This window comes from Phocoena phocoena, chromosome 13, assembly GCF_963924675.1.
Source record: "Phocoena phocoena chromosome 13, mPhoPho1.1, whole genome shotgun sequence".
NCBI classification, from domain to species: Eukaryota; Metazoa; Chordata; class Mammalia; order Artiodactyla; family Phocoenidae; genus Phocoena; species Phocoena phocoena.
In genome coordinates, this window is record NC_089231.1 from 7,304,765 (window position 1) to 7,376,853 (window position 72,089).

Sequence of the window (72,089 nt, forward strand, 5' to 3'; positions counted from 1 at the left end):
CTATCTGCCCCAAGACAATTTGAGCTAATTTTTAGAGTATAACTAGCAAGGTGCTTTGTAAAACTCAGATAAAAAAAATACATGTCACCAAGTTTTGGGTTTGGCCTCAATAAACTTCTCTTCCATTAACCTCCAACAATTCCCAAGAGGAAAGATAATTTCCCATATGTTCCTTATCTTAAGGAAAACACTCATATGAAATGGACTTGTTCATCACTTGTGATGAGTCCATATAATCTTTTTTTAATTTTTTACTGAAATATATTTGACATATAAAATTGTGTAAATTTAACACATACAATATGTAATTTGACATATTTATTGATGTAATGTGATTGCCACTGTAGTGATAATTAGCACCTCTATCACAGTACATAATCATCATTTGTGTTTGGTGGCTGGAATAATTAACCTCTAGTCTCTTAGAAAGTTTGACGATTATAATGCAATATTGTTGTCTATATTCACTATGCTATGCATTAGGTCTCCAAGGCTTAACTACCACTCATTGAAAATTTACACCCTTAAACATCTATTCTTTTCCTCCCACTGGCCATCTCCTGGTAACTGCCATTTCACTCTACGTTTCTTTGGGTTTTTTTTTTTTTTGAGTTTGGCTTTTTTAGATTCCACATATGAGTGATATCATATGGTATTTGTCTTTCTCCGTCTGACTTATCTCACTTAGCATAAGGCCAATGTTGCCAGTGAATAATGTTCCAGTGTGTATGTATATGTATATATGAATAAAATTCCAGTGAGATATATGTATCTCACATCTTTTTTATCCATTCATCTACTGATTGGCACTTAGGTTATTTCCATATCTTGGCTATTGTGAATAGTATTGCTATGAACATTCAGATGCATATATCTCCTCAATACCCTGTTTTCTTTTCCTTTGGGTATATACCCAGAAGTGGAATTGATGGAGCGTATGATACATCTATTTTTAATTTTTTGAGGATCCTCCAGACAGTCCATATAATATTAATTAGGAAACTATCCTGAAGGAAAATGAATATAATTGGTATTTTGTAGTAATTGTGATGGAAGTATCACTGGGGAAACTTCTTTCTACTCTAACTTATGAAGAGGACTGCCGACTGAAATTCCAGTGCATATATGTCATTTGCCTAGGAATTACACACATTAAATATGTTGCTTGTCATTACTCAGTCTTAAATTTTAGTTTGCTTTATGCCTTTCTGTAGAAATGAAGGAGCAACATGGGTACATAATACTTAATAAGTAAAGACATATATTAAACTAGTAACTATGCAATGGTCATCATCTAAGCACTGTTGGGAGGACTGGACAAAAAGGTGCAAGGGATAAAATGAAACACACATGTATGAACACACACACATACATACACACACACACACACACAGATCATCTTTGGACCAAAAGTTGTCACGATCTGATGCGATGGGTGGAACTCTCCTGCAAGTTAGTAGGTAAGACAAATACGCAAAGAAATCACCAGTCTGCAGAACAACACAAGCATTGTTTTTTTTTAAGACAAGCCGCAATTATTTATTTATTTATCTTTGTTCTTCAGCGAACATCTAAGAGGGAAGGAGAAACCAAAGAATAAGTAGTTAGTCAAATAATAAGGTTTGAACTTAGTCTGATAACAGCCAGGCTATGGATGGAGGTCAGATTCTTCTTGCTTGATGCAAACATTTGCCAGGATACTTGCAAAGTACAGTGAAACTGGTGAGGCACAACTCCTAGTGTCTCTGAAGATTCAGCTGCCACCCATGACTGGGGAGCATCATAAGTTCAAAGGAGCCTTGTTGGCCCCATGTTCCACTTTTTCTGATTTTCAATTTTGTGGTCTCCGCTTTTATGGATGAGTTAAAAGGCACACAACCATTCAGTAATAATGAAGTACAACATGGCTGAGGGCTGAGATCATATATTTCCATTGGAGTTTATCTTTGTCCAAATTTCTTTCTCTTTTTTAACATCCTTATGGGAGTACAATTCCTTTACAATGGTGTGTTAGTTTCTGCTTTATAACAAAGTGAATCAGCTATACATATACATATATCCCCATATCCCTTCCCTCTTGCGTCTCCCTCTCAACCTCCCTATCCCACCCCTCCAGGTGGTCACAAAGCACCAAGCTGATCTCCCTGTGCTATGCGGCTGCTTCCCACTAGCTATCTATTTTACATTTGGTTGTGTATATATGTCCATGCCACTCTCTCACTTCATCACAGCTTACCCTTCCCCCTCCCCTTGTCCTCAAGTCCATTCTCTACATCTGCATCTTTATTCCTGTCCTGTGCCTAGATTCCTCAGAACCATTTTTTTTTTTTTTAGTTTCCATATGTGTGTGTTAGCATACAGTATTTGTTTTTCTCTTTCTGAGTTGCTTCACTCTGTATGACAGCCTCTAGGCCCATCCACCTCACTACAAATAACTCAATTTCGTTTCCTTTTATGGCTGAGTAATGTTACATTGCATATATGTGCCACATCTTTATCCATTCATCTGTCGATGGACACTTAGGTTGCTTCCATGTCCTGGCTACTGTAAATACAGCTGCAATGAATATTGTGGTACATGACTCTTTTTGAATTATGGTTTTCTCAGGGTATATGCCCAGTAGTGGGATTGCTGGGTGATATGGTAGTTCAATTTTTAGTTTTTTGAGGAATCTCCATACTGCTCTCCATAGTGGCTGTATCAATTTACATTCCCACCAACAGGGCAAGAGGGTTCCCTTTTCTCCACACCCTCTCCAGCATTTATTGTTTGTAGATTTTTTGATGATGCCCATTCTGACTGGTGTGAGATGATATCTCATTGTAGTTTTGATTTGCATTTCTCTAATGATTAGTGATGTTGAGCATCTTTTCATGTGTTTGTTGGCAATTTGTGTATCTTCTTTGGAGAAATGTCTACTTAGGTCTTCTGCCCATTTTTGGATTGGGTTGTTTCTTTTTTGATATTGAGCTCCATGAACTGCTTGTATATTTTGGAGATTAATCTTTTGTCAGTTGCTTCATATGCAAATATTTTCTCCAATTCTGAGGGTTGTCTTTATGTCTTGTTTGTGGTTCCCTTTGCTGTGCAAAAGCTGTTAAGTTTCATTAGGTCCCATTTGTTTATTTTTGGTTTTACTTCCATTTGTCTAGGAGGTGGGTCAAAAAGGATCTTGTTGTGATTTATGGCATTGAGTGTTCTGCCTATGTTTTCCTCTAAGAGGTTTAGAGTATCTGGCCTTACATTTAGGTCTTTAATCCATTGTGAGCTTATTTTTGTGTATGGTGTTATGGAGTGTTCTAATTTCATTCTTTTATATGTAGCTGTCCAGTTTTCCCAGCACCAATTATTGAAGAGGCTGTCTTTTCTCCACTGTATCTTCTTGCCTCCTTTATCAAAGATAAGATGACCATAAGTGTGTGAGTTTATCTGTGGGCTTTCTATCCCGTTTCATTTATCTATATTTCTTTTTTTTGTGCCAGTACCATACTGTCTTGATTACTGTTGCTTTGTAGTATAGTCTGAAGTCAGGGAGCCTAATTCCTCCAGCTCCATTTTTCAATCTCAAGATTGCTTTTGCTATTCGGGATCTTTTGTGTTTCCATACAAATTGTAAAATTTTTCCTCTACTTCTGTGAAAAATGCCATTGGTAATTTGATAGGGATTCTGCTGAACATGTAGATTGCTTTGGATAGTATAGTCATTTTCACAATACTGATTCTTCCAATCCAAGAACATGGTATATCTCTCCATCTGTTTGTATCATCTTTAATTTCTTTCACCAGTGTCTTATAGTTTTCTGCATACAGGTCTTTTGTCTCCTTAGGTAGGTTAATTCCTAGGTATTTTATGCTTTTTGTTGCCATGGTAAATGGGAGTGTTTCCTTAATTTCTCTTGCAGATTTTTCATCATTAGTGTATAGGAATGTAAGAGATTTCTGTGCATTAATTTTGTATGCTGCTACTTTACCAAACTCATTGATTAGCTCTAGTAGTTTTCTGGAAGCATCTTTAGGATTCTCTAAGCACAGTATCATGTCAACTGCAAACAGGAACAGTTTTGCTTCTTTTCCAATTTGGATTCCTTTTATTTCTTTTTCTTCTCTGATGGCTGTGGCTAAAACTTCCAAAACTATGTTGAATAATAGTGGTGAGAGTGGGCAAACTTGTCTTGTTCCTGATCTTAGTGGAAATGGTTTCAGTTTTTCACCATTGAGAGCAATGTTGGCTGTGGGTTTGTCATATATGGCCTTTATTATGTTGAGATAGGTTCCCTCTATGCCCACTTTCTGGAGAGTTTTTAATCATAAATGGGTGTTGAATTTTGTGAAAAGCTTTTTCTGCATCTATTGAGATGATCATATGGTTTTTCTCCTTCAATGTGTTAAGATGGTGTATCACATTGATTGATTTGCATGTATTGAATAATCCTTGCGTTCCTGGGATAAACCCCACTTGACCATGGTGTATGATCCTTTTAATGTGCTGTTGGATTCTGTTTGCTAATATTTTGCTGAGGATTTTTTCATCTATTCTCATCAGTAATATTGGCCTGTAGTTTTCTTTTCTTGTGACATCTTTGTCTGGTTTTACTATCAGAGTGATGGTGGTCTTGTAGAATGAGTTTGGGAATGTTCCTCCCTCTGCTATATTTTGGAAGAGTTTGAGAAGGATGGGTGTTAGCTCTTCTCTAAATGTTGGATAGAATTTGCCTGTGAAGCCTTCTGGTCCTGGGCTTTTGTTTGTTGGAAGATTTTGAATCACAATTTCAATTTCAGTGCTTGTGATTGGTCTGTTTATATTTTCTATTTTCTTCCTGGTTCAGTCTCAGAAGGTTGTGCTTTTCTAAGAATTTGTCCATTTCTTCCAGTTTGTCCATTTTATTGGCATATAGTTGCTTGAAGTAATCTCTCATGATCCTTTGTATTTCTGTAGTGTCAGCTGTTACTTCTCCTTTTTCATTTCTAATTCTATTGATTTGAGTTTTCTCCCTTTTTTTCTTGATGAGTCTGGCTAATGGTTTATCAATTTTGTTTATCTTCTCAAAGAACCAGCTTTTCGTTTTATTGATCTTTGCTATCATTTCCTTCATTTCTTTTGCGTTTATTTCTGACCTGATCTTTATGATTTCTTTCTTTCTGCTAACTTTGGGGGTTTTTGTTCTTGTGTCTCTAACTGCTTTAGGTGTAAGGTTAGGTTGTTTATTTGAGATGTTTCTTGTTTCTTGAGGTAGGATTGTATTACTATAAACTTCCCTCTTAGAACTGCTTTTGTTGCATCCCGTAGGTTTTGAGTCATCGTTTTTTCATTGTCATTTGTTTCTAGGTATTTTTGATTTCCTCTTTGATTTCTTCAGTGATCTCTTGGTTATTAAGTAGGCTATTGTTTAGCCTCCTTGTGTTTGTATTTTTTACAGATTTTTTCCCTGTAATTGATATCTAGTCTCATAGCGTTGTGGTCAGAAAAGATACTTGATATGATTTCAATTTTCTTAAATTTACCAAGGCTTAATTTGTGACCCAGGATATGATCTATCCTGGAGAATGTTCCATGAGCACTTGAGAAGAAAGTGTATTCTGTTGTTTTTGGATGCAATGTCCTATAAATATCAATGAAGTTCATCTTGTTTAATGTATCATTTAAAGCTTATGTTTCCTTATTTATTTTCATTTTGGATGATCTGCCCGTTGGTGAAAGTGGGGTTTAAAGTCCCCTACTATGATTGTGTTAGGGTCAATTTCCCGTTTTATGGCTATTAGTATTTGCCTTATGTATTGAGGTGCTCCTATGTTGGGTGCATAAATATTTACAATTGTTATATCTTCTTCTTGGATTGATCCCTTGATCATTATGTAGTGTCCTTCTTTGTCTCTTGTAATAGTCTTTATATTAAAGTCTATTTTGTCTGATATGAGAATTGCTACTGCAGCTTTCTTTTGATTTCCATTTGCATGGAATATATTTTTCCATTCCCTCACTTTCAGTTTGTATGTGTCCCAGGGTCTGAAGCGGTCTCTTATAGACAGCATATGTACGGGTCTTGTTTTTGTATCCATTCAGCCAGTCTATGTCTTTTGGTTGGACCATTAATCCATTACATTTAAGGTAGTTATTGATATATATGTTCCTCTTATCATTTCTTTAATTGTTTTGGGTTTTTTACTGTAGGTCTTTTCCTTCTCTTGTGTTTCCTGCCTAGAGAAGTTCCTTTAGCATTTGTTGTAAAGCTGGTTTGGTGGTGCTGAATTCTCTTAGCTTGTTCTTGTCTATAACAGTTTTAATTTCTCCTTTGAATCTGAATAAGATCCTTGCTGTGTAAAGTAATCTTGGTTGTAGGTTTTTCCCTTTCATCACTTTAAATATGTCGTGCCACTCCCCTCTGGCTTGCAGAGTTTCTGGTGAAAGTTCAGCTGTTAACCTTTTGGGGATTCCCTTGTGTGTTATTTGTTGCTTTCCCTTGCTGCTTATAATATTTTTTTTGGTTTTTAATTTTTGATAGTTTGATTAATATGTGTCTTGGCATGTTTCTCCTTGGATTTATCCTGTATGGGACTCTCTGTACTTCCTGGACTTGATTGACTATTTCCTTTCCCATATTAGGGAAGTTTTCAACTATAATCTCTTCAAATATTTTCTCAGTCCCCTTTATTTCTTTTCTTCCACTGGGACCCCTGTAATTTGAATGTTGGTGCATTTAATGTTGTCCCAGAAGTCTCTGATACTGTCCTCAATTCTTTTCATTCTTTTTTCTTTAGTCTGCTCTGCAGTAGTTATTTCCACTATTTTATCTTCCAGGTCACTTATCCGTACTTCTGCCTCAGTTATTCTGCTATTGATTCCTTCTAGAGATTTTTAAATTTCAGTTACTGTGTTGTTCGTCATTTTTTGTTTACTCTTTAGTTCTTCTAGGTCCTTGTTAAACGTTTCTTGTATTTTCTCCATTCTATCCCCAAGATTTCAGATCATCTTTACTATCATTACTCTGAATTCTTTTTCAGGTAGACTGCCTATTTCCTCTTCATTTGTTTGGTCTGGTGGGTGTTTACCTTGCTCCTTCCTCTGCTGTGTATTTCTCTGTCTTCTTGTTTTGCTTAACTTACTGTGTTTGGGGTCTCCTTTTCTCAGGCTGCAGGTTCGTAGTTCCCATCATTTTTGGTGTCTGCCCGCAGTGGGTAAGGTTGGTTCAGTGGGTTGTGTGGGCTTCCTGGTGGAGGGGACTGGTGCCTGTGTTCTGGTGGATGAGGCTGGATCTTGTCTTTCTGGTGGGCAGGACTGCATCCGTTGATGTGTTTTGGTGTGTCTGTGACCTTATTATGATTTTAGGTAGCCTCTCTGCTAATGTGTGGGGTTGTGTTCCTGTCTTGCTAGTTGTTTGGCATAGGGTGTCCAGAACTGTAGCTTGCAGTTTGTTGAGTGGAGTTGGGTCTTAGTGTTGAGATGGAGATCTCTGGGAGAGCTGTTGCCGTTTGATATTATGTGGAGCTGGGAGGTCTCTGGTTGACCAATGTCCTGATCTTGACTCCCTCTCAGAGGCTCAGGCCTGACACCCAGCCAGAGCACCAAGACCCTGTCAGCCACATGGCCATGTACGTGGGGAGTTTCTTGCCTTTTGAGAAGTCTGAGGTCTTCTGACAGTGTTCAGTAGGTGTTTTGTAGGAGTTGTTCCATATGTAGATGTATTTCTGATGTATTTGTGGGGAGGAAGGTGATCTCCATGTCTTACTCCTCTGCCATCTTGAAGGTCCCTCAACACATGTATTGTTATGCCATCTTTGTAACTCACACACAAGATAATACTGTCTATTTTACATAGAGACATAGACATGCATATATCAATAGAAATGGCCTAATAATACATTGCCCACACTGAGAATAGTGTTTCCATCTAAGGAATGTGAGAAGGAGGAATTGAGGTAATGGTTAAAGAGCATTTACCTTCATCTATAAGACTTCAAATTTTATAAGATGTATTTTTGCAAATTTCATGTATTTTTCAAAACCTTTACAATAATGCAAGTACTCTAATAGTGATGTGTAAAAATTTGTATTGGCCCAGATGAAGGAAATGTTAAATGTGTGTGTGTAATCATGGAAGACATCTCAGAGGAGATGTCATTTGAATTTTGTCTAAGGATAAATAGGAATTCTCTGATTACAAATGCGAGGGTGGGGGCATATCAAGAGAGAAGTAACAGAGTGTGCAAGGACAAAGATATGGGACAAAATATGATGAGCTCACATTTTGGTGTGATTAACAGGGAGAAGGTGTGTGCAGACAGGGGGAGTGGTGGAAGAAAAAGGTGGTTGTGTTTGTAAGAGGCTTGCCTGCAAGACTAAAGAGCTTAGATTCAGGATTACCAAATTTTAACCCATGACCCTTAGATAAACAGAAATACCTCCTGCCCTCCTTTAATGTTAATTGAAATTTCAAAAATAAATTAAATATTGCAACTAAAAAAGAAACAAAGAAATAACAGCTTTGGAATCACAAACACACATATAATTTAATCATACAATCTGCTTCCTGGCTACAAGTTTTCTATTCTATGAATCATGAAAGAAAGACAGAAAACATATCTCACATTCAGTACTGACCTGTTTATACTGCTTTATTTCCATAGCCCACAATACAAATAAATCAGCTTCCTGATTACATACAGATAAAAAGAAAAATGAGATAATACCCAAAGCCAGCAGGAGAACACCAGTTTATCTCATAATCGAATCCTAAAAGAGATTTTCTAGAAGTTAACTATGCCAAATTAATCAAACATTAATGTTTAAACATTAAATTTTGGGGACATTTGACAGAAATGACCATCTCTGACCAGGGTTTTGCACAGGCTTCCTTCTCAGCCACGGCATGGGCAGCTGTAGACTTGTTCTCTGGATTCTTTCTCCCCCAGATGAGCTGTGCTTCTCTTCCTTTCAATCACTGTCAAAACCAGTGCCCTTGGAGACCTTCATTAAAGGAGAAGGCATTGGCACCACAATGTTTTTATCTGTGGCTGGAGCTTATCTCTAGATGCTGTAGGTTTTTCCCCTCAGTTTCAGGTTCAGCATATTCCAAGTTCAATTGTATTTGCCGAATATGCTAAACTCTTTTGAAAATTATCATTTTGAGAAGTTGGAAGTACTTGGTATCTTTCCTTCGTGTTCCAAAACCAGAGCAACTTCAGGTTGTAAATCTGGGCAAGCATATTTCCCTTTGACAAGATTGCAGCATGTTTTCTATGGGCTAATTTCAGTAATTTATAAGCAGCCTATGCCAGGTCTCCCGAGCCAACGTTCATGGTTCACCAAATTAAATATTTTTTTTCCTTTAACACTGGATGTTAACAAAAGAAGCCAGTGCATTGGATGGATGGACAAAAAGGAAAGATTTTGGAACGGTGTCTATCACCTGATTCCCCCATTGTCCAATCCATAGACAGGGGCTTATGAGGAGTCTGTGCTTCTGGAGAGTCTGTATTGATGACTCCTGGAACAGGGCTCAACTGTGCAGACACCATCTTATCAACCACAAGCAAGTCTGGGGGCTGGGCGTTGTGTCTCACTGAGGAGAAAATTATTGCATTAACCACAGTAGAATGTGGCAAAGTGACAGTTTTTTTGTTTTTTAATAGTGCCTGTTGTTTTTGCCTATCTAAGAAAAATAAAACCAGATTCTCACCAAGCCATTAAAGTAGCCAGAAAGAAGTTATCAATTGCATTGATGATTTTCTTCTAAAACCCTGGCAGAGTACAGAGGTTCTAAGTGTCTTTGGATGAACTTTTATCTTACTTACAAAGAAGGGCTAAATAACTCAGAATATTCTTCTTACGAACTTATCTTTTGATTGTTAATACACTGGGGCAAAATACATTCATCACGTCAACTCTAAGAAATGAGTCAACCCTTGGTTTTATTTTTTCCGTTCTTGGAATAGTAAAAGCATCTTCAGAAAAAATTCCTGTACACAGGGAGAAAATAATTTCACCTTTTTAAATTTCAAGTCTAATGGGAAGATACTCATACTCTGAATGTTTAAAATCCTGATAGATTTTCAAATGATGTCGTTACTGAAAATAAGCAAATTCTGTTTATCACTTAGAATCTTCACAACTGCATCTTGAACAATCTACTATTCAATATGTTTGTAATTAACCACGTTGATGGCAAGAATGAACTCTTCCTTCGGATCACTAGACAGGGTTTTCAAAGCTAACATTCCATGGTGAACAATCTAACACGTTCCAGAAAAAAAACCTTGGTCTTTCCTTTGACTTTCTACTGAAAATCCCTATTACAAAGCCAGTATAGCTGGCATTTCATCAGTTAATGCTCCAATCATTTTTTTTCCTAAATTAATTCATTACCTCAAAGAATTGCATTCAGCTGTGAAACTATCATATCATCAGCTTTATTGTGATCTTCAGTGCTTGAGACAAATTGGGATTTTTTTCAGTCTTTTTTTTAGCCTCATATGCATAAACCAGAAGTTTGGGGAAACTGCTTTGCTGTAAAATTCATCACAATGAATAACATAAAAGGAATGACATCATTCTTGAGATATTTAATAGTTTGATATGCTAAATTATTAATTCGGTGCTTGACTATGGTGATAGTTAATTTTATGTGTCAATTTCACTAGGTTTCAGTGCCCAGATATTTGTGAAACACTATCTAAGGGGTTTCTATGGAGGCATTGTTTAGATGACATTAACATTTAAATCAGCAGACTTTGGGAAGCAGCCACACAGCACAGGGAGAACAGCTCTGTGCTTTGTGACCACCTAGAGGGGTGGGATAGGGAGGGTGGGAGGGAGATGCAAGAGGGAGGGGATATGGGGATATATGTATAGCTGATTCACTTTGTGATACAGCAGAAACTAACACACCATTGTAAAGCAATTATACTCCGATAAAGACGTTAAAAAAAACAACAACAAATCAGCAGACTTTGAGTAAAGCGGAATGCCGCCATAATGTGAGTGGGCCTCATCCAATCAGTTGAAGGTCTTAATAGACAAAGACTGACTAAGGAAAACCAAGAGGAAGGAATTCTGCCAGCAGAAGACAGCCTTGTGACTCAAACTGCAGCATCAACACTTCCTTGGGTCTCTAGCCTGCTGGCCTTCCCTGCAGATATAGGACTTGTCAGCTTCCACAACCCCATGAGCTAATTCCTTTAAACGTTTTAAAAATATTTAAATTTTTTATATTTAAAAAAAAATTTGCATATACACCTACATACACACACAGACACACACACACACATACGTTCTATTGACTAATATAACTGCATCTGGACAAGTTCACGTTCCGGAATTTTTTTCTCAGTTTCCATTCCAAGTAAAATTTGGAAGCCCCTAAAATGAACTTTTTCACCAGGTTTCCTCAAAGATATGACACTGAGGAAAAAAAAATATTTGTAATTAGAAGTGTAAGTTCTCAGACTCTACCTTTTTGGTATAGTTTGCTTAAGTATTTGACTTGAATATTTTTCAAGTATCAAGAGGGATACATGTTATTATTGCTTAGAATTTTTAGACATGAAATATTCTACCCCAAAATGCAATCCTGTTCTTTTTGAAATAAGTTTTGTAAATTTTTCAATTTTATATTTCTGTCATCAGCTACCTAAAAGACAAGAAAAAAGTAGTGACTGCTCACTCTTGCCGAGAAAGAAACAGAGCTAGCTGTTAACAGTAATTGGTGAAAGTCTTCCAAGTACATACTCTTTCCTGAGTCATGAAAAAAGAACTTTTTGCACATTTTCAGTGTACACCTGTATCCACAGTCTATCACTAGTCAGCAATTGGTGATATCTACAACTAAACAAAAATTATTAGACATTGATGTTCTTTTGATACTTAGCTGGTAAAGTCAACATGAAATCTAACTCCTGAGGAAGACAGAGTAAGATACAGGGTTCAAAGATGCTTTTTGTGTACCAAATTAGAGTACAAAAATTAAATTTTAACAGGAATAATCAAAAACTTGATTAATAGTGGCTATGTGCATAAGGATATATGATTTGCTAAAAAAGAAGTCATTTGATAGGAGTCACAGAGTTGATTCAATGGTTCAAGGAGGCTATCAAGTCCAGGCTTCTTCAGCTGGGTTTCAAGGTCTTGGCTTTGTCCTCAGGATTCAATCTTCATTGTCACAAGATGACTGCCATAGCGCCAGGCATCATTTCCAACACAAGAAGTAAAGGGGCAGCCAAAAAAATAAATAAGGGATTTTCTCACTATAGTTCTCTTTTAACAAGAAGGAAGTTCTTCCCAGAGAAGTCCATCAGACCTCCTTTCATACACCACTTCCCAGAACTGGGTCACATGGTCCCCTAGAACATTCATCTTCTACAGGACCCAGAATTGCTATGATACTGAGACCAACCATGATTTGTTCACCAAAGCTAAACACTTTGCCATCTTAACAAAACTGGAGTTTTGTTAGCAAGAAAAAAATAGAAGCATAAACACTGGGTGGGCAGCTCACAAGCCAACAGCATCTGTCCACCTCCATCAGTAGACATTTATTGTATCGCATATGCATGTGAACATTATCCGTAATTAACAAACATGCCACACTCTTTGTGATAACACTGTTTATATCAAGTACTTTCTCATTCTATAGGCAGCTTATTTCCATTTGCCATGAAAATTCTGCCAAGGGTTACTTCTTCTGATTTTATTTAGTATTTATTATTTTTTAATTTGCATTGTGAAATCATGTAAGGTTTTACATGTGTCAAATATAAATTTATCCAATTCAGTGAAATTTCTCAAACCACCCCACACCTTTATTCAGACACACTCTCTCCACGCCAGGTAAAGAATCATTAGTTTAGAATGTACCCTAATAGGATGCCATCTGAGGATTTCAAGTGGGAAACGGCAAAAGGTTAATGACAGATGTATGGGGGAACTGGGGGCCAAAAGCCAGTTAGAAAGCGAATAAAACACTCCACCAAGGGAGTGATGTGACAGACCTGTCGCTGTCCACATGACCCTTTGCTCCTAAAAGCACTTAAAGCAAGAGACCAAATGCTACTGGGTAAGGAGGCTAAAAATGATTTCCAAGTCAGTGATAATCACCCATATTCTGCTGATTCAAGATTCTTAAAACTGAAAGAATGCACTAATAATGTACAGTTGTGGATGTCTACTTCAGCTGATTTACTTTCTGGATATTAAATGATACTGATGGCATCACCACGCAGAATACGAAAAACAGAAGTTACTGAGAATGAAGCTTTATGACAACCTCACAGTAATACACCTGTTACAATAGGCCATGTCCCACTTCCAGTTAACACACTGTATAGACAAACTCCGAATCACTTTGCAAAACAAGGTTTCCACAAACAATTTGCAAGAGCCTCAGAGAATTTCTCCTAACTACAGAAAAAACAATGCTTCCATTTTAAACATAATCACTGAGCTATACCCAGTTTGTTCTCTGAACTGCCATCTTCTTAGAAGGTGGTATAACTAACCTAGCTCAGAAACATGGCGTCTGTAACCTACAGGAAAATGTTTGACCCCATCCATTCCCCTTTCCCCCTCCCACACTCCACCCTCTTAGCCACGGTACGGGTACTCTTTCCTGAGACGTCAGAATTATCTGCTGCCCATTTTTCTAAACGTTTGTGACTGCAGCCTCTCAAAGACAGCAGTGCAAAAAGTATAGGAGATTAAGCCTTGTGATTGGATTCTTTCATAAATCAGTGTGACTGAGGACAGAGACACCCAGTCCCGGTGCTTGGGGTTTCTGTGGGAAAACTGCAGCATGTCTCGAATTATTTGAAAAATAAAAGATCCCAGTAATAATCAGAGAAGAGTGAATCCCAGTCCAGAAGGCCCCTGTACAAACGCATCCCAGACAGGATTCGGGTCTGTCGTGGGCTCACCAGCACGTGGCTCAGCTTCAGACTTGAGAGAGGGGTGCTCCCCTTACACAGAGGTACTGAGCAAAGGCTTCGGGGAGCAGTGAGGCCAGATGTCTCACAAATGTCTGTCCCCAGGCCAGACCTGTCCTCTGAGGTCAGGCTTGAATATCACTCTTTTCACAGGACATGGTATTTCCCAAACTGGACGTTAGATCCTCCCAATCTCCCCTTCTCCCAGTGTTTCCCATCTCCATGGATGCCACCAGCACCCCAAACTAGCTCATCTAGACCTGTAGGAATCACCTACCGCCCCAGGTTACACATGCCAGCTGTCATCAACCTTGTCCTTCTGGCCTCCTAAGCCTCTCTCAAACATGCCCGTTCTTCTCCATCCCCGTTACCACCGCTGTAGTCTGAGCCAGGGTCATCATCCTCCTGTAACACGCAGTCGCTTCTCCACTGATCAACCAGCGTCCACACTGCAACCCTTCTTCCCACATCTGACCACCCCGCCCACTACAGCTGAAGTGGTCTTTTCGAAACGAAACCTGATTTCACTACTCCATCCCCGTCCCACCTCCACCCTCCCTAAAGCCCTACGTGGATGCTTTGCTCTTAGAATCAAGACACACTGCTTCCTGTGGTCTCCACCACCTTTGCCGATGCTGTTCTCCAGCGGGTTTACACCAGGCACCACCCCCCTTTCTTTCTCCACCACATTTGCCATTTATTTTTAATCTACCCTGCTCCACCATTCTCCAAGCTTTGGTACACTCTGTGTCTCCCCCTGGAACACGTTACCTCCCTCTTCACCCAGATAACTCTCTCCCTGAGCTCTGGTTATTGAGGAAGCCAGTCATGAGGCCACGACTACAGGCTGATGCTTGAAGTAGGTGATGCTGTCCCAGGGCAGGAGGGAGAGAGCGAGGGAAGGCAGGGTGAGAAGCAGAGCCAAGTGTCCTATGACCACCCCAGCCAGAGCTCCATGAGGTGGGAACTTTGGTGGGTGCACCCACTGGCCACAGGGACATCTCAGACAGGCCGCTCAGGCCCTAGTGCCTTAGAACAGCCCATGGGAGGGAGGAGAGGCAATGGGTCCGCCCATCTCTCTCCAAGGTCTTTTTTTTCTCATTGGTCAAAAAGTTTTCCCACCAGGAGTGGGAAAACTGCTGGTTCCAGATTGTAACTTCCAACTTAATTATTTGGGAAGCCAGACCCCAACCCATTTTGTACCATTGTATCCAAGTCCTGAAGTGACTGGAAAAAATGGACTCTGGGTAAGACTTAGGAGGCCACCAAGGAGGAGAGTCTGGCCTTTTTAGCCACTCGCTCCAGGCAGCAGGGGTTCAGCCTAGATGGACAACATAGCGGGACATTACGTCCATGGTGACACATTCCTAGGATGTGGCTGTACCGCTTGCCACCACAACAGTGCTATTTAAAACAATTTTAATGGCACTATTCACAATAGCCAAGACATGGAAGCCACCTAAGTGTCCACCAACAGGTGAATGGATAAAGAAGATGTGGTGTGTGTATATATACACATGTATACACAATGGAATACTACTCAGCTATAAAAAAGAATGAAATAATGTCATCTGCAGGAACATGGGTGGACCTAAGATTATCACTCTGACCAAAGTAAGTCAGAAAGAGAAAGGCAAATATTATAAGATGTCACTTACATGCGGAATCTAAAATGTAGTACAAATGAACTTATTTACAAAACAAAAACAGACTCACAGACAGAAAACAAACTTATGGTTACCAAAGGGGAAGGGGTGCAGGGAGGGATAAATTGGGACTACAGGATTAACAGATATATACTACCATATATAAAATAGATAAACAACAAGGATTTACTGTATAACACAGGGAGCTATATTCAATATCTTGTAAAAACCTATAATGAAAAAGAATCGAAAAAAAGAATATATATACAGACACAACCAAGTCACTTTGCTGTACACCTGAAACTAACAGAATATTGTAAATCAATGACACTTCAATTAAAAATTTTTTTAAACAATTTAATCATGTAGAAAATTTGTGTACAGTACAATACTAAGGTAAAATTGAATTTTAAAAAACTGTGTATAAATTCTGTTTCTATACACTTTTGGGCTCTTCGGAATTTTTTTTAAAAAGCATTTAATATCTTTATAAGTTTGTAAAATGGAAGACAAGAGTATGTCAAGAAGAGGATTCAACAGGTTTCACAGTAATCACTTAGGAAAGTGCAAGATACAAAGGGACCAGGTACACTCCCAGGGCAGCCAGACCCCTTGGGAAGAGGAAGGGCCTAGCCCTGGAGGGAAGGTGGGAAGTTAAGGCCATTTTCTGAAGAATCTTGTACACCCAGGCCTTGGTTTCCCTATCTGTAAATTTCAGGTAAGATCTTCCCTTGGTTTTAATGAAGAGAAAATGAGGAAATGCATTTGTCAGCCGACTTAGACACCTGACACCACACTTCCTTTCTAAATGCTACAATGTAGAGAGATTTCCTTATGGCACTTTCCATCTCAGTGACCATGGGCTTTTTCAAATTTATCTATTTTTCTGGAACTCCTCTCTAACTAACTTTAGTTGACAGTGCAGTAAATAACAGATATGAAACTTTTCACATCTGTACTGAAAAACAGTGTTACCACATAAAGTTGTATAAAGCCTCAAGCTATCATGATAACTGAACAGCAGAGAATAGTTCAAAATACTTTGAAAAAAGATTGTTGTGGAACATCCGCATCTCAACAGAGATTTTCTTTTAGAGTTGTGACTGTTTTCTACTTTCCAAATTTTCTACCATCATCATAAATGTCTTGTCTTTCAAGAAATATATATTCTCCTAATATTTTAAATGAAATGATATATCAGTTTAAGACACATATTTAAAAGATCACGTGCAATGCTGATAGTATGTGGTGACTCTGTCATTCCCATAAGAATGGCAAATATATTCAATCTTCCTGGAAAACAAATGGCACATCACATTTAAATGATTGCACTCATTGGTGCAGTAACATTACACTTCGAAATCTCTCCCAAGGAAAACGCTTCAAATGTGGATGACATTTCATGCACAAAGAAATGTTAGAGAAAAAATGTTGATTTTATTTCATATACGATTGTGAAAAATTAGAAAATGTCCCAAACCAGTGAATGATTAAGCAACTGAAAACTATCCAGACCAGAGGGCAGGGAGCAGAAGAAAGAAGAACTACTATCCTGCAGCCTGTGGAACAAAAACCACACTCACAGGAAGACAGACAACATGAAAAAGCAGAGGGCTATATACCAGATGAACGAACAAGATAAAACCCCAGAAAAACAACTAAATGAAGTGGAGATAGGCAACCTTCCAGAAAAAGAATTCAGAAAAATGATAGTGAAGACAATCCAGGACCTCGGAAAAAGAATGGAGGCAAAGATCGAGAAGATGCAAGAAATATTTAACAAAGGCCTAGAAGAATTAAAGAACAAACAAACAGAGATGAACAATACAATAACTGAAATGAAAATTACACTAGAAGGAATCAATAGCAGAGTAACTGAGGCAGAAGAACAGATAAGTGACCTGGAAGACAGAACGTTGGAATCCACTGCTGTGGCACAGAATAAAGAAAAAAGAATGAAAAGAAATTAAGACAGCCTACGAGACCTCTGGGACAACAATGAATGTAAAAACATTCTCATTATAGGGGTCTCAGAAGGAGAAGAGAGAGAGAAAGGACACGAGAAAATATTTGAAGAGATTGTAGTCAAAAACTTCCCTAACATGGAAAAGGAAATAGCCACTCAAGTCCAGGAAGCGCAGAGAGTCCCATACAGGATAAACCCAAGGAGAAACATGCCAAGACACATAGTAATCAAAGTGGCAAAAACTAATGACAAAGAAAAATTATTGAAAGCAACAAGGGGAAAAGGACAAATAACACACAAGGGAACTCCCATAAGGTTAACAGCTGATTTCTCAGCAGAAACTATACAAGCCAGAAGGGAGCGACATGACATACTTAAAGTGATGAAAGGGAAGAACTTACAACCAAGATTACTCTACCCAGCAAGGATCTCATTCAGATTTGATGGAGAAATCAAAAGCTTTAGAGACAAGCAAAAGCTAAGAGAATTCAGCCCCACCAAACCAGCTCTACAACAAATGCTAAAGGAACTTCTCTAAGTGGGAAACACAAGAGGAGATAAGGACCTACAAAAACAAACCCCCCAAAATTAAGAAAATGGTAATAGGAACATACATATCGATAATTACCTTAAATGTGAATGGATTAAATGCTCCAAACAAAAGACACAGGCTCACTGAATGGATACAGAAACAAGACCCACATATATGCTGTCTACAAGAGACCCACTTCAGACCCAGGGACACATACAGAGTGAAAGTGAGGGGATGGAAAAAGATATTCCGTGCAAATAGAAATCAAAAGAAAGCTGGACTAGCAATACTCATATCAGATAAAATAGAATTTAAAGTAAAGAATGTTATGAGACAAGGAAGAACACTACATAATGATCAAGGATTCAATCCATGAAGAAGATATAACATTTATAAATATATATGTACCCAACACAGGAGCACCTCAATACATAAGGCAACTGCTTACAGCTCTAAAAGAGAAAATCGACGTAATACAATAATAGTGGGGGACTCTAACACCTCACTTACACTAATGGACAGATTATCCAAACAGAAAATTAATAAGGAAACACAAGCTTTAAATGACACAATAGACCAGATAGATTTAATTGATATTTATAGTACGTTCCATCCAAAAACAGCAGATTACCCTTTCTCCTCAAGTGCGCACGGAACATTCTCCAGGATAGACCACATCGTGGGTCACAAATCAAGCCTCAGTAAATTTAAGAAAGTTGAAATAATATCCAGCATCTTTTCTGACCACAATGCTATGAGATTAGAGATGAATTACAGGGAAAGAAACATAAAAAACAGAAATACATGGAGGTTAAACAATATGTTGCTAAATAAACAGGAGATCACTGAAGAAATCAAGGAGGAAATCAGAAAATACCTAGAGACAAATGACAATGAAAACACGACAACCCAAAACCTATGGGATGCAGCAAAAGCAGTTCTAAGAGGGAAGTTTATAGCAATACAAGCCTACCTCAAGAAACAAGAAAAATCTCAAATAAACAATCTAACCTTACACCTAAAGGAACTAGAGGGGACAAACAAACAAAACCCAAAGTTAGCAGAAGGAAAAAAATCAGAAAGATCAGAGCAGATATAAATGAAATAGAAACAAAACAATAGCAAAGCTCAATAAAACTAAAAGCTGGTTCTTTGAGAAGGGAAACAAAATTGATAAACCACTAGCCAGATTCATCAAGAAAAAGAGGGAGAGGACTCAAATCAATAAAATTAGAAATGAAAAACGAGAAGTTACAACAGACACCGCAGAAATACAAAGCATCCTAAGAGACTACTACAAGCAACTCTATGCCAATAAAATGGACAACCTGGAAGAAATGGACAAATTCTTAGAAAAGCACAACCTTCGGAGACTGAACCAGGAAGAAACAGAAAATATGAACAGACCAATCACAAGCACTGAAATTGAAACTGTGATTAAAAATCTTCCAACAAACAAAAGCCCAGAACCAGAAGGCTTCACAGGTGAATTCTATCCAACATTTAGAGAAGAGCTAACACCCATCCTTCTCAAACTCTTCACAAAAATTGCAGAGGAAGGAACACTTCCAAAATCATTCTATGAGGCCACCACCACCCTGATACCAAAACCAGACAAAGATACTACAAAAAAAGAAAACTGCAGGCCAATATCACTGATGAATATAGACGCAAAAATCCTCAACAAAATACTAGCAAAAAGAATCCAACAACACATTAAAAGGATCATACACCATGATCAAGTGGGATTTATCCCAGGGATGCAAGGATTCTTCAATATACGCAAATCAATCAATGTGATACACCACATTAACAAATTGAAGAAGAAAAACTATATGATCATCTCAATAGATGCAGAAAAAGCTTGTGACAAAATTCAACACCCATTTATGATAAAAGCTCTCCAGAAAGTGGGCATAGAGGGAACTTACCTCAACATAATAAAGGCCACATATGACAAACCCACAGCAAACATCATTCTCAATAGTAAAAAACTGATAGCATTTCCTCTAAGATCAGGAACAAGACAAGGATGTCCACTCTCTCCACTATTATTCAACTTAGTTTTGGAAGTCTCAGCCACGGCAATCAGAGAAGAAAAAGAAATAAAAGGAATACAAACTGGAAAAGAAGAAGTAAAACGGTCATTGTTTGCAGATGACATGATACTATACATAGAGAATCCTAAAGATATCACCAGAAAATTACTAGAGCTAATCAATGAATTTGGTAAAGTTGCAGGATACAAAATTAATGCACAGGAATCTCCTGCATTCCTATACATTAATGATGAAAAATCTGGAAGAGAAATTAAGGAAACACTCTCATGTACCATTGCAACAAAAAGAATAAAATACCTAGGAATAAACCTACCTAAGGAGACAAAAGACCTGTATGTAGAAAACTATAAGACACTGATGAAATAAATTAAAGATGATACAAACAGATGGAGAGATATACCATGTTCTTTGATTGGAAGAATCAACATTGTGAAAATGACTATGCTACCCAAAGCAATCTACAGATTCAGTGCAATATCTATCAAATTACCAATGGCATTTTTTACAGAACTAGAACAAAAAATCTTAAAATTTGTATGGAGACACAAAAGACCCTGAGTAGCCAAAGCAGTCTTGAGGGAAAAAAACAGAGCTGGAGGAATAAGACTCCCTGACTTTAGACTATACTACAAAGCTTCAGTAATCAAGACAATATGGTACTGACACAAAAACGGAAATATAGATCAATGGCACAAGATAGAAAGCCCAGAGACCGATGCACCTATGGTCAACTAATCTATGACAAAGGAGGCAAGGAGAAACAATGGAGAAAAGACAGTCTCTTCAATAAGTGGTGCTGGGAAAACTGGACAGCTACATGGAAAAGAATGAAATTAGAATACTCCCTAACACCATACACAAAAATAAACTCAAAATGGATTAGAGACCTAAATGTAAGACCAGACACTGTAAAACTCTTAGAGGAAAACATAGGAAGAACACTCTTTGACATAAATCACAGCAGGATCGTTTTTGATCCACCACCTAGAGTAATGGAAATAAAAACAAAAATAAACAAATGGGACCTAGTGAAACTTCAAAGCTTTTGCACAGCAAAGGAAACTACAAGACGAAAAGACAACCCTCAGAATGGGAGAAAACACTTGCAAACAAATCAAGAGACAAAGGATTAATCTCCAAAATATATAAACAGCTCATACAGCTCATATTAAAAAATGAAACAGCCCAATCCAAAAATGGACAGAAGACCTAAAGAGACATTTCTCCCAAGAAGACATACAGATGGCCAAGAAGCACATGAAAAGCTGCTCAACATCACTAATCATTAAAGAAATGCAAATCAATACTACAATGAGGTATCACCTCACACCAGTTAGAATGGCCATCATCAGAAAATCTACAAACAATAAATGCTGGAGAGGGTGTGGAGAAAAGGGAACCCTCTTGCACTGTTGGTGGGAATGTAAATTGATATAGCCACTATGGAGAACAGTATGGAGGTTCCTTAAAAAACTGAAAATAGAATTACCATATGGCCCAGCAATCCCACTACTGGGCATATACCCAGAGAAAACCATAATTCAGAAAGACACATGCACCCCAATGTTCATTGCAGCACTATTTACAATAGCCAGGTCATGGAAGCAACCTAAATGCCAATTGAAAGACAAATGGATAAAGATGTGATACATATATACAATGGAATATTACTCAGCCATAAAAAGGAACGATATTGAGTCATTTGTAGGGACGTGGATGAATCTAAAGACTGTTATACAGAGTGAAGTAAGTCAGAAAGAGAAAAACAAATATCGTATATTAACGCATATTTGTGGAACCTAGAAAAATGATACAGATGAACCAGTTTGCAAGGCAGAAAGAGACACAGATGTAGAGAACAAACGTATGGACACCAAGGGGGGAAAGCGGCAGGGGGGTAGGGCAAGAAAAAAAAGTATCCATATTGTGAATATCATAAGAACACTAGAAACTAAATCTGTAAAGAATTTTAACTTTTTATCATGGAAATGTTTAAACATGCACAAAGTACAGAAAATGGTATAATGAATTCCGAAGTTCCCATCACCTGGCTGCGACAAAGATCAACACATTACCAAACCTACTTCATTTCTAGTCCCATCTACTTCACCCCTCTCAAACACATACTTCAAAACAAAGCCCTCACACTCATATCATTTCTTCCATAAAGTCTTCAGTATGGGTGCTTCCAAGGTAAGGACTTTTAAAACATCAGCACAACATCACTATTACATTTAAAAAGTTAATAATAATTCCTTAACATAATCAAATATCTAGTCAAGTCTCATGGAATTTTAATTCTTCCAATGACATGCGAAATGCTTATGATAATGTTAAGGAGAAAAGCAGGATACAAGTCTGTCCCTTATTCAAGTACATAAAAGCAAGTATAGAAAGAGCTTATAAGGAATACGCGGGTATGCTTAAGTTTAATATCCATAATCTCGGCTGTCCACAAGCCCCCAGCAAGGACCCCGACTTGTCACATTTCTGATGCCTTCCCTGCCCGGGGTTCATGCGGGTATGTGAACTTGGGGGTGGGGGGCATTTACGGGCTGAGCCAAGCCCACCCCCAGACCACGCCTCCCATGAGCTCCATCTTCCCTGCAGACCCCTGTGCTTATACTTTGTGGGAAGATACAGGTACCAATTTGGGGGTTTCCCAAATCCTTGTGAAATTTTCTTCCCAAATGTCAAGAGATCTAACACAGTAAAATGTTTAACAAAGTTTCTTTCTATTGGAGAGATGATGATTTCAAATGTATTTTTGAATACCTTTCTTTCTCTTTCATTTAAAAAACCAGGGTAAACACATGCCCTGCCACACCAGGTGGTTGTGAGAATTCAATTAGCCAACGCTTCCCAGGTGCGTGCTCACCAGAGTACCCAGAGCATGTGAGCCCTTTGAGAACGGAGGTAATTATCGTGCCATGCACTGCGTTTATCTCTGGGGATAAAAAGAGGAATATAGAGCTGGTCTGGTCTTCCATCTAGGAGGAACATACTGAGTAAATTTTATCTATTTTCTCTACTTTACCACAAAACTGAACATTACTTTTCACAGTTATCGAACTATATGATCTAATTATAAGCGGCATAAACACAGCCTGGCTTTTTTCTCCAAGCCTGTGGGCTCCCTCTAGCATCTTGAGTTTAACCCTCTTGAATCCCTCATGTTCCTCAACCACTTAAAGGCCATTATTTCCTTGTTCCACTTAACATTCAAGTAGGAAATCTCTGCCTTACCATGTATTTTCAAAATTGAATAAAAAGGCAGCATGACGAAAGCAAATTTGTCATGAGTGACTGGAATCCTTTCTTAAGCCACCACCCAGATTTCTCTAACACAAACTTGAATGACAGGTGTGTTACTGGCTAATAATCATTTTAGATGAAGATATTCTAAAGATCTATATGTACCTGTATCTAGCTGTGACATCCTGTATTCATGAATGTAAACTGCTAAAAGATAACTTGGATTTTGAGTCTGAATCCTTTAAAAAAATTCATGATTCTACTGGCAAGTAGGAAATCAGCAGTTGTGTCCCAGCTTTTTCTTTACTGGTAGAGACACCACTTCCCACCAGCCATTCTTCCCTCCGGCCCAGGACTCAATAGTGACTGTGTAAGACACTGCCACCCACTAAACAGACTATATTTGGATCGTGAAGCAAGTGGTGTAACCCATCAAGTACAATTCAAAAACTGCCGGTGGTTTATGATTCTTTAAGTAGTGCAAAATAAATATATTCTTAACAATGCTTGTAAAGAGAAAAAAAAAAATTCAAGCCTGCTGTCCTTAGAAAGCATATGCGTCCCAGACAATTTAACAAGAAATAGCCCCAAAGTAAGATTCACAAGTAATCTCTATAGGTGATGGGCATATGTGCATAAGTGTGTATGGGGCATATGTGCATGTGTGTGTGTGTGTATGTGTGTGTGTTCTATGCAACGATCTACATTATCTCCTTCGTTTTCTTATTCCTAATTTCTTCTTGTAATTATTATCAACATCCCACACACTAGATTTCATGCTACAAGTCTGAAAGTTAAGTTTCCCTTTTAAAAACATAAGTGAGTCTATTCAGGAATCTAAAGAAAACTAATTATAACACCACATTTATTTTCCTTGGCTATCTTTGGTTTTGCCTTCTTTTTATTTAAAAAAAAATTATTATTTAGGGAAGGGTGACCGGCTGTTTATATGCCTTGTGTGTGGTCTGTGTATGTGCAATACGGACTCACAAAGGAGAAAAATAATAAAAGAGTCACTATGGAATCTTAAAAAGATGGAGGTATCCCACTGATCTTGTGTCTATTCTCCTCGTAGTCATTTCAAGAATTCTGGAATCGGCTTCTCCTCGATTACGCTGAGGCTAACCAGGAAGCCAAAAAAAAGAAAAGGAAAAAGAAAAAAATTGTCCACCTACTAAAGAAGAGCTCTCAGGGTTTCAAAGCCCCAAATACTCAGCACCTTCAAAGCAACCTCCATAAAATGGACTTAATGAATGACTTAAATGAAAAAGAGTAATAATTACACAATTAGAAGATAATACAGAGCAGAGACGGCGTGCACATTCTCTTCCAGCTCTTTCCTCCACTTTCCGAGGCTAGACCGGACCTATGTCTCAACCCCACTGATTTGTCCTCCCTTGAAAGAAAGTAAATGGCACAGCATGAATCCAGGGTGCAGAACATCACACGCAGAAACTACTGCTCCTGAAGGCTTTTCAGGAGGACAGAACAGGCCACAGATGGTGGAGTAAAGTTCAGGAAAACGCCAGGGCTTCACGGACACTGATCCACCCATCCTATCTGACTAGAGCAAATGGGATCCTTGCAAAGCCTTGACTGATCAGTTTCTATGCTGATCTCACCTCATCGATGGCCTGTGCGCACATCCAGATACTCTCTAGCTCAGTCAGCGTGGCACACACACACCACACAAGGCACATAAACAGCCAATCAAGCTTCCCTAAGTAATAAAATGTTTAAAGATAAAAAGAAGGCAAACCCAAAGATGGTCAAGGAAAATCAACATGCTGTTATAATTAGGTAACACTTACTTTAACAATTCCATTTGGATATTTTCCATAAACCAAAAGTAGGTTATATCCCGAGACCCACATTTCTCCTAAATTGATGCAGCCTGAGGGGGAGGGCATCTGCTGAGGCAGCCAGGCCCCCCGGAGGTCCGCACCTCGCCCCATGCCAAGTAGTCTTCCACACCACTCCCAGACAGCCCCAGCTGCCCTTGGAAAAAAGATCTTGTACAAGCCATGCAATTATTTACAATTAGAAGACAGTGAATTTCTCTTCATTGTATTGCAACTTGGATGTAAATTATCAAATTGTCTATGTAGATTAAAGTCTTCATGTGTGCATCCCTTTTCATCACCACTGATCTCACTGTTACCAGCATCACGCTTGCCGGACTGTATCAGAACATATCAAGAACGCATAAGATTACGTAACTAGTCAAAAAGTTTTTAAACTCACTCAATTCATCAACACAAATTGTAAGTTAAGATGACACAATACATTAAATGCTAAACTGGGACAATTTTCAATGAGAACTGTATTAGTACACCTCAGTTGACAGTCCCCTCCCCCGGTCAGGGCAGGGCATCGCCTTGGAGACCTGCCGGGAAGAGGAGGGAGCATAACACCCAGTGGCTTCAGTTCAGCAGGGGAAGAATCATCACCTTCCATTTGCTTACAAGTGTTTCTGCTCCTCTAGTTTATTGTTCCTATTTATTGACGTGTGTGTGTGTGGCACGTACGCGTGTGTGTCTGAGTACACCAGAATTTCATTTTCTACATATAATCCACTACATCCCATAGGGGATTTGAAGCAGGTGTCATTCACAGGTAAGCAACGTATGCAAGTCACTCCTAGGAGAACTTCCTGAACAAAAAAAACAGTAGCTAGTCGCAGGAGTTGCAAAGGTTGGACGGTGAGAAAGCTTATTTCTAGCCACAGTGGTTCTGAAGGCTTAACAGAGAGGAGGGATCTGAGTGGGCCTTGAAATGATGTTAGGATAGGTGTGAAAAGAAGACAAAAGACGATTTGGAAAACAAAAAGGGCACACGATTCAAACACTTCAGTGTGGTTACCATTATTTTCACTACTTCTAATACTACTACCACTACTGCTGTCACTATGGTGACCTTGGTGATGATGATGATGGTGGTGATGACGTAGTATATTGGGAACGATATTAGAACACACTCAAAGCAAAATCCTAAAACAGAAACTTAAAAAGCTGACCGAAGCAAATGGTTTGCGAAATGGAGTAGTAATAGAAAACATGGCTTAAAGTGGAAATGGGATCTGAACTGTGGAGGCCTAGAAGCCCCAAAACACAAGGTGTTTAGATTCTCATCTGTAGGTCACAGGAATCATGGAAGGGTTTTTTGCTGTAATGAAAGCGATGTTTCAGAAATTTAAATGGGTAGCGATATGAGGATGAATCCGGGATGCAGCAGGAGCTGACCTCAATCAGTTCCACGAGGTGTGTTCATTCTAACTCAAGACAAATAAAACTTTTATGAAATTCTCTATTTCAGCTTTGAAAAAGACAAATGAATGTTGACAAATCAAGGCATAAAAGAAAGGATGCGGCATCAGGGTTGGAATTGTGCCGGTGTTTCTTGTAATCTGTTTGATTAAACATATTAAAAGAATCTGTTTGTTCAGAGGCAGGGCCCTGTTCAATAATTAAACATTTGTTCTCAGCGCATGGTTTTATTGTATCATTCTGGAATATCCAGGAAGCAGGAAAGATGACAGAGGTCATTTGATTTTAATCGGAATGATTGATCAGTGAAGTAAGCACACGCAGAATTCCGCCCAAAATGTCGCAGTGTAGCTGGAATCAGTGCTGTGAGCACAGCTGGGACCAGGGGAAGCACAGCCACAGCGGCACAGGCAGGCAGGTGCTGGGAAGGGAGCTTCATGGGCTGCATGGTTCTGCAGGTCAGGATTCCAAATCCACACGTTTTAGGAGGCGCTGATAATTTACACAAGAGACCAAAGGCAGCATGGCGGAGGTCTCTCCCATGACTCGGACCCAGATGGCACAGCCAGTGAGGGGCACAGCTGAGATTTCCACTGAGGTCCTTCAGGCCAAGAAGAACTTTTTTATTCCGTCACATCAAGCACCTCAAAGAGGTGTGTGTTTACCCAGCTTTGCCCAACCTCTCCCATTCTCCAAGATGACTCACCAACACCCCTACTCATATCCCATCAATGTCAATCATCCCCACTTCTGTCTATATTCCTCAGATATTAGAAAGAGAGTAATCTATTTATTTTTAATTACTAAAAATAATCAGTCATTTATACCATCGTCACATTGCATAAAAGATTTGAGACAGCTTTCAGAGATAGGTACAAGAAAACAGGATCATAAATAAATAAGTTGGGAGTTTGAAGCAAAGAGAAATGAGGAATAGAAAATAAGATGACTGGAATAAAGGTCATAAAAAGATGCATGCTAGAATATCATAGTCTGTGCTGATGACCAGATGTTTAGGGCTCCCTGTATAAATCAGAGAAGACTGGTCGTTAAAGCTGTAGAAACAAGAGAAAATGTGAGGCTGATTGATTAGGCTACGGACGTGCCTTCACTATGGGTCTTTGGAAGAAGTGAACTGAAAGTAAAGTGTAAGTCAGTTAAACGCCTAGGATAGAACGAGCTGAGCAGCTAAAATAAATGAGAAAAATAAGGCAGAGCCTGATGTCATGCTGTGGAGAAAGAGCCTACAAATTTCCCGGTGCTCAAGGGGTCAGAGAGCCCGGCAGAAGCCGGAAGAGCTCAGCCACGGCTCTCAAGGTGAGCGGGACCAAGCGGGACTTGAAGCTTTACCAAGACGTCTACGGACACCTTGTCCAGTCCAGAGATGGGGGAATTTAGGTTAAGACACGCAAATTTCCCTCTGAGCCTCTTGACAGCCAAAACAAGGTAAAGAAATCAACCATGAAATTGCACCAGCATTCCTCAAACTGGTATCTGCTGAATGCTCTTCTGCCGGATCTAATTGAAAATGTGTGTAAGAAAAACTGGCAAATGCAGGATTAAAACAGAGCTAATGCTGGTCTCTTCTCAACTGCAGGCTACACACGGACAGCAGCATGCTAACCTACTGAGACTGATATGGTGGGAAGCACAGAACGCTTTTTCTTACTGGCTTTGCAATAAAAAGGGTTCTGCAGAATACGGTTTGGGAAATAATGACTTTAAAAACTAACAATGAGGGCTTCCCTGGTGGCGCAGTGGTCGAGAGTCCGCTTGCCGATGCAGGGGACGTGGGTTCGTGCCCCGGTCCGGGAAGATCCCACATGCCGCGGAGCGGATGCGCCCGTGAGCCATGGCCACTGAGCCTGCGCGTCCGGTGCCTGCGCTCCGCAACGGGAGCGGCCACAACAGTGAGAGGCCCGCGTACCGCAAAAGAAAAACAAAAACTAACAATGATCCAGAGGAAATAAAATGTTCAGGAGAAGTTGCATCATTCTCCTGTACTGAGACCTAGGAGACATCGGTGCTGCGCGCTCCCAGGAAGGTCAGGCTGCGTCGGTGGAGAGCACATCCACCACGTCGGCCCACAATAGACGCCCTGATACATGTCTCTGACCACATCCCTTCACGTGAGCATGTGCTAAATCCAGGGGAAAACTGTAAATGAGAATGTAGTTTTTTTAAAGGCCAAAGCTATTGTCTGATGGTCTAAACAAGTGCTTCTCTGGCGGTCTGACTTGATCCAAGACTAAAACTGAGAAGAGCAAGAACAGATTATTGCATCTGCTTCAAGTCACCCTGAAGAGATGTTCTAGGCTGACATCTAGGCTGAGTTCCTAGAGCATGAGTTACAGCTCTTTGGGAAGAATCTGTAAATAAACTTATGCTGCCAATTAAGGACAGAATGACTTATTTTGTGCATAAACAAAGGAAAAGATTAGGGTTTAATCCCCCAATAAAAGTTAAGGATTTATGCTTGGATAGAAAGCTCTGAGATTTATACACGGAGATGAGCAAAGGGAGGTTGGCACAAATGGTCAAGTTTTCTCAGCAAACAGTGCACTGGCCCGCTCAAAGGTCTCAAAGTTCTACACTATACAGCCTATAAATAAGCATTTTATCCTGGAGAATTTTTAAAGCAGGCATTGCAAATTACTCATTTAAATCATTTAAAAGTTTTTCAATATTGCACCCAAAGGACATCTAATTTTAATGAAGGTAACTTCTTGGTATACAGCCAAGATAAACTGGATAAAAATTTAATCCCACGTAACTAAATGAGTTGAATAGGATTTTTGCTAGGAGCCAATTATATTTGGAGAAGGTCTGCCAAAAATAATGACTAGGTTTTCAGAGTAATTGATCTTAAGCCATTCTTCCTGAGAGTAGGACCACTTACCAGTTGAGGCCATGTCCAGTTTTTGACAGTAATGCCTTGTCTCCCTTTTTATTCTCTACAGCAAGAGGGCATCCAGCATCCAGAGAAGCTTCATGTCATTGAGAAATAAGATTAAAAAAGAAGGGAGGCCAAATACGGTTTCATTTGCCCCCCTTTGAAATTGTTCTTATTGAAGAGAATGTTCTTACTCAGCTAGATGCTTGAGGAGGTTTCTACAGGAACCGAAACATCAGTCAAGGGCCCAAAAGGGCCTCTATAATGAGTCCTTACAGCCGAGCCTATTCCTCTCCTGATGATGGAGTTCAGACTGGAGCAGAGGGCCAGAGGCAAGGTAGGTGGCAATTATCTACCGTCTAAAAGGACTAGTCCCATCTGTCTTAGGACACGTGTCCTCACACTCTGTGTGCTGTGTAGATACTGGTATCTCCACTTCACAGGGAGCCCAAGTAGAGGCAGAGTCAACATCCACTCCCCTTGGGCAGCCCAGACAGAACCGGGGTCCATGTGGGTTCTCTGCCTACCTCTGCCCGAGCCTATCATAAAACTACGTCCAAGCCTCCAATGTCCTATGAAGCAAAAAAGCATCATTTGCTCCTTCTGAGTGAGGGGTCCCATGCTTCCATCTGCCACAAGTGTCCATCTTTTGGCCTCAGTCCCTGATTCAGGGTCCCCGTTATCACATTAAAGACAACAAGGAAAACAGCCAAAAATCGATGTGTTTTTTATAAAATGACAATAAACTTTTGTAGCCAAAGACAGCAGGCAGTGATACTGGTATTCAGAAATGTTTTTTTGCAACTTGATACTCTGAACTAGGCCTTGAGCCCCTTCCTGGATAAGGTCCACACACTGATGTCTGGCCAAGGTGCTGTGAACCATTGCAGAAGATTTGGAGGTCTGGATGCCAATCTTCCAGCACCTTCCCCTAAAAACAGCCCATCACACAGTGCTCTGGGATTCTCTGAGCTTTGGAAGCAAGCAAGAATGAGACCTTTATACTGAATTTCTGGGGAGTAACTTTGCTGCCCCTAACATGCTGTCTCCCATTACTTATGAAAACCTTCTGCACGACACAGCCAATCACATGACAAACACACACCTGCTGAGTGCCTATCAAGGTCAAGGTTCTCTACTGAGGGAGACTGAACAGAAGGGTCTTTCCAGACTCAAGGGGCTAAAAGGCAAAGTTGGGGTAAGGAAATAAATATATGCATCAGACTGACAAACATGCAGGGATTCAGCCTTGGGCTCAAATCCAGGCTTCATTACGTATTACCCCGGTCACTTTATTTACCCTTATAGAATATAAAATGTACAGCACAAAGTAAATTCCTTTAAAAATTGTAATTATTATTATCTTTAAAAGATCCAGAAACTGAAAGAACTTTAATGATCATTGTTGGCCTAATATTATATACATCAATCACTCTTCTAAAACAAATATCTATCTATCTAGAGAGAATGAGAGAATATATATAAATATATATATAAATGATATCAATATACTGGTTAATTCTCATACTCCCCTAAAGTACTATTATTAACTCCATTGATTTGGCAAAGCTCACGTTACCTGTAAAGAGCAAAAGAGTAAGACTGGGTTCAAATTCTGACTCTATCTGACCCCAAACCTGTGCTCTTTCTACTACTGAACACTGGGGGCTATAATCTAGAACTATACTGTCCAACATGATAGACACTAGCCAATGAGGCTATTTAAGTTCAAATTCTAAGTTAAATTAATTAAAAATCCAGTTCCTCAGTTGCACTAGGGCTCAAAAGCCACATGGGGCGTGCGGCCGCCATATTGGACAGCAGAGACACAGAACATTCCAGCAACACACAAAGATCGACAGAACAGCATTGATCTAGAAGAAGGACCAACAGAGGAAACTGTGTTTTACAGACCAGGAAAATGGTATCTGTTACGTTAAAGCATGATGAAATGAAGGTAAGTGATCCGTTCTGCAGTTCTGAATGAAGCTGCCATAATCATTGTGAGCTCAATTGGGCAAAACATCTGTATCTTCACCTTTAGGTCTAGACTATGCAGGAGCTGGAAAGCATCTAAATTCCTAGACGTTTCCGTCATCTGGCTAATTAACATGCTTCCATCAAGCTCAGAGAAGGGCTCTTTGCACAGTGAGTCTGTCTCTGTGCCTTTAAACTGCTGCCAGGAAAATAAAATGGCGGCATCACCACAGAGTGAGAGCGAGGCGTGAGGGACACACAGCTCCTGACACACGGCACCATCACCACAGAGTCAAAACAAGGCGTGAGGGACTCACAGCTCCTGGACACACGGCAGCATGGAACACAGAGTCAAAACAAGGCGTGAGGAACACACAGCTCCTGACACACGGCACCATCACCACAGAGTGAGAGCGAGGCGTGAGGGACACACAGCTCCTGACACACGGCACCATCACCACAGAGTGAGAGCGAGGCCTGAGGGACACACAGCTCCTGACACACGGCAGCATCACCTCTTTTGTAAGTCTACTTAGACTTTTTCCCGGGGTGCTAGTTTAGATGCTGTTTTGTGCTTTTTGCTGCTTTAGACAACAGTAGAAATGACTAAGCATTTGAATTAGCCTCCTCTTCAAGAATTCAGTTAAACAACCTTATTTTTAAAATTATTTTTAAAATTATTTGTAGAATGATATCTTCATTCCATTTTTTTCCATTCATTTAATTAAGAAATATTTATTAATCACCTACTATGTGCCTGGTGCTGGGCTGGATGCTAAGTATACAAAGGTGAACCAAAATAAACCTGGTCACTACTGTCTTCTCTCTTCATAGAATATTTCGATTTTACTGTGATATATGAATTCATGTATAGAAAATAATTTGACTGACATAATTCAGCAACTAATGACACATCCCGAGTATGACCAACACTTTAATTACCACTGGAATGTAAACTTCTCGCTTACCATTTTCCTCCCTTCTCTGCCTTTTTACTGGTCTGTTTTATACCCAAAACCCTGTAAATATTACAGTTATTCTCAGAGAAACCTTAGCTATAAGTACTTAATTTTTCTGCAAAGATGGGAAGAAAATTGTACGACAGAGCTAACTGTACATCCAAACTTACACATAAAGTAGAGACACTAGAAATAGCCTCTGTTCTTAGCAGCTCTAAGGATTACATTCAGATGTTTGAAGGCCTGCTTTCTGGATCTGTGCACTTCAATTATGAATGAAGGTGAGATGTGGACAATGCAGGAGATGAAGAACTCTTTCCTATAATCAATTTTGTTAATAATTCTTAAGAAGGTGCGCCTACAAGAGCCAGTGTGAGTGAATGTTGTTTCACGGCCTGTGAAGTGAAGCTTGCACACCTTCTGTGGCCTGAAGCCGAGGGGCCAGGAGCAGTGACCATTTCTGACTGGGCTCCTAAGAAACCATACTCTTTCTAAAAATCCAGTAGAGTGGAAAATTCCACAGAAAAAGAGAATCATAAGACAACCTGAAACAGGAAAACAATAAGGGACAAGACAATGTCAGAAATTTCATTTTTATGTAACGCATCTCTATAGAATGAAAAAGGAAATTATCTTAGTATTGTCTGGAAAATTTAGAAGAATAAAAGGACAGAGTCAGTCTAAACGAGAGTTAGCCCCGTTAAGGATATTCAAAATAGGTGCGAATAATCCTAATAGTATCTATTCTTTTTAAAGTCTGCATTATTTTGACTCTGGTCAAAAGAGGTAAGAAAATAAGAAGGAAACTACACATTTAAATGTGAAATAAAATAATGCAACCATCCTGCATTCCTTTCATGCCGGTCACTTGATGCAGCCATCAAGATTGGTATGTGGTTTGCTAGAGACAGATTCTGTAGTAGTTTTTCTATGTGAAAAATACAAAAGTGATGTTGCATTGAACACAGATGGCGAGGCAACTAAAATAGGCCCACCAGATGCCTTTTAATGGGTCTAATTTCACCCTCAATTTTTCTTTTTCTAAATATGAAACAAATTTCTTCTTCCTCTAAAAACCCTTGGTCACACATCAATGGTTTCCAGTCAATACTTGGCCTCCTTCATCTCAAATTCACCGGACTTTAAATTGATTTTCAAAACTTTTTTCCATCAAATAAATGGTTTTTTGAACTCTTTTTCTGATCAATTAACTTTTTAAACTCTCACATAGTTCCTACCAGAGCAGCACTTCTTACTTGTCTCAGCATCCTTGACATCATAAATTCCCTGTAACATTTTCTAACAGTTGAAGTATAATGAATATTCCTTTCTACAAGGAACTTACAATCCATTCCAGGAGCTAAGTCATACACACATGGTATGTATGACAGTAACAATACAAGCCACTAAATTCCACATTCACCAAAGGCCTTCTGAGGATCCTGTTTACTGTGTAGCTGAGGTAATCAAGGAAGATTTCTTTTATAACAAGTGGCACTTAATTGGGGTCTAAAATAAAGAGAAAACTTATAATGAGAGAGGAGAGGCTAGACAGTGACCATGAGTGATGACTATTTTTGACAGGGTTCTAAAAAAACATTGTTTCTAAATTCTGGAAACAGCAATGGCATGTATGTGTTATATTTTAGAATCAGTGAGAGATCCAATTTGACCAGAGGAAAGGTTTTTCTAAACTTTCTTAATCACTGCGTTTTACTGATCTTCTTTCTAGAATATTCAGGACTGAGAATCCCTTCCCTCCAGTGACTTAAGTATACTCATTTCAGGGAACTTATTAGACCCAAAGGAAATGTGTATTGTTTCTAAACAACGTGTCTGTAATTCAGAGTCTTCAAAATCCAGGTGAGAAAGCGTGAAGACCTTATCCGTTGCAAGTTTTATCCCATCCATCGGTGCCAACATGCACAAACGAACCAGGATAGAGAAACACCACTCCCATCTCCGTGTCAGTGGTGTTACTGACTAATTAATTAAAATAACCACCTTCATACAGCGCTCTCCAGTACCTCACATGCTTGTTGTTTCATCCTCACAATTACCAAACTTCAGTGTCACGTTTAGACCTAGGTGAGGCACAAAACAGGATCTCTACTAATGAAAAAATTGGAGATTAAGTGACATCTTTGGTCACCCTGTCATAAATGTTAGAGGCAAGATTTTTACACCTGGCCCTTGGACACCACAAATGCTCTTCCTCCAATTTCACGATCCCCACTGAAGAATCCAGACTGGTTTAGTGTTAGCTGATGAGATCACATCGTTCTTTTCTGCAGGTTCTTCCCTAGCTGACATATCCCGTGACTCTAACGCAGAGCCGAGATAATCATCCTCATCTACCGTACAGGCAATTAAGTAAAAATATTAGAACACCTGGCTTGACGGTTATACTCCACTCTGGCTGTATGCCCTTCTCCCTGATCAATTACATGGCACATTGATAACATTCTTCACAAGAGGCTGGATCGCCAGCCGTAGTTCTCCACCATCTCAGGGAAGGGCAAGTCTCCCTGACAAAATCAGTAGCGTTTTTTAAATACCTGAAGATGCAAATGTAAGCATATGCCTACCCAGCAATCTGCTCAATTCTGATCTTGTACACATACAAAAGACTTCATTTTTTTGCACATTTCCATATGCAACTGCTCACAGAAATAGTGGTTAAAGAACCATTCGTGTTGCTACTATTTTGCAAAATGATTAAACAACCTCAAATTTCTGAAATATTCACCCAGCATACATTAGATCCTTTCTTATCTGAGTTTTGGCCTTGGACGGCCCACACAGCAAGGTCAACCCTCGTATAAAATTAGAGAAATGAAATTCACCTGTCTAGCTCTACAGCCACCCAACAGCCTTGATCTATAGAGCATCTACTGGAAACTCAACAGCTGAGCTACAGCAGGGTGCTTTTCCCCTTGAAAAATCTAAACAACATTTTAAGAGTGAGAAACAGAGAAAAAACTGTGGACTCCTAATTAAAATTTGAAAGATTTCTTAACTTTCTTAAAGACTAATAACGTAAGAGGGTCTGATTTTCAAAGGGGATCATTAATTTTCCTTAATTTGAAACTACATCTCAAAGTATATTTTATTCATACTTAGAAAAGGATAAATGGAAGATCAAAAATCAATAATGCAGACTGTACCAGTGCCCAGCCCCTGAGGGAACCAGTACACTACATTTTTTATGTTAGCCAACCTTTTCCTGTTAGTATTCATGAAAACTTAGCAAATAATCACATTGGGCTGATTTCAGGGACATATATCCTTTGCTTCCTGCCTTAAACATGAAGCTCCAGCATGGTTATCTGACACAGGAATGCACTTTCATTCCATCTTTAGTAAGAGCAACTGTACAGAGACAAGTAAACAAGCATAGTGATGAAATTGCCCATAAGAACGTCCACACTCGCCTTGCAATTCATCTTCCTCTATCTACACAGGGCTCTTCCTCCCTCAAAGCAAGCTCTAGGGCCACGGAGGAAAATTCAGGTGCAAAGGACAGAAACCACTTCACTTGTTAGCCAAGAAGATATTTAAGGCTCTGAAAAACGAAACATTAACACAGTGGCCAATTCTGCCTCAGTAAATCACCCTTGAGTTTTAATATCTTAAAGATCCTATCAGACAATGACACCCTGTGTTGAATGCCATGTGTGTCCTTAAGTGATTCACGAGTTTCTGGATAACTTGCTGACTGAGAAAAACAACACATCGTAACGCAAGATTGAACCGCCGCTACCCACCTTCACTTTATAAGACAGACAGCTGAGAGGGAACTCCTTCAAAGGAAAGCAAAAGACAACCAAATGTCACAGGCTCAAGATAAGCCGGCTGGCATCATCTATCTACCGAGCCAGGCAGAGTACCGATTTATAATTCAAACGCTGGAATGTTTATCATTAGAACGGTCATCTTCCTGGGGAAAACATTTACTGTTTTGCCAGTAACATGAGCCCAAAGGCTATTATAATCCAGTCAGGGGTCGCAAAATGATAAAAGCTAAGCAAACCGTCTAACACAAACGCCCCATATGTCCACAAATGGTTTCCCAGTATGGGAGCCACTGCAAATAATGTGAAGTGCTGTGACCTGAAGTATGGGATAAGATTCCATTACTCCCGCGGCCAAGAGATCTGAGATCCCTCTAGAATCATTATTTTAAGGTAAGGTGTCACTCCCTAAAATGGGTACATGTGTGTGACCTGGTACAATTCATACCAGACCACATTAAAAGGTATTGACTCACTATCACTTAGCAAAGCAGGACCAGACAGATAAGGGTTTATAGCGAACAGCTCACTCGTCGACTTTCAGAACTCGGGACGCCACAGCAAAGGGCACCAGGCCAGTGGCTTCCACTGGATCCTGGTGCAGCCGGGGTGGGTCGGGAGAACACACAGTTCTTGGGGCAAGAAGAGACTATGGTAAACAATTTTTTTAATTAGAAAGACTCATTCTTGGCCTACTTTTGAATTTTGTGCTACCCCATAATAATCACAAAATCCAAACTGCCACAGATTAACTGCAAGATTAAGAGAAAACGGGCATCCACAGTGAAAAGACCAACCCCAGGTGGGAAACGAGGAGACCAAAAGAAAACAGCATGTCAGGCAGCTTGGAAATAAAATTCAGGAAATTCAATATTCACTGTTAATTTTCACACGAAGCCCTTATATTGTTTTCTTTTTTGTCTCTAGCCAGCTGTGCTTCCTAATAGGACAATTATTTGCTATTCAGATGTATTCCAATTATTTCTTAAAAAAAAATCTTCCATAGGATGATCAAGTTTGTCTATTTGAGAAAATTTCTCTTCACTTTTTATTGCTGCATGTGGCACTCATGGAGGTGATTTTGACTTGCAGAATTCAATTATTCATCATTATTGATAACAATCACTTTAACAAGTAAAAATGGGGAGTGTTTATAGCTTTAATTCTGGTACAGACAATGAGAGTCCAATCGACTGGATATGAACTGGAAATTAGAGGATACAGGTAAGGCCACAGGATAAGTGATTTCTAGCAACACGGACACAGGGTGAACGATTCACATTTCAGTGCCTGTGTCAGCCACAATGAAGAGCGGCACAAACAACCTCCACGAAAAGGAGTTTATTAAATTCCAGCAAGGCCTCCAGCTGCTCATTAGCTGTGAAAACTCCACAGGAACACAGGAGCTGCTTCTTTCATTATTACTTTAAAGGAGGAAGAATATGGCTCTTAACATGATGCATATTGGAACACTGATTCATTAAAAGTTTTTCTTTTAAATTCAAGCTACTATAAATAACAAGGCCCTACGGTATAGCACAGAGAATTCTATTCAGTATCCTATGATAAACCATAATGGAACAGAATATTTAAAAAAATGTACATATATGTGTATAACTGAATCACTTTGCTGTACAGCAGAAATTAATACAACACTGTAAATCAACTATACTTCAATTAAAAAATTCAAATAGAAAAGCGCCGACCCCAGAGACGGGCGGGAGACGCTAAGGCTGCTGCTGCCGCCACCAAGGGGCCTGTGTGCGAGCACAGGTCACTCTCCACACCCCTCTTCCGCGGAGCCTGTGCAGCCCGCCACTGCCAGGGTCCCGGGATCCAGGGACAACTTCCCCGGGACAGCGCACGTTGGGCCTCAGGCTGGTGCAACGTCACGCTGCCTCTGCCGCCGCAGGCCGGCCCCGCACGCAGTGCCCCTCCTTCCCCCATCCCCCAACCCCCGGCCTGAGTGAGCCGGAGCCCCCGAATCAGCGGCTCCTTTAACCCCGTCCTGTCTGAGCAAAAAACAGACGCCCTCCAGCGACCTACACGCAGAGGCAGGGCCAAATCCAAAGCTGAGCTCCTGGGAGCTGTGAGAACAAAGAAGAAAAAGGGAAATCTCTCCCAGCAGCCTCAGGAGCAGCGGATTAAAGCTCCACAATCAACTTGATATACCTGCATCTGTGGAATACCTGAATAGACAAGGAATGATCCCAAATTGAAGAGGGGGAATTTAGGAGCGAGATCTATGATATTTTTCCCTCAGTCCATGGTTTTTTTTAAAAAATTTTTTTTCTTAATAATTAATTTTAATTGTAATAACTTTATTATACTTTACCTTCGTTCTTTCTTTCTTTCTTTCCTTCCTTCCTTCCCTCCTTTAGACAACGAATCACCCAAAATTGAGGAGGTGGTCTCTGAGAGCAAGATTTATGATTTTTCCCCCTTTACCTCTTTTTGTGAGGGTGTATATGTATGCTTCTGTGTAAGATTTTCTCTGTATAGCTTTTCTTCCAACATTTGTCTTAAGGTTCTATCCGTCACTTTTTTAAAAAAAATATTTTTTAATTCAATAACTATATTATACTTTATTTTATTTTTACTATATCTTCTTTCTTTCTATTTTCCTTCTTTCCCTCCCTCCTTCCTTCCTTCCTCCCTCCCTCCTTTCTTTCCTTCTTTGCTTCTTTCTTCCTTCCTTCCTTTCCTCCTTTCCTTCTTTCTTTCCTCATACTACTACTAATTCTCTCTACATTTTCTCCCTTTTATTCTGAGCCGTGTGCATGAAAGACTCTTGGTGCTCCAGCCAGGAGTCAGGGCTCTGCCTCTGAGGTAGGAGAGCCAACTTCAGGACACTGGTCAACAAGAGACCTCCCAGCTCCACATAATATTAAACAGCGGAAATCTCCCAGAGACCTCCATCTTAATACCAGCACCCAGCTTCACTCAACGACCAGCAAGCCACAGTGCTGGACAACCTATGCCAAACAACTAGCAAAACAGGAACACAACCCCACCCATTAGCAGAAAGGCTGCCTAAAATCAGAATAAGGCCACAGACACCCCAAAACATACCACCAGACGTGAACCTGCCCACTAGAGAGACAAGATCCAGCCTCATCCAGCACAACACAGGCACTAGTCCCCTCCACCAGGAAGCCTACACAACCCGCTGAAACAACCTTAGCCACTGGAGACAGACATCAAAAACAACGGGAACTACGAACGTGCAGCCTGCAAAAAGGAGACCCCAAACACAGTAAGATAAGCAAAATGAGAAGACAGAAAAACACACAGCAGATGAAGGAGCAAGATAAAAACCCACCAGACCTAACTAATGAAGAGGAAATAGGCAATCTACCTGAAAAAGAATTCAGAATAATGATAGTAAGGATGATCCGAAATCTTGGAAGTAGAATGGACAAAATGCAAGAATCAGTTAACAAGGACCTACAAGAAATAAAGATGAAACAAGCAACGATGAAAAATGCAATAAATGAAATTAAAAGTACTCTAGATGGGATCAATAGCAGAATAACTGAGGCAGAAGAACGGATAAGTGACCTGGAAGATAAAATAGTGGAAATAACTACTGCAGAGCAGAATAAAGAAAAAAGAATGAAAAGAACTGAGGACAGTCTCAGAGACCTCTGGGACAACATTAAATGCACCAACATTCGAATTATAGGGGTTCCAGAAGAAGAAGAGAAAAAGAAAGGGATTGAGAAAATATTTGAAGAGATTATAGTTGAAAACTTCCCTAATATGGGAAAGGAAATAGTTAATCAATTCCAGGAAGCACAGAGAGTCCCATACAGGATAAATACAAAGAGAAATACACCAAGACACATATTAATCAAACTGTCAAAAATTAAATACAAAGAAAGCATATTAAAAGCAGCAAGGGAAAAACAACAAATAACACACAAGGGAATCCCCATAAGGTTAACAGCTGATCTCTCAGCAGAAACCCTACAAGCCAGAAGGGAGTGGCAGGACATACTGAAAGTGATGAAGGAGAAAAACCTACAACCAAGATTACTCTACCCAGCAAGGATCTCATTCAGATTTGATGGAGAAACTAAAACCTTTACAGACAAGCAAAAGCTGAGAGAGTTCAGCACCACCAAACCAGCTTTACAACAAATGCTAAAGGAACTTCTCTAGACAAGAAACATAAGAGAAGGAAAAGACCTATAATAACGAACCCAAAACAATTTAGAAAATGGGAATAGGAACATACATATCGATAATTACCTTAAATGTAAATGGACTAAATGCTCCCACCAAAAGACACAGATTGGCTGAATGGATACAAAAACAAGACCCTTATATATGCTGTCTACAAGAGACCCACTTCAGACCTAGAGACACATACAGACTGAAAGTAAGGGGATGGAAAAAGATATTCCATGCAAATGGAAACCAAAAGAAAGCTGCAGTAGCAATTCTCATATCAGACAAAATAGACTTTAAAATAAGGACTATTAAAAGAGACAAAGAAGGACACTACATAATGATCAAGGGATCAATCCAAGAAGAAGATATAACAATTGTAAATATTTATGCACCCAACATAGGAGCACCTCAATACATAAGGCAAATACTAACAGCCATAAAAGGGGAGAGCGACAGTAACACATTCATAGTAGGGGACTTTAACACCCCACTTTCACCCATGGACAGATCATCCAAAATGAAAATAAATAAGGAAACACAAGCTTTAAATGATACATTAAACAAGATGGACTTAATTGATATTTATAGGACACTCCATCCAAAAACAACAGAATACACATTTTTCTCAAGTGCTCATGGAACATTCTCCAGGATAGATCATATTTTGGGTCACAAATCAAGCCTTGGTAAATTTAAGAAAATTGAAATTGTATCAAGTATCTTTTCTGAGCACAACGCCATGAGACTAGATATCAATTACAGGAAAAGATCTGTAAAAAATACAAACACATGGAGGCTAAACAGTACACTACTTAATAATGAAGTGATCACTGAAGAAATCAAAGAGGAAATAAAAAAATACCTAGAAACAAATGATAGTGGAGACACAACGACCCAAAACCTATGGGATGCAGCAAAAGCAGTTCTAAGGGGGAAGTTTATAGCAATACAAGCCCACCTTAAGAAGCAGGAAACATCTCGAATAAACAACCTAACCTTGCACCTCAAGCAATTAGAGAAAGAAGAACAAAAAAACCCCAAAGCTAGCAGAAGGAAAGAAATCATAAAAATCAGATCAGAAATAAATGAAAAAGAAATGAAGGAAACAATAGCAAAGATCAATAAAACTAAAAGCTGGTTCTTTGAGAAGATAAACAAAATAGATAAACCACTAGCCAGACTCATCAAGAAAAAAAGGGAGAAGACTCAAATCAATAGAATTAGAAATGAAAAAGGAGAAGTAACAACTGACACTGCAGAAATAAAAAAAATCATGAGAGATTACTACAAGCAACTCTATGCCAATAAAATGGACAATCTGGAAGAAATGGACAAATTCTTAGAAATGCACAGCCTACCAAGACTGAATCAGGAAGAAATAGAAAATATGAACAGACCAATCACAAGCACTGAAATTGAAACTGTGATTAAAAATCTTCCAACAAGCAAAAGCCCAGGACCAGAAGGCTTCACAGGTGAATTCTATCAAACATTTAGAGGCGAGCTAACACCTATCCTTCTCAAACTCTTCCAAAATATAGCAGAGGGAGGAACACTCCCAAATTCCTTCTACGAGGCCACCATCACCTTGATACCAAAACCAGACAAGGATGTCACAAAGAAAGAAAACTACAGGCCAATATCACTGATGAACATAGATGCAAAAATCCTCAACAAAATACTAGCAAACAGAATCCAACAGCACATTAAAAGGATCATACACCATGATCAAATGGGGTTTATCCCAGGAATGCAAGGATTCTTCAATATACACAAATCAATCAATGTGGTACACCATATTAACAAATTGAAGGAGAAAACCATATGATCATCTCAATAGGTGCAGAGAAATCTTTCAACAAAATTCAACACGCATTTATGATAAAAACCCTCCAGAAAGTAGGCCTAGAGGGAACTTACCTCAACATAATAAAGGCCATATATGACAAACACACAGCCAACATCATCCTCAATGGTGAAATACTGAAACCATTTCCAATAAGATCAGGAACAAGACAAGGTTGCCCACTCTCACCACTCTTATTCAACATAGTTTTGGAAGTTTCAGCCACAGCAATCAGAGAAGAAAAGGAAATAAAAGGAATCCAAACCGGAAAAGAAGAAGTAAAGCTGTCACTGTTTGCAGATGACATGATACTATACATAGAGAATCCTAAAGATGCTACCAGAAAACTACTAGAGCTAATCAATGAATCTGGTAAAGTAGCAGGATACAAAATTAATGCACAGAAATCTCTGGCATTCCTATATACTAATGATGAAAAATCTGAAAGTGAAATCAAGAAAACACTCCCATTTACCATTGCAACAAAAAGAATAAAATATCTAGGAATAAACCTACTGGAGAACGGACTTGAGGATATGGGGAGGGGGAAGGGTGAGCTTTGACAGGGCGAGAGAGAGTCATGGACATATACACACTAACAAACGTAGTAAGGTAGATAGCTAGTGGGAAGCAGCCGCATGGCACAGGGATATTAGCTCGGTGCTTTGTGACAGCCTGGAGGGGTGGGATAGGGAGAGTGGGAGGGAGGGAGGCGCAAGAGGGAAGACATATGGGAACATATGTATATGTATAACTGATTCACTTTGTTATAAAGCAGAAACTAACACACCATTGTAAAGCAATTATACCCCAATAAAGATGTTAAAAAAAATTCAAATAAATAAAAAATAAGAAAAATAAAATACAAGCTACTTGTAAATTTGGGAACAAGACAGTCTGAGGGGTTTTTCTGAGTGTGTGTGTTTTCACAGCAAAATTCTCCATTATATGCCTGGCCCTCTTCTATCTGCAAGTATAATCAATGGATAAAGATAGCTGGTGACTTTTCTCTATCTCCAAAATTTAACTAGGGCCACCATATTTATCTCTCATCCTTCTCTTTTAATGGGGTTATTTACACATATGTAAAAGTGACTTTCCTGGTTTGGTTCATTTTCACCTCTTCTTTAGATGAGAAAAGCATTGAATCCCTAACATAAAAGCACAAGGATACTACACTGGGCTTCCCTTGTGGCGCAGTGGTTAAGAATCCGCCTGCCAACACAGGGGACACAGGTTCGAGCCCTGGTCCGGGAAGATCCCACGTGCTGTGGAGCAACTAAGCCTGTGTGCCACAACTACTATGCCTGTGCTCTAGAGCCTGTGAGCCACAACTACTGAGCCTGCGCTCTAGAGCCCACACACCACAGTTACTGAGCCCACATGCCACAACTACTGAAGCCTGCACCTCTGGAGCCCATGCTCCACAACAAGAGAAGCCACCGCAATGAGAAGCCCATGCACCGCAATGAAGAGTAGCCCCCGCTCGCCGCAACTAGAGAAAGCCCGCGTGCAGCAGCGAAGACCCAAACGCAGCCAAAGATAAAATTAATTAATTAATTAATTTTAAAAAAAGGATACTACACTGATTATACCACGCTTATCCACTTCATGATTCATCGCAGGCCCTTGATGAATCACATGTTTTCTCTTTTTAAAGGTATCTTGCTAAGTCAGAAAGAGAAAAACAAATACCACATGCTAACACATATATATGGAATCTAAAAAAAGGTTCTGAAGAACCTAGGGGCAGGACAGGAATAAAGACGCAGACATAGAGAATGGACTTGAGGACACGGGGAGGGGGAAGGGTAAGCTGGGACGAAGTGAGAGAGTGGCATGGACATATATACACTACCAAATGTAAAATAGATAGCTAGTGGGAAGCAGCCACATAGCATAGGGAGATCAGCTCGGTGCTTTGTGACCACCTAGAGGGGTGGGATAGGGAGGGCGGGAGGGAGACGCAAGTGGGAGGGGATATGGGGATATATGTATCCATAGAGCTGATTCACTTTGTTATACAGCAGAAACTGACACACCATTGTAAAGCAATTATACCCCAATAAAGATGTTAAAAAATAAAGCACATGGAAGAGAACCAATAATAAATAAATAAACAGAAATAAAGGTATCTTGGAAAAGTCAGGTTATATCATCAATGACCATTAGCACTTACCTGGAGAGGGCAGGAAACAACCTTACCACCGCAATGCCCCGGGAACCAAGGGAACGACCGGCTTCTCCCCAAATCAAATGATCTTTTTTTCAACTTCCATTCTCCTTGACATTTTCTGACACATCAAACTCTTTACCCCTCCCTCCTTGCTGAAAGGCTTCCTTTGGGCTTTACGGTAATGCACTAACTCGGTCTTCCTGCCTCTAAAATTACAGCTGCTTCCTCCCCTGCATGTACCCTGACCTTGCACCCTTTCCAAGTCTCCACCTGTGCACCTTCCCCCCAAAGCAATCACTGAGCAACCACTCTCTGTCATGCCTCTAAGAAAATCCATCTTTGATTTAGTCTCCGTTTCCACCTCTGTGTATCTGAAAATCAAATCTTTCTTGACAACTCATTTTTCATCCAATTCTAGGACTGTATCTTTATCATTCTATCACATAAATTTTCCAGAAAAAAGAAAGAATGGGGTTGTCATTTTTAACCAAACTACATCCCCAAATAATTAGCTTCCCCAGTGCGTTATCTTGCTGTGGACCTCCAGGAACAGAGTCATGACTGGAAAATTAGTCAAAACTGAAGCAATGAAATACCAGTTCCATTAGTGACTAGACTGTATTTTTCTTAGCATTCAGTATAGCTATTTTTTCATCAAAATCATTAAGGTTCATAGGTTGAATAACCATTCCAGTGTGTATGAAATTTTATAGAGGGGCTATATGCCCTAAAATTCATCTCCCTGACCTTGAAATCAAGAATTGTCTCAAAATCTGGTCTTTCGTAGGGGGCACTGAGCACAGAGGTGGCTTTAATGAAAAAGCATCCTAATTCGATCATAAATGAGAGACAGCACTTCAAAGAATACAGTATGAGCTGCTGTTCCTCCATTTGTGGAAAAAAATCAGACCTGATCTCCTATAACCCATCTTTCTATCCCCAGGATTTGAAAGTTGAGCTCGTTAATGTGCTAAAAGAGATTCTAGGGAGTCTGAAAGCATGTTTTTCTTCACAGACATTTCTTTCCTCTCCAATCTTAAATCAGGAAACAATTTCCACAGTTATCACAAATACTCCCTCTAATTTACGTTGAATTCAAATCAGCAAACATTTACTGAGTAGGTGCTGGGGACCCAACAACGAAACCCCTGCAGGTCAAAACTCTTTGGGAGGAGTTCCAAACCGGGCTCCACAACTCAGTAGCTGTGTCACCTTGGGTAAGGTAGTTGACCTCTCTGTGCCCGGGATTTCTCTTCTGCAAAACGTGGCTAATAATGGCTTTCAGAGAAATAGGACAATTCTGAGGATGAAATGAGTCAACTCATAAAATGCAAGGAGTAATATTATCTACCTCGTGAGGCCCTTGGGAGAATTCAATGAATTGATACACATATGACAGAACAGCGCGAGGCACAGGATCCACACTCAGTAAACGTTCATTCTCACGGTCATCATTATTTCCCGGTGTCTTCCTAAAGTTAGTAAAAGTTGGAACGGGATTCAATCCCGGGAGCAAAAAGCAAGGCATTCTGAGATGTGCTGTGATGCTGAGATACAACAACCTCCCTTGACAAAGAGGAAGAACCCCAGGACAGACTGCGATGAAATGAGCTCAACGTTCCAGGCAGATGGGAAAGACGGGGTAGAGGGCGCAGGTGTGCCAGACAAGGAGGTAAGAAAGCGCACAGCTAACCGCCTGGACCCCGTCAACGGTGTAGAAGGACAGGGCACGCACCACCGTGAGCCTCGCCAAAGACTGGGTGCCCTTTTTCTGGGGGTAACAGGACTCAAGCAAATAACAGAAATAATGTGAGCAGATCATTCCTCCACAATCTGAGGACGGGGGTCACAGCTGGAGGTGGAAAGATGCATTGGGAGCTATCTCAGCAGCCACAGTAAGTCTGGAGGGCAGCCGGCCCGAGGGGTTTACAGCCACGGACGGCGGGCAAAGGCTGGGTGGGGGGGGAGGGTCAGCAGAACAGACACGGGCACCAGGGGCCTGAGTCAGACCAATCCTCTCGCTCTGAGAGGTGAGGCACGAAGGTCATCTCTGTAAGAGCTCCATCGTGTAAAAGGAAGCTGGTAACATGTACACTGCAAGACTGTTTTAAGGCTTGACACATATGATGTGAGTGGCAATGATTTGCAATCTGGAAAGATCTATATACACGTACAGTTTATATTATCTCCAAAGTAGATTCTTCCCTGGACCGATTTGGGATTACTGTCTCCAGAATTGGAGTCTCCACGCTGCTTCAATGCTAGATGATTTTCTCACTTCAAAAGCCATGTAGGGGGACCCCTTTCTTGAAGGGACCTCCTTGTTATCTTTAAGTTTTTTCCAAAAGAAAAAAAAATACACACACACACACACACACACACACACACCTTTGGTCATTAGCACTGTCTACCCTGACTTGCTAGGTCCCATCAGTTTCCAATGTCATTACACTGTGTGGGCATAGGGCATAAGTGCACACTATTTCCTTCTATAGACTTCTGTTCCTCATCATTATCTAACTTCTAATCATACCAGTAGCAGAATATGACCAGAGAGTACTGAACAGGTTCTTAAAGCCACAGAAGGTCTACTGGAGAGAATCCTCCCACATTTCCTGGCAAGTTGAAGCATAATGGTCAAGAGATAACAAAAGTTACAAAGAAGAGTGCCCAGTCCCTTCAGTCCTTGTGGCCAAGGCAATGGGCATTCAAATATCAGGAAACATGATCATTTGGGAACTGGCCCTTTGCAGCTGTTGTAGTTGTATATCTTTTAATTATTATTCCCCTGTATTTTGTATAGTATTATAATTCTATCAAAAATGCATCCAAGAAATCATTTGGGGGTCAGAATACCAATAATGGATGTTCCCAGCTATGGTGGCAACAGAGAGATAAGTTCGTACCTTTTTTTTTAATTTGTTTGTTTGCTTGTCAATCTAAATCCCTTTGTACCAATTATTTCCTTGCCACTTCACCCACACCTACCCATCATTTCTCGCTCAGTAAGGCTGGAGCTAGGTGTCCACACACTCTTTCCCTGGCTACCTCATCACTGGACTTCCCGTTAGTGATTATTCCTAGGCTGCAGAAGCAGAAGGGAAGGCTAGAGGGTGAGTGAAGTCTTTATCCTTTCCTCCCCCACCCTCCTTCCCTTCCCTTTCCCTTCCCCTTCCCTTGCCCCTCCTCCTTAGCTGGCAGGGTTTCTGGATGTTGCCCTATTTGTCCCCTGTGGTCCCCCTCCTCCCCGGCACCAGCACTGACTAAGGCGCCCTCTTTCAGCTTTCCTCACCCTCAAACGATTCCCCTCACCAATCCCAGCCGTGGTCAGGCGACCCCTCCATGTAAGTTTCAGCACCCACGTGCCCTGCTCCCTTGGCACTTGTGCTCTCGGAGATCCGCAGTCAGTAGCAGATTCAACCAGAAAGTTCTGAGTTATCTTGCTACCTCCATTCTGGTCTTTCCAACATTTTACGAAGTTATTCCCTTGATGAAGTCCCCTCGTTGCAGAATATCTAGGTTATTTCCCTTAAAGGACCCTGACGTATAACAGTACCAGTAGTGGTCCCAAGAAACACCCACTCTAAGCCAAAGTCTCGTTTTGCTCTGCTGCCCTGTTTGAGCTTGAACAAAGTGATCTCCTTATTAGCAGGGGAAATGGATACCTAGTAAACTATGGCTTGAAATGGCATTGTCATAACTTAATCACCTGTGGTAGCTTGAGATAAAAATTCTATCAAAGAAAAGGCTTTGGGAAACCAAGTGGCTGCTTCATTTTGTAACTTGTAGCGATGACGATTTGAAGACTGCAGGGTGGGCTAGTGGTTTCTGAATGCACGGGAGAGATACAGAGAGAAAATGACAAGCTCAGGGGTTGAAACTCAGTTCAAGGTATAGTCAGAGAACTAAAGAACTTCTATAGTGGGCTAGCTTAAAAAAAAAGAAAAGAACGACTCACTTCTTACAGCCACAGCACATACAGAGCTGCAGGTGGTTCTAAAGCTGAAATAGTAAGCTGCAGTACAGATTCACAAGGTGGACGCACTGACTGTAGTGGGTGGAAGGCCAGTCAGAACGTTGCCACCTGCAGGGAACTTTGCTGGTGGTCAGTGGACTGTCACGTGCCCAGGAAAAAGAGGAGCACCCTGTCGGGTTGCTGTGACCATAACCTGCCCGAAGACAGGTACCTGGTCTGCATGTTCGTCGGTGCTTCCTCCGCACGCATCTCACGCTCAGTTAACAGTACTGAACGGATGGATGAATAAACCAACTGGTACAGAAAGCCGTGCGCCCACATCCGGCGAAGAGAAACCTCAGGGTAAACAACTTCAATTTCCCACCTGTTTGTAGAAGCAGCCAGGGTGGGTGCTGAGCCCCTCCCTCATTTGGGTACTGAGTCTAGGCCCTCAGAGGAGGAGAGTCCGGGACAGCCGGTCCTCCCAAAGGGCTGAAGGCTCCGAGTCTGGATGGCCTCTGATTTGAATATACAGTATTTCTGCCACAAATGTGAATTCTGCAAATAATTTTATACATATATTTAATGCTTCAGGGTGAAGACAAGGTTTACATTGTCAGAAAGCACAAGAAGGTAGGATCATTTTAGTGGGGTTTAAAAGATTTTATGAAACTTCTTTCTGAAGCACAACCGGTATTTCACGGTAAGAATCTAATAAATGTTTTAGAATGGCACTGCATTTGTTCTACAATGACATTGGGTATTAGAATGAAAGAGCTGGAAAAAGAAACATTAAAAAGTTTCCCTCCACTACCCGACGGATTCCTTACATTTTGAGACTGAACAGATTTATAACGCTCATAGGAGTTACTCTAAATCATCACCGACTACAGTAGGATGGGGACCCGTGGTACAAAGATGAATTCCACTGTTTGTCTCCTAAACACACAAATCTACACTTGACTCTAAATGGTTCTCAAATGTGTTTATTTAACACGTCCCATTAAACCACATCTCAGTCTGTGCTATTCATTCCCATTTCATGGGATGCCACTGGAAGAGGGGCCATTTTGCATACAAATAAGAAGTCAGCGATGTACATGCTTTGTAATTGAATCATATTTTTTTAGAGTTATTTGCCTTAAGTCCTTGAATACCCAAGATCCAACTTAAGGTCATTATGGGCACAACACAGGCCTCTCAGAGCAGAAGCAAGTAGAAAAGAGAGGTCAGCAGCATTCCAAGGCAGAAGTTGCAGAGAATCTCCAGGCAGCGGTTCACCTCTGACTGTACACAGGTGTGGACACCCTCTGCTTCATCACTTAAATCATCAGGAGTAAAATCGGAGCAGGACAGCCCGGTGGGTGCAGCGGGGAACCAATCAATCACTTCTCTCTCCCCTTTCCCTCCTTCAAACCCTCAGGGCTAGAGAGCTACAGTCTAAGGAATGACTGGCTCTGTTTTCTCTGCTTGGAGGTCACCGACCGGAAGCTCCTTCACCCCTACTGACAAAGCCTCTTGGAGCTGACATAAATGGGGTTCAGCCACAAAACAACATAACATTCGAGGGACCCAACCATCCCTAAGGAAAATAACAAACCAGAAATACAGATTCCAACAGACAACAAGATTATAATAGATGAACCAAGAACTTTAATTTGCATAATATACATATTAGATGGCTGTGAAAGGATGTTACCGACATAAAAGAAGAAAAAAATGCAAGAGAGCCAAACAGAAATATTATGTATGAAAACCACAATATTGAAATAAGTGGGACAATAGACGAGGGGGTAGATGAAGTTGCTGTTTAAATTGCAAACTCCCTTCCCCATACCCTCATGGAGGGAGTGTATTCCCCCCCTTGACGTTTGGCCCTACGTGGAATTGTTCTGGCCAGTGTGATTTTTTAGGAGGAGGTTTAAAACACGTTTGTGTGGTTGAATTTATACTCTTGCCCTTCTGCTATCAGCGGGAAAAGAGTATGTCTTGGGTCGGCCACTGGCCCCAAGAGGAAAATGAGATACACATTTTTTTAAGTGCACAACACAGTATTGTTAACTACAGCCATGATGCTGTACAGCAAATCTTTAGAATTCAATTACCTTGCTTAACTGAAAAGCTTTAAACCCACTGAACAGCAACTCCTCCCTACCCTAGCCCCTGGCAGCCACCTACACTCTCCTCTCTGCTTCTACATGTTCGACGATTTTAGACACTTCTTCTAAGTAGAATCATGCAGTATTTATCCTTCTGTGTCTGGCTTATTTCACTTAGCATACATGTCCTCCAGGTTTATCACGTAGCAGGATTTCCTTCTTTTTTTTTTTTAAACGTTTATTTATTTATTTTTGGCTGCATTGAGTTTTTGTTGCTGTGCACGGGCTTTCTCCACTTGCGGCGAGCAGGGGCTACTCTTGGTTGCAGTGTGCAGGCTTCTCATTGCGGTGGCTTCTCTTGTTGCAGAGCACGGGCTCTAGGTGACAGGTTTCAGTAGCTGTAGCACACGGGCTTCAGTAGTTGTGGCTCGCGGGCTCTAGAGCGCAGGCTCAGTAGTCGTGGCACGTGGGCATAGTTGCTCTGCCACGTCTGGGATCTTCCCGGACCAGGGCTGGAACCCGTGTCCCCTGCATTGGCATGAGGATTCTCAACCACTGTGCCACCAGGGAAGCCCCAGGATTTCCTTCTCTTTTCCGGCTGAATAATATTCTATTCTATGTATAAACCCCATTTTCCTTATTGATTCACCCTTCAGTAAATACTTTGGTTGTTCCCATATCATGGCTATTGTGAATAATGTTGCAGTGAATGTGGGACTGCAGATATCTTTTCAAGCTCTCGATTTCAATCCTTTTGGATAAATACCCAGAAGTGGGATTGCTGGATCATACGGCAGTTCTATTTCTAATTTTTCGCAGAACCTCACACTGTTTTCCGTAGTGGCTGCACCAATTCACATTCCCACCAACAGTGTACAAGGGTTTCAATTTCTCCACATCCTCAACAACACTTATCTTTTGTTTTGCTTTGTTTTTCATAATGACCATCCTAACAGGTGTGAGGCGATATTTCATGATGGCTTTGATTTGCTTTGTCCTGGTTATTAGGGACTCCTGCTTTGATTTACGGCTGGTCACTAGGTTTGTCATTTTGTCTCTTGATGAATCAATGGCTCTTAGCTGCAGCTGCCAACTCCGCTGTCCTTGGCTCACCATTTCCCATATTTCTGAAATGCAGAGATACTGTGCCAGTGAGTACACCCTGCTCCACCTCCAACCCCAGCCAGTGACCACAGGAGGACGTCCTCATCGTGGTCCAGCTGCTGAGACCCCCGTCCTGGAGTCTGTTTCCAACCCTCTTAGGTTGGGTCACAGAAGGTTTGCTGAGGGCGTATTCTCACGCTGAGGGGAGGGAAGGAAGCGTGCAGAGCTGTAGGAATGAACAAGACTGGATTCAGCCTGGGACTGGCTTCATCTCCCCCAAGGGGAAGGAAGCCCAGTGCCTATTTGGTACTGTGGTGCTGGCCCCCTCGAGGTGGGGGGCTGCTCTTCTGCCCCCCGTGACAGCAAGTCACCGGCTGATGTTTGCTGGGGTAGGAGATGAGCCGGCCTCCTGCGGGTGGCGGTTCCCGTCTGAGCAGAGGAACTGCTGGGAGGCAGGTAATATCACAGCAGCTGATACGACCTGCCATCAGCAACCACCACGACAAAGAGTAGTGGCAAAGCAACACCACTTCCCCTCTAAGCATTTTAGGAAAGTTGGAACGTCTGCTTGGTTGGTAAGTCGCTTTTAGCTTAGCAAGCAGGCCCAGGGTGTGTGTGTGTGTGTGTGTGTGTGTGTGTGTGTGTGTGTGTGTGTGTGTGTGTGTGTACAGGGGACACAGGGGTGGGGTGTGGGGAGGAAGGCGGGTGGGTCTTGGTCATCACGCAAATCCAGACCCCAGACGCTAGCACCTGTCTCAAGCAGATTAGGGCCCAAGAAAGTTAAGGCCCAAGAAGTGTTGCAAAAGAATATTTTAATCATGGTCACTTTGTGAAGGTATTTACGTTGAATTTTCAGGAGGGAGAGACTCAAATCACTGCTTTAAAACCTACAGCTTATGCCTTTCTGTCTGATCTGGGTGGAAGAGAGCGTTATGCAGTGGTGAAGGGCAGGCGGTTGGACCGTCCCGCCACCTGGTAGCCGTGGGGTCTCTCTGGGCCTCATCTGAAATCATGGTCATCGTTATTACTTCACTTCACTGTCACGGTCACTTGACCTCGATCACTGACAGATTTCCTGATAGGTAAACAAACTAGTATCCTCCTCAAACCATCAGATTGGATAAGCTTCACATTTTAGCCAGTTGCTAGCTGTTTCTTACTCTGCTTGAAGACCACGAAACAACGCTGGGGGGGATACAGATAGGATGGCCCGCATCCATTCAGCTTCCTGGGTATGGTCTGGAAAACACCCTCAATACAAGCCTGTGTCTTAGATGGGACTTTTTAGACCAGCTAAAACCACTAAATCAAACGTGCTCAGTAGATAAATACGCACACACAGCCCAACATGTACACCACACGGGACAAAGATTGTGTCTTCTATTTATTTTTCATCCACGCACAGCAACTATTAGAGTGCTTTGCTCACATCAGACATCCAAGGTCACCAGTAATTCTGTTTCACAACAAAAGTCCTTCTCTTGGGAAATTTCCTACTCATAATTATTCTTGCAGAAAACAAAAAACAAAAAACCCCGTTTAAAAGTTTCTAGCCCAAAACTCTAATTCAGAAAGATACATGCACCCCAGTGTTCATTGCAGCACTATTCACAACAGCCAAGACATGGAAGCAACATAAGTGTCCATCAGCAGATGGATGGATAAAGAAGATGTGGTACATGTATACAATGGAATAGTACTCAGCCATTAAAGAATGAAATAATGCCATTTGCAGCAATGTGGATGGATCTAGACGTTATCAAACTAAGCGAAGTAAATCAGACAGAGAGAGACAAATATCATATCACTTATATGTGGAATCTAAAAAAGTGGTACAAAAGAACTTATTTACAGAACGAGAAATAGACTCACATAGAAAACAAACTTATGATTACCAAAGGGGAAATGGGGGCACCAGGGGAAGAAGAGATAAATTAGGAGTTTCGGATTAACAGATACACACTACTATATATAAAACAGATAAACAACAAGGACATACTGTATAGCAGAGGGAACTATATTCAATATTTTGTAATAACCTATAATGGAAAAGAATCTGAAAAAGAATAGATATAGATACAGATGTATGTATGTATCAATATATGTATAACTGACTCACTGTGCTGTATACCTGAAACTAACACAACATTGTAAATCAACTATACTTCAATAAAAAAACTGTTTTAAGTTGCTAACAAACTTTTATCTAAATGCTCCCATGCTTTCTTACGTTTCTCTCATTTCTACTCTCAGGAATTCTTCAATGACATTTAAAGAAAGTTTTCCTATCTCTCCACCTAGTTACGTAGTTACAATAAATCAGCATTTCCTTTTTCATCTAAACGGATTGAAAGTCTCTCAGAGCACAAGGATATTAACAGAACATCAGTTTTCAAAATACAGTCATACAGTAATGTTTCTTATCATGCTGAAATAACGTTTCTAAAATTTAAATATGAAACTGTATGATCTAGCATCCCTCCTCAACCCCACTTGGAGAAGATTCTGAAATCGTATCTCTATAATAACGTTTAAATATTCAGACAGCTCAGTTGAAAGGATGGCTTCTCTTTATTTGTGTCTGAGGAACTATCCCAGTAAGATCTCTGTATAGTCCTTAATTAGCACTCTGGTGATTTCAGATAAGTGTCAAAGCTCTTTCTTTTTCCATCAAATGTTGTCATGCAGGCCTAAGCAAAGAAGGGGCAATCAAGGTTTTGAGCGACCTTCTCAGCAACCGGGCTCACCATCATCAGATCGCTCATTACAGCCAACAGGCTGATTGACAAGGTTACCGCAAACTGAGAAGAGGTGCCCGAGAGATCATTTGCATATTACATTAATGGCATTCAGAGTGCCATTTGGTGCTCCTCGGGGGACAGAAGAACAAACTGTAACGTTCACAATCTTTAATTGTTTAAAGTAAAGTGCAGGTTCTTGTACCACTTAGGATGTGGAAGGAATTTCAATTTCATGCAGAAGAGGAGGAAAGCTCTGAAATTGCTCTTCAATGATTTTACTGATTTTTATTTCTTTTACAAGCTACATGTCCCTCTCGGGTTTGCTGAGTGTTCTGCTCTGCACTGTCTTATTCTGGGACCCAGATCCCAAGCAGCCACTAACTGGAACATCGCTGGCCCTGGATGGTTTCTCACTGACAGTCAAACGATCACTTTTGCTCATAATTCATTAGACAAAACGAATCCCACAATCCCGTTCCACCAGAAGGGCCAGAAGCTGCAATTCTACTATGTGTCTAGATGCTGGAGAGCCTGGGAACATTCAGTGAATTGGGACCAGACCTGAATTCACAGCTACACCCTGGACTAGGGGGGCAAGCCCAGAACTAGGCATATTCGTAGATCAGTGAAGAGAAGATGAACCACTCAATCCATGAAATCACTGGGAAAGTAAATATCAAAATCAATCAGCAGGGCTGTGTAAATTTCTGGACTCTCCAGGGGAAGAATCCACTTCCAAGCTCATTCAGTTTGTTGGCAGAACTCAGCTCCTTACAGACATAGGACTGAAGTCCTGTTTTTTTGCTGGCTGTCAGGTAGGAGATGGACTCTGTTCCTATAGCCTGCGCACACCTCTGGTTGTGTTCCCTGTGGTCCCTCTCCAGCAAGAGTGGGCTGGGCCCTTCTCATGGTTCAAATCTCTGACTTTTCCTTCTACTCCCTCTCTCTGATTCCAGCCAGAGGAAATTTTCTGCTTTCAAGGGCTTGTGTGATTAGATTGGGCTCACCCAGATAATCCAGGATAAGCACCCTATTTTAAGGTCTGTAACCCTTAATAATATCTGCAAAGTCCCTGTAGAATATGGTAATAAGATATTGCAGGGATTAGGGCATGGACATATTTGGGGACCATGCTGCCTATCACACTCACCAATACTGTATCTTCACTTTCTGTTATTTTCTGAGTTACATTTATTATTTTCTTCCTCTTTTGTTCTATTATGGAGACAGATTTTAAATGTCCAATATATACTTGAAAAAAATCTGTATATTCATATACTCTAATGTAGGCCTCCTTACATTTTTACATCATGATATATTGAGAAAATGGAAATATTTATTTGCTACACTCAGGTAAACTAGAGGAATTCAGGAGCATCTTTATGGAGCTTGGTTCATACTTGGTTCAGAACCTCATTACATTTTCTTATTATATAGCTATAACAGGAAGAATTAGTATGTGTTGGGGAAGTTCTGGGGAAGACATTAAATATAAAATATGTATAAAATTTCCAAATATTTTTCAAATCTATAAATGAGAATCTTGAAGGTACTTTGGATATATATTTCAACATCAGATTTGATGCCTGAAATATCTGTATGCACTTCCTGAACAAGACCTTTTAATGATGATCTCTTCAAATTTTTGAAGTCACCTTTGACCAGAAACTCTATTCACACAAAATGCGTGGTAAAAATGTAAAGCTACTTTTCCAAAACTTCAAAAATGTACAACAGTTGGAACTACATTTAAAGAACTTAACCACACTTCTGTTTCTTTCAGCGACAAGGGTCATATTGAAATTTCTTGCAACAAGAAAAGATTTTAAACCACAATGAACTTCTCCATGTCGAGTATTTCAAAATAATGACAGAGCTCTAATTTTCAGGATCCTCACACGTTATCAGAGCAGTTATTCGATGGCTAATATAAATACCACTAAAAAAGGTATTTCTGCCACAAACAGGGGGAAGAATCCATGTGAAAAGAAAGGTTCAGAGTTGCCTCTAGAAGTTGCAGCCCGTAAAACCTCCTCCGCTCCCACCCTGTGCCTCCTTTCTGCTCCCAACCATGTAGCCAGCTGCACCTCGGGCTGCAGCCACACCACTGTAGCAACCAAACCCCAAACCTGCAGCAGCTCCTGGGGAAGAGCTCCAGCGCTGGATGGAAGTGAACTCCACAGCTGACACAAAGGTCAAGTCCAGGTGCTGGAGCTCTGCACACAGATGAGGACCACAGAGTGCCCTGGAGGAACCTGCTCTCTCCATCACATTCCAGGGAACCCAGTGAGAGATTTCTCGTGGCTCCATGCCCTTCGTTCCTTATGGGTTTAATCAATTTTAGAATTTTCTGCACTTTGCAGTTTATCAGTAAGAATTCCGAATTTTATCTGGAAAATGTCTCTATTTGCCCTTTGAATCATAGTTACTCTGGAAATAAAATTCTAGATTTCTAGATTGACTGCTATTTTCTCTGCTGTCAGTCTAATCGTTTTCTTTTACTGGTCATCTGTCTCTTCTCTCTGGTTTCTTTTAAGATTTTTCTCTTTGTCTTTAATATTACCTTATAATTTTCCTTTGATTCACCTCATGTGAGTTAATTTTTAATATATGCTGATCTGGATCCATAATTCAATTTCTTAATCTTTTTTATTGAAGCTTAATGTACATATAACGAAATGCACAGATCTCAGGAAGTTTGCTGAGACCTGGCAGGAGGAAATCCACACTCTAATCATGATAGAGCAAAATAATTCTATCACCACAGAAAGTTCCTCTGTGCTCCCAATAAGTCAAATGGTACCTGTAGAGTCAGCCACCATTATGATGTCCATCACCACAAATGAAAAAATGAGTGCTGCCTGTCCTATAATTTCTTACAAATGGAATCATATAGTCTGTACACTTTTGTGACTGGCTTCCATTTGGTCAAAATAATTGTTTGGAGATTGATCCATGTTCTATATTTATCAGTAGTTCATTGCTTTTTATTGCTAAGCATACATCCATAATATAAATATGCCATAATTACTTTATATGTTGATGGACATTTGACATTTCACATTTTGGCTATTATAAACACAGCGGCTATGGACATTCTCATTCAATTCTTTTTGTAGACGTATGTTTTAATTTTCTTGTGTAAATACCTAGGAGTGGAATTGCTGGGCTGTAGGGGAAAGTTTAATTTTACAAGAAACTGTCAAACAGTATTCTACAAGAAGTTGTATCATTGTACATTATCACCTGTGGAAAACGAGAGTCATGCTTGTTTCACATTCTTGCTGATATCTGGTCTTGTCAGCCTTTATTAAGCCATTTTTGGTCAGAATATAAAGATATCTTTTGGTTTAAATTTGCATTTCAGTGATGATTAATGATGCTGAGGACCTTTTTATGTATTTATTGGTCAGTTGTATAATATCCCTTTGTAAACTTTCAAGTGTTTTTGTAATTTTTAATTGGGTTCCTATTCTTTATCTTTAAAGGTTCCTTGTACATTTTTGATGCAATTCCTTGGTCAGATATATACACTGCAAATACTTTCTCCTAGCCTGTAATTTGTATATCCATTTTCTTAATCATATTTTTTAATAAACAGAAATGTTCAATTTCGATAAAATCCAATTTACAAATTTTTTTCTTTTATGGTTCTTTTTTTGGACATCCCAAAGACATAAATGTGTTATGTTTATATCTGAAGATGTGAGTTTTATATTTAGGGTTGAGTTTTACATTTAAAGTTTGGACTAAAATCAATCTCAAATAATTTTAGTGTACGGTGCAAAACACCATTTTTTTCCATACAATTTTCTAGTCGTTTCAGCACTCTTTATTGAAAATAATTCTTATCTCCATTTAATGTCTTTGGTGACTTTGCAAAAATTAACTGATCATATTAGTAGGAGGCTATTATTGGTCTCTGTTCTTTTCCATTGACCTATTCATCTGTCCTTACACTGATATCACATAGTGCGACTTGCAGTTTTATATTGTCATGAAATTAGGTATGGTAATTCTTCCAATTTTCTACTTTATCAAGATGATTTTATTTCTTCTAGCCCTTCTGCACTTCCATATATATTTTAGAATCCATTTCTCAATTTCTGACCCCAAAACAAAAGCTTGCTGTGTTACATTGTACCTATAGACTAATTTAGAGAGGACTTACACCCTAGCAATATATTAAGCATTTGACCCATGAACATGTTATATCTCTCTATTTACTAAGATTTTATTTAATTTTTCCCTGCAGTATATGCTTTTTAATGCCAAGGTGATGCACATATTTTACTATATATATTCTTGAGTATATTTTGATTTTTTATTCTAATGTAAGTAGTATTTTTAAATTTTATTCCTTTCTTTATATACAGAAACAAATTTATTTTGTATATTGGGCTTCAATTCTGAACCTTGCTAAATTCACTTGTTAGCTCTAGTAAGATTTTTTTTTTTATTTCTTTGGATATTTTTATGGACATAATCATGTCATCTGCAAATAAAAATATTTCACTTCTTCCTTTCTGATCTTAATGCCTTTTATTTCTTTTTCTTTCTTAATTTCACTGGCTAGGATCTCCAGTACAAGTAAGCATCCGTGCCTTGTACCCAGTCTTAGTTGAAAGTGATCAGTATTTCGACATTAATTATGACGTTAGCTATTGTTTTGTATAGCTTCCCTTTATCCAACTGAAGAAATTCCCTTCTAACCCCACTTCGCTGATTGTTTTTTTTTTTTTTTTTTTGCCGTACACGGGCCTCTCACTGTTGTGACCTCTCCTGTTGCGGAGCACAGGCTCCGGACGTGCAAGCCCAGCGGCCATGGCTCACGGGCCCAGCCGCTCCGCGGCATGTGAGATCTTCCCAGACCGGGGCACAACCCGCGTCCCCTGCATCGGCAGGCGGACTCTCAACCACTGCGCCACCAGGGAAGCCCTCACTGATTGTTTTTTTCATGAAGAAGTGTTAGATTTTGTCAAATGCCTTTTATGAATTTATTGAAATGTCAGATTTTTCTCCTTTATCCCGTTAATGAGATGTAAACTGTTGCTCATCTCTAAAAGGCTCTCCTGAAATCTGGGTTTTGATTTCGGGAGATTTACTGGGTTTTGTTTTTTGCATGGCTATTTATCTTTTGAATCAGTTATGTATATATTACCTAATATTTATATGCTGTGCAGTAGGGATACCTTGTGTATCATTTTAGTCCTTTGTGCTACAGAAGTTTGATTTGTCTTTAGAAGTTTACCTTTGTGGATGCAAACATTTCCTGGAAACAATAAGCCTTTTTGTGAATTGTTTTAATTGTTTTAACCAGGTTCTGCAATACTAAGGCATGTCTATGAAAAGATGATTCCATTTGTGCCCCAATTATAGCTCAGGAGCTCAGTAAGCAGTGAAATTTTCTACTGTCTTATCAGGTCTAATGGGTATAGCTATGTTGAGATTAGAATAGTCAAAAAGACAAACAACCTCTAATTTGCCCTTTCTCCAGAGGTCAAAACCATTTAGAAGTCACATTCTACTAATATGGAGGGTCTTTTTCCATTTTCCATTAATTACATTTCATTAATTAGGAGTCAGTCGAACAGTAACATTTACTGAGCACTAAGTAAGACCAAAGGAAAGCTGAGGCCCTCAAGGCTGTAACTCACATCCTTCCGGACCTTCCATCTTATATAGCAAGACAGGGGTGACACATACAAAACACAAATGCACAAACTGGCACAAAAGGTATGTTGTAAATTTGATTTGAAATAATGAGGGCCTAAGAAGTTTCTCTCAGAGCAGAGGAAATAATACTGGAAAATGTGTACTGTTTTAACTTCTTAAATAAGTTAATAGGTAGTTAGAATAAACACTTACTAAGGTGACTTCTAGTTCTAATAGTTTGTGATTCTGAAAGATTGTCTAAAACAAATTCAAAATTAAATATTTGGAAAGAGGGAAAAAAAAGGAAAATGAGGAGAGGACATCTGTACCCATGAGGTCTGGTCTCCTCAACTAGCTTTACAAGGGAGATTTGAGAAAAATGTTAGGAGTCTCTATAATTGATTTTCTGTGGATTCACTGCATAGTATATTGAAACAAAAGGCTGTTACAATATGAGAATTCTTTAAAAAGTAAATTTAATATCTCTCAGATTGGGCTGTATTTTCCATAGCACTTCTTGGCTACTAGCTAGTCACATATTCTTTTATTCCTAGCAGTCAGTGTGGAAAAACAGCAAAGGTAAAAAGCAACTTAAAGGCTCCTAAGTTCTCAGTCCACTTAGCATTCTGTCCCCCCAGACCCAGAGTAGAACTATTTTAGATGCACAGTTGGAGACAAAAGCCAGTAACTAAAATCTATATTTCAGTCACTTGATGGGAAGAATTATATATATTAACATTTTCTGTTCAGGTAGGAAGAATCTCATGACCTATTGCTCAAGAAAAATAAAGTTAAAACGCTTAATTTCTTTCTACCAGATCGTACCTTATTTTTGCTCAAAATATCAAGGATATTTTTTGCAGACATAGGAAAATCCATTCTAAAATTCATATGGAATCTCAAGGGATCCTTAACAGCCAAAACAATCTTGAGGAAGAAGAGCAAGCCTGGCGGTCTCACACTTCCTGACTTAAAAACGTACAAATCTCCAGCAATCAATACAGTGTGGTAGTGGCATAATAACAGACCTACAGAACAATGGAATAGAATATAAACCTCAGAAATAAACTCACATATATGGGCAAATAATTTTAGTCAAGCATGCCAAGATCATTTAACGAGGAGAGGATAGTCTTTTCAACAAATGGTGCTGGGAAAACTGAACATCCATATGGAAAATAATGAAGTCGGACTCTTACAAAAGACCACATACAAAAATTAACTCAAAATGGATCAAAGGCCTAAGGATAAAGGCTAAAAAAGTCTTAGAAAAAATATCATAGGGGAAATGCTCCATGACCTAAGCTTTGGCAATGACATCTTGGATATGACACTAAAATCAGAGACAACAAAAGAAAAATAGATAAATTAGATTTCACCATAATTAAAAACTTTAGTACATCAAAGAATACTATTAAAAAAGTGAAAAGACAACCCAAGGAATAGGAGAAAATATGTGCAAATCATGTATCCAATAATTAATATCCAGAATTTAGACAGAATGCTTATAACTCAAAACAAAAAGCAAACAACCTGATTAAAAAGGGGGCAAAGTATTTGAACAGACATTTCTCCAAGAAGACATACAAGTGGCCAATAAGCACATGAAAAGATGCTCACATCATTAACCATAAGAGAAAAGCAAATCAAGACCACAAGGAGATACCACCTCACACCTGTTAGGATGCTATTAAATACATACATACATACATACATACATAAATGTTGGTGATGATGTGGAAAAATTGGAACTGTGCGTATTGCTGGTGGGAATGTAAAATGGTACAGCCTCTGTGGAAAACTGTATGGAAATTCCTCAAAAAATTAAACATAAAATTCCCATATGATCCACCAATTTCACTATGGCTATATATTTAAGAGGATTGAAAGCAGGGATTCAAACAGGTATTTACACACCCATGTTCGTAGAAGCATTGTTAATAAGAGCCAAATGGTGGAAGCAACTCCAGGGTTCATTGACAATTGAATGGACAAACAAAATGTGGTTTATACACAAAATGAAATGTTATTCAGCCTCAAAAAGAAGAAAATTCTGACACATGCTACAACATGGATAAATCATGAAGACATTAAACTAAGTGAAGTCAGTTACAAAAGGAAAACACTGTATGATTCCTCTTATATGAGGTTATGTAAAGTAGTCAAATTCATACAAATTTCATACAAATTCAGACAGAAGGTAGAATGGTGGTTACTAGGGGTTGAAGAGGGTGGAGAACAGGGAATACGTGTTTAATGGATACGACAGTTTCAGTTTGCTAAGATAAAAATGTTCTGGAGACGGATAGAGTTGAGGGTTGCATGACAATGTAAATGTACTTAATATAATTGAACTGTACACTTAAAATTGTTAAAATGGTAAATTTTATGTTATATACATATTAACACAATAAAAACAAATTTTTAAATATAAAAGGTTTTTACTGGGATATACTAACTTGAAGGCCTTAGTTAAAAATGTTAAGATTTGAGAGGAATGTGAAATGTGGGTATTCAGTCAGTTACCATCATTTGAGATATATAACCTTAAATTTCATAGAATAGTTACCTGCAAGTGCAAAGTGACTCTTAATATTTGTATTTTCAAGTTCATCATTAAAGTATTTTATTGAAGAGGGAACTTATCTATCTCTAAATTTCATTTCATTGATTTTGTCCTCTATATATCTGCCCATTATATTTCAGATAAAAAACTGTACAAATAAAATGGCAAATACATTTTTGAGAAATTATAACTAATTATGTTACTTTGTCTCCTATGTCACCACAGTTACCGTATTATTGTGAATATCCTTATATAAATACATATTTTCAAAGAGGGCTCTGACAGCTACCTGTCACTTTTCCAGTGTGCCTACATGCAAGAGAGAATTTAGCCTATTTCAGCCAAAAACACTTTCTAAGCAGAAAATATGATAATACTCTGTGACAAAAGAACTGGGAGCATGAAAAACTTACGACATTTTTCACAACTGTAGGATCCCCTGCTGCAGACGTTTTCTCAAACTGTCAGTAATAATTGTCCTTTTCAAAGGACGACGCGTACTCACAAAATCTCAAAATTTCTTTTAAATTACCGTTTCTGAAAAATCTTGAAATTCCAACTTTATGCCCATACCTTTGAAACTAATATACCTAAATTCTCTTTGCCACATGGTTGACAGCTTCACTGGATGGATATTAAAACTTTATTAATAGTTCAGAGAATGACGTCAGCATCGTGCTGGCATAACGTCCCTTGTTTTTGCCTTCCCCCAACAACAAAAATTGGGCCTCCATCCACAGACTAAAATACCTTTGAGGGATCTGTGAGGTCCAGAGGAATTACAAGGGACCTGGGACGAGTTACAACAGGTAACAAGCATACAGACCTCCGTCCCGGCTAGGGACCCTGCAGTGGCCCATATCCTGGCTCCAGCCCCTCTCAGCCATGGTCCAGGAGTCCCTGGAGCAAAGTGACCTAGAATCACCTATGAAAGAGAGTCTTCTTGGAGGGCCAGGTTTCCAGAGAAGCTCCAGCACACTGCTGGAGCAAATAAGTTGATTTGGATGTACTGGAGTGTGTAAGAGGTTTGACTTTTTCCACATCACCCCTCCCCAAAGGTGGCACAGTTTAGGGATAAAAGAGATCTTCCTCTGACCATGATTTCTCCTACAGGAAAAAGGGAGAGTGTAGGAGGGAGCTTTCCCAGATATATGGGATGCTGCCAAAGGGGCTCATTTCCTTCCTGCCCCATCCGGAGAACTGAATCATGAGCTCCCTGATGAGACCAGAAGAGGTGGGAGGAGGGCAGATAGGACTCTCAGGAAACATTAATGGGATACAGGTTTTACCATCTGCATTGCAGAGTCAATCAAGAAGCCTCCCCCACAGATCCGCTATGCCCTGTGGCCAGCTCTCTGTGCACGCTCCTGGTGGTGGCAGCAAGAATGGGCTTTGGCACGTGGCCAATGAGCACACAGATAAAATCATCTGAATCTTCAGGCCAGGGAGAGATTACAAACTTGAGCTTTAGCACCTCCTTTAGGAAAACGAAGAGAGGCTGTCAGCACTCAGGCTGGTATGTTGCAAGATCCAAAGAAGGCACACAAGCTTAATAATTCTGCCACAAAGGGAGCAAGAAGATGGAGCAGGTGTACCCATAGAAGGTCTGAGGTAGCCACAGAGTCTCTAGCAGGGTTAACAGAAGTTATCTTTCTCCCGAAGGCAGTCGGTAAAGACTTGAAAAGGTGACTGCTACTTCAAATGCAAAGACAGCAATGCAAAACATCACAGAACATTTAAAAAATCAAGGTAACATGAAACTACAAAAAGACCACAATAACTTTCTGGGAACTGAAGACAAAAATATGGAGATCTGTGATTTACCCAATTAAAAATTCAGGATAGCTGTTTGAAGGAAACTCAATGAGCTACAAAAACAAACAAACAAAACAGAACACAAAAAGGCAATTCAATGAAGTCAGGAAAACAATACATGAATAAAACAAGAAGCTTAACAAAGATACAGAAATCACATCCAAAAATTCTGGAACTAATGAGTACAATGAATGCAATGAAAATGCAATAGAGAGCACCACCAGCAGACTTGGTGGAGCAGAAGAAAGACTCTGTGAGATTGAAGACAGGAACTTTGAAATTATCCAGTCAGAGGGGGACAAAGAAAAATGAAGGAAAGAGTGAAGAAATCCTTTGTGATCTGTGGGACACCAGCAAAAGAACAAGTATGCAAATCATTGGAGTTCCAGAAGGAGAAGAGAGAGAGAGAAGGGGGCAGAAAGCTACTTAAAGAAATAATGGCTGAGAACTTCCCAAATCTGGAGAGAGATCTGGACATCCAAGTTCATGACGCTCACAGGTCACCCACCAAAATCAACTTAAAGAGATTCTCTCCAAGGTACCTTGTAATAAAACTGTCAGAAATCAGAGACAAAGAGAAAAATCTTAAAAGCAGCATGAGAAAGAAAGCTTGTAACTTACAAGGGAACCCCATAATTTTATCTGCAGATTTCTCAGCAGAAACCCCCCAAGCCAGGAGATCACGGGATGATACACTCAAAGCGCTGAAAGAAAAACACTGCCAGTGAAGAGCACTTCACCCAGGAAAGCTGTCCTTCAGAAATGAAGGAGGGATGAAGACCTTCCCAGACTAACAAAAGCTCAGAGAATTCATCACCACTAGGCTTGCCTTTCAAGAAATGCTGAATGGTGTTCTTCAAGCTGAAAATGAAAGGTGCTAATTAGTAACATAAAAACATGTGGAAAAAAAATACAACACACTGGTAAAGGTAAGTATTATATAGAGCAGATTCAGAATACTCTAATACTGTAATATGGTGCAGTATTAAACACTTAACTCTAGTTAACCTTTTATAAAGGTTAAAGGACAAAAATACTGAAAATGTACAGCTACAATAATCTGTTCATCAACACAATATAAAAAGAGCTGAACTGTGTCATCAAAAACATAAAAGTGGGGGGGAGTCAAAGGACGGAATTTTTGCACGCAACTGAGGTAAAGCTGTTAGCATAAAATGGATGGTCATATCTAAGATATTTTATGGAAGCCTCATGGTAACCACAAAGCAAAAATCTACAGTAGATTCAAAAAAGATAAAGAGAAGGGAATCAAAGAAAACAATTACAGCAAATCACCAATTCACAAAGAAAGGAGCAAAAAGAGAGGAAGAAAGGAACAAGGGAACAACAAAACAGCGAGAAAACAATTAATAAGATGCATTAGTGAGTCCTTACCTATCAATAATTACTTTAAATGTAAATGGATTGAATTTTCCAATCAAAAGACATAGAGCAGCTAGATTAATTTAAAAAACAAGACCCACCTATATGCTGCCTGTAAGACGCTCACTTCAGCTTCAAGGGCGCGCATAGACTCAAAGTGAAGGGATGAATGAAGTTACTCCATGCAAGTAAAAGCTGAAAGAAAGCAGGGATAGCTATTCTTATATCACACAAAATAGACTTGAAGCCAAAAATGGTAAGAAGAGACAGAGAATGTCGTAAGAGAATGATAAAGGGGTCAATTCATCAAGAAGATACAGCAGTTTAAGTATCTGCACTCCACATTGGAGCACCTGAATATATTAAGCAAATAGTAACAAATCCGAAGAGAGAGAGACAATACTATAACAGTAGGTAACTTCACAACCCTCCTTTCAGCCATTGATAGATCATCTGGATAAAAAATCAATAAGGACATATTGAACCCTTTTGCACTGTTAGTAGGAATGTAAATTGGTGCAGCCACTATGGAAACCAGTATGGAGGTTCCTCAAAAAATTAAAAAGACAAATATCATATGATCCAGATCCCACTTCTAGGTCTGTATCAAAGGAAATGAAATCAGGATCTCAAACAGCTGCACTCCCATGTTCACTTCAGCATTACTCACAATAGCTGAGAGTTGGAAACAACCTAGGTGTCCATCAACAGACGAATGGATAAAGAAGATGTGGTATATACATACAATGGAATGTTATTCAGCTATAAGAAAAAGGGAAATTCTGCCATCTGTGGCAATATTGGATGGACCTTGAGGGCATTATGTTAAGTGAAAAAGTCAGACAGAGAAAGACAAATACTATATGATATGTGGAATCTAAGAAAGCCAAACTCATAGAAACAGAATAGAATTATGGTCACCAGGGGCTGGGGGGTGAGGAAAATGGGGAGATGTTGGTCAAAGTATACAAACTTCCATTTTTCAGAAAAATAAGTTCAGGTGATCTAATGTACAGCATGGTGACTATAGTTAATAATATTGTATTATACACTTGAAAGTTGCTGAGAGTAAATCTCAAATGTTTTCACCACAAAAAATAAATGGTAACAATGTGATGTGATTGGAGGTATTAGCTAACACTTTGGTGGTAATCAGTTTGCAATATACAAGTGTATCAAACCAACACCTTAAACATATACAATGCTATATGTCAAGTGTATCTCATAAAGTCGGAACATTTTTTTCATATATTGCCTTAAACATACACAATGCTATATGTCAAGTGTATCTCATAAAGTCGGAACATTTTTTTCATATATTGCCTCTCCTTTAGTGACTCTAAAACATTTTAACAAAAATGGGTGATTTTAATAATTTTATTTAGCAAATATAATTAAGTATCCACTGTGATCCAGATACTATGTTAAATGCAAATTATACAAAGAAGAATCTATTGTGTATTGATTTTTTTTTACAAATCCATGAAATTAAAGGGAAATTAATATAGTTGACTGTTGGCTATATGGGTAAGTAAAATGTGAATGTAATTAAGAGCCCTTATTGTTGTTGATTTCAGTATTATACTCCATTAAAACTGTTTTAGCAGAAACGTTAAATTAATTGCTTTGTGTTTTGCCCTCTCCTATTCTCACTGACCACCCTCTGGTAAAGTATGCTGAAGGACTGAAAAGTAGTCAAAAGATTAGCAGCCAAGAGCACGAAAAGGAAAACAAAACAAAATAAGGAATCTCTGCAAGGAATTTTAAGTCAGAATGAAGAATATCTCTAAACGTGTACATGGAGACACTTTTATAAGCATTGAGTCACACTGCAACACATTTTTATTAATAATGTAGAAGGTTTAGCAGAGCAAGTGCTCTAACAGAGCAATACTTTTAACTTGAAAGCACAAGCTCTCTTCTATAAACAAAAATATTTCTTTCATGCTGCTCTGGAAGCACAAAATTTGGTTAGCAATTTTTGGAAGACATCACTAGGTCTTCAACACACCATTCCTTTCTTGCAGGTCCAACTCCTCCCACAAAGGTTCTAAATGACATGCTCATCTTTGAAGGGCACAGTTTCCATTGACATCAAAGGCCATGTGAGGCAACCAGGCTGCTATAGCATTCTTGTCAAACGTGTTGGAATACGAGCCTTGAGAAAAAAGTACAAATTCTAGCTCTGAAGCTCAACTTTTCCCTCATCTTAAAATGAAGTATCCTATATGTTTACAAATCTGATGGAGCCCAAATCAATTAACTTTTTCTTTGTTTATAAACACTATACTTTACTCATAAATGGGTTTACTGCATGCTCATTGACCTGTAATAGCCCCTTTGTCTCCACACCAAAATGGTCTACCTTGTATTTGAATCAGCTATTACATGATAAATTCCTGCATAATAGGTAAAAACTAAGTAATTATTTTTAACAACGGTAATCAGAATTGACATATATTTTTGGCATGGAGCTATAAATGTATGTCAGAGGAAAATGAGTAAATGTTCTTTTCTCTCAAATATTAGCTCTCTGACCTAATGATCAGACTCGGTAATATTAAGGAGGATGATCTAATAGGGAGAGTAGTAGGATCATTATCTTTGCAGGTATTTTTACCATCATTTTCTGCTTTTTTGACTTCTTGGTTCTTCATATTAAGTTATTTTTTGGGGAACCAATCTTGCCTATTGCTACCTAACAAATTACCCCTGTAAGTTATTAGCTTAAACCCACCCATTCATTCTATTACATCTCACTTGGTCAGTGAGGAACCAGGGCAGGGCTCAGCTGGATAATTCATATGGTCCGTATGGCACTGATGAATGAGGGCACTTGGTGGTATGTAGCTGGCAGAGAGCTGGTCCCAAGGATGCAAGACACCTTCACTCACATGTATGCCCCTTGGTGAGGACTGTTACAAGTCTAGACTCAGTTCGGAGCGTCAACTGAAGGACCTACAGGTGGTTTCATCCTCACGGCAGTGTCAGAATATTCCTACTTTTTACACGGCAGCTCAGGGCTCCCAGAAAGTCTATTCCAAGCTGACATCTTCTTAAGAACTTGGACCTCGTACATAACACAGCATCACTTCCACTACATCACATCGGTCAAAGCAATGAGGACCTAGCTAGGTTCAAGGGGAGGAGACATGGATCTGACCTCTCCTGAGGAGCATCAAAGAAACTGCAGCCACCTTGAATCTGTCCCATCAACAAACTCTCCTGAATGCTTGCGCCACGTCCTGGAGATACAACTTACAATGCTTTAGCTTCACACTTCCTACATTCTGACCTATCTAACCCTTACTAAATCATCTGGCTACTGCTTTTAGTTAAAGAATTACCTTGGGCTTCCATGAGTTTCTTCTAATCACGGAAGAAACAGAGAATACAAAAAATAGAATTTTAGTATGCATTCATTTACCAAATGTCTATTTTTAATAATAAAAGAGGCGTATATTTGTTACCGTACCTTGCTATTATCAAGATTAATGTATTAACAATATTAAATGTAAAAATCATTTTACTGATAAAGAAATAAAAATATATTTCAGATTCAATCAATAAGCATTAGTCTATGAGTTAGCAACCCTACCTCCCCACCCACCACCCCCCACCCCGCCCCATTTCAGGGATTGCGATCTGAGGCATTTAAAAATTAAGCAACTTTCTTAGGGTCCCCCAGCTGGGAGATATCAGAGCTGGGACAAGCTGCCTCCCTGTGATTGAGTACATACATCACATCTGCACAATCGAATTACATCACTATTTTAACGCAAAATTCTGCACTCATGTTTAATGCCATTTATCCTCATTCTCTGTGAAACCTCGAAGCTCAAAATTCAGACGTTCTTATGATGATGTATGTACCATATCTCTTAAAAATCTCAAGGCATTTATATTTAAAACCTCCCCTCTGAGCTCTAAGGACATAATAATTTATATTTATGCCCTATATGACTTGGAGATAATTCCATAGCAGTTGGGCTACTTTTCCCCATCCACCATTCTAATGTTCAGTCACTGCACTTTTGACAATCCACTGACATCCGATTAGCAGAAAACATCTTGGTAAATGCAAGCATCATGCCCATTTTGATAGACCTGAGGTAGGCTAATAAAGAAGAGGGAAGAACTAACTGACACGCCGGTAACTGCATTGGTGCTGGCCTTAGGATGCCAATTAAGCACAATGATCTCACATTTTAAAGTCTACAAAACGATTTTTATCATTTAGAGAACGCATTATCATTAAATATTTAAATAACAGCCCTTACAAAGCACATTTTCAGTATGTCCAGTATGCACAATTTTTAACACAGCTGGCACGTGAGATTATTTAGACTCAGTAACTTTAGAGTGCAAATGACATATATCTCTGGCCTGTGTCTAATAAAGAAAATTAGAGAGAAGTATGAAATCTATAAGTTGGACGAAATGTGCATTTATATAGAAATACAATCTGTGGAAATAAAATTATAATTGGCATGAATCCAAAAATTTCGGAAGTTGGTTCTTGAACTGACCAACAATATACAGTAAATTTGCTTCCTGCATCTTCACATAATGAGTAAAACCTCTCAAAAATCATACACGCTTTTTAAAAAAATGTTTCAAGTTATCATGATTGCATCTCTCTCTTAAGCAGTTTTTTGGTGATAAAATTCAAGTAAACAATTCTTGTTTTTAAAGTATTTACTATACAAAATGTAAAACAAATACAAATACAAAAGAATAGTATAGGAAAGCCCCTTTTACTCATCACCCAGCTTCAACGTTTTTCAAATCATGGCCATTATTAGTCCGCCCGTCCTCTCATCAACACCCCAACTTCCTGCTTTGATGCAAATCACAAGTATGATATCATTTCATCTGTAAACAAGTGTTTAAAATGTTAAATTGTGCTAAGTTAGGATATTTTACGAAATCAATGAATAATGAGTTTCAATTTTAATAATTTTTTAAGAACTGAATAAGAAATTAGTGTTTGAAGTAGACTCGAATTGTCAGTATTTATTCTACAGGAGAAATAACTATTTTTCAAGAAGTTAGGGAGTTATCATTTGGCAGTCAATACTGCTTATGGCAAAATCATTGTTATTAATTTCATTAGTGACTCAATATTAACCTGGCTTAAGCCACCGAATATTATTTTTTATTGTTTAGACCATATCTAATTTCAAAACACTGAAATGGTCTTTCATTGTTTAAAATAACACTGAAGGGCTTCCCTGGTGGCGCAGTGGTTGAGAGTCCGCCTGTCGAAGCAGGGGACACGGGTTCGTGCCCCGGTCCGGGAAGATCTCACATGCCGCGGAGCGGCTGGGCCCGTGAGCCATGGCCGCTGAGCCTGCGCGTCCGGAGCCTGTGCTCCGCAGCAGGAGAGGCCACAGCAGTGAGAGGCCCGCGTACCGCAAAAAATAAAATTAAAAAAAAAAAATAAATAAATAACACTGAAAATAAAAAATACATATTTAAAATAACATGTGATTTAATTTTTAAAATTTATTTACTAATTCAAACTGGTCCCTATCCACTAGTGAAAACCAGCAATGTTTTATAGTAATTACAAGCTAAATCTTTAACTGACAAAATATGAAAATGTAAGATAAGTCATATTCCCCTTCATTCCACAACAATTTACCAGTCACTTATTGTATGTACATGGCTGCTTCATGTATTAGAGATAAAATAGCAAACAAGACAGACAAAGCTCCCATCCTCGTAGAGCTTATAGGAAAACAGACAACTAAGAAACAGAATTATAAATGTATCATATAATACCACCCACCAGTAAGTCCCCTGTAGAAAGATAAAGCCAAGTGAGGTGACAGTCGGTGGCTTGGGGGAGGTGCAGTTTGATTGATGGATTCCTGAGAAGGCAACCTGTGTGCAGTAACTTGAATGAAGTAAGGGAATGAGCCCTGCAAGGATTTAGAAGAATACAGCAAGAGCAAAAGCTTTGAAAAGGGAATAAAACTAATGTCTTAAAGGCACTGCAGGAAGACCACTGAGCTCACACAGAGCGGGAGGGTGTAAAGCTGGGGGAGATATGATCTGCCATGCTGTCAGAATCCACATCATGTAAGAACTTATAGGCTGAAGTAAGGACCATGGGTTTTATTCTGAGTGTGTGTGTGTGTGTGTGTGTGATGATAACCTATTAAAGGATGACAAGCAGGGAAGGAAAGTGATCTAATTTTGAGGTTCAAAAGAGCGCTCTGGCTTTTATATGAAGAATTAACCACAGAGCAACCACTGTGGAAGCAAGAAGGTAAGTGGAAATGCAACTGAATGTCCAGAGAAGAAA